The sequence below is a fragment of the Helianthus annuus genome, chromosome 6 (genome assembly GCF_002127325.2).
Source record: "Helianthus annuus cultivar XRQ/B chromosome 6, HanXRQr2.0-SUNRISE, whole genome shotgun sequence".
Classification (NCBI taxonomy): domain Eukaryota; kingdom Viridiplantae; phylum Streptophyta; class Magnoliopsida; order Asterales; family Asteraceae; genus Helianthus; species Helianthus annuus.
In genome coordinates this window covers 107,895,322-107,967,410 of record NC_035438.2, presented here as the reverse complement: position 1 = coordinate 107,967,410, position 72,089 = coordinate 107,895,322, and positions in this window count along the sequence as shown.

The window sequence follows — 72,089 nt, the reverse complement described above, 5'->3', positions numbered from 1 at the left end:
GTCACCGGAGTAGAGAGGTAAAGGTGATGGTGGTGGTGATTGCAGAGCATAGAGAGAGTGGTGGCAGTGGCTGTGGTGGTGGTGGTGGCTGTTGTGGTGGTGGTGGCAGTGGCTGTGGTGGCGGTGGTGGCTGTGGTGGCGGTGGCGGTGGTGGCGGTGGTGGTGGTGGTGGCAGCGGAGTGGTGGTGGTGGCAGGGCTAGTGGTGGTGGTGTTTTTATATTATATATTTTATAATTATATTAATATTTATACATTTTACTTAAATGGTCCTTTATGTTACAAATTTACACAATTAGTCCTTATTTACAAACCGACTTAACTGGGTTATGATTTTTGGACTGAAATGGCACCTTTCCAGAACGTCGGGGAGGAAAATGGCGCATTTTTGAAAAATGGACTGAAATGGCCAAAGTGACCAAACCACAGGGACGAAAATGGCAGTTAACTCTTTAAATTATTTTTATAGTTTTCAGTTGGGTTTTAAGCACAGATAATTTAAAACAGAGTTATACAACTAACTTTAAACAAGATTCCTTAGCCAATAATCTTACAAACTTATCATTAAAGGTTGGGATCATGGAGTTCCCAAGCTTTCATGGAGGAAATGTTTGAAAAAAATTGGAAGAAGAGGTAATGAATAAAAGTGGAAGGGACAAGAGGGTTCTTGGGAACCTTTTTTTAGACTTACCTAGGATGGTATAAGTGAAGATCCCAGGAATCTCTGTCTTTGAAGTGGTAAAAAATGAGCAGGAATCAGGCTGCATTTAAAGAAAACGACAACGCACTGGACACGACCCCGGGTTGGTTGGATACGGCCCCGTGTGCAGATGAAATCCTAACACATTTTGTCTGTATTCTGACAAAATCAGCAGAGAATCTTTTAGGTGAGCACGGGGGCGTGTTGACCTGGACACGGCCCCGTGTCTGGAAGCTGTCTTATGGAGTCTCTTTAATTCTAAGGAACTTATTGATATCGGGTGGTTCCTTACTAGTTGGAACAACCCCAAAGTGCCTAAGTTACCTTAATTGTCCTAGACTAAGGCGAGAACGCAAGAGGTTGTCGGTGAGGGTAATTCCTATTTTTATTCTAGGTGGACAAGTCCAACCCTTTCCCGGGCTCTCGTTAAAGAAGGTATATGCCGAATCGCTCAGGTCTATGTATGCACCGAACGAAGTCGATGGAGAGTCCTTCACTGCACAATCGGCACAGGGACGACTATCGTCCAAGTCTTCGCTAGGTATGAAGGTATTTTTGGAAGCAACGAGGTTGTTGGAATGGCGATCCCAACATTTCTTCATGGTCTTCGTCTTGGGGTGAATCAAGGAAATCCTTCCTAAGCTCTTTTGACCAATTTAGAATTAGATCTTCTAGTTGAAATAACTCGTCTAGGAGCATTTCTCCTAGAATATCTGGCTAGGCGCATTCGAGGGAGAGATAGTGATTATTTTTACTTTCACCCCTCTTAAGGTTATAGGGGAATCGGCGGGTCTATGTACTGGGGCTTATAATTTAGAAAGTAGCATTCTAATTCTTTATGTTCCCCTCCACATAATTGACACCACGTACCATAAGAGTGCCGAAAGTAAAAAGAATTACCATCACTCATGTTTGTGTCAGAAATTACCAACCGCCGGGATCTAACGGTTCTGTTTTCAGTAAGTGCATCTTGGGCACGGGGGCGTGTTGAGTGAGCACGGCCCGGTGTTCAGCTTACTGTCTGATTAAAACAAGATTGCCAGTTCCAATGATTGGGCACGGGGGCGTGTTCAGCAGGCACGGCCCGTGCTGAGCTCTGCAGAAGCTGAAAAACTAAGAAAATCTTAAAAATTAAAAAGAAAAATAAAAATATGATTAGGCTGTTGATTCCTAACTTTCTTAAAATCCTTGTGTCCCCGGCAACGGCGCCAAAAACTTGATGCGTGCTAGTGTGTATATGTTTTAGATGTATATTTTAAGCCCTTTTTTTACACTTTTAGCCAAATTTTAAATTTATAAAACACGATATTTACTAACACTAAACACACATATGGGCAAGTGCACCCATCGTGAACGTAGTATAGTGTTGGTAAGATACCGAGGTCGTCCAAGGACACAAGAGCTTTTAGTACCGGTTTATCCTCAACGTCTAACCAAATCAAAATGTTAGCAAAGATTTGTAAACTAAGAAAATAAAACTAACTAAATGCTGAAAAATAAAAATAAAAATAAAAACAGATAGACAAGATGAATCACTTGGATCCGACTCGTGTATTAGTATAACCTTTGATTATTTTTGCACTTTTGCACTTGTTTAAGAGATTATCTTAGTTATTGTAGTAGGCCCCTCTTTTGAAGGTGACGTTACCCTCAACCCAGTAGTTTGAGTCAGCAAGGATACAATCCTAAAGGGTCGGATTATTGAAAGATAATGAATTAAGTTATTAATGCAAATTATGGTAGGCCCCTCTTTTGGAGGTGACGTTACCCTCGACTAAGTAGTCTGAGTCAGCAGGGATACAGTCCCAAATAGCCGGGTTATAGTATTAATAGTAGTTAACTTATGAGGGGGTCAAAGAGTTTGGATCCCCGCCATCCAATACCTATGGGTATTGAAGGAGATCCTACTAAATTTGACCCAGGTCCCTTGCAGGACCTCTAAACGCTGAACAAGGGCAAGACCCTTACCAAACCGTTCCCTTAACCCCCGACCAGGTAGCCAACATACCTCCATATAGACCGTGGAGATATGAATGGTGAAAATCTTTTATTTTATATAGACAGTAAAATAATGCCAAGACACCACGGACAAACGATAAGGAAGAATCACCTTCAACATAAGCAACTAGTTATTAAAGTCATTAATACAAAACCAAATAAAAAGTGCAAAAGATTAAAAATAATAAGTATTATACTAAACACTTGTCTTCACCAAGTGATGTAAGAGACTTAGGCAAACATGGCCTTGATTGTCAAGAACTCTTACGATCAATCTTGGATCCCGAGACGACTCACACACTCTATGATGGACAATGGATGATGGTGGTGGATGATGGTGGTGGGTGGTGGATGAAGTGTGAGAGAGGTGGTGTTCCAAGGGATGAGTTGCAATGAAGCCAAGCACTCCTATTTATAGGCTGAACAGAAGCCTGGGCACGGCCCCGTGTCCGCGGCACACGGCCCCATGCCCGTCTGACAATCTCTCTCCTCATTAATTGTAATTCGCAATTACAATTAATGCGCCTGCAGTACTTTCGCCACGCCCCCGTGTTCACTGGGCACGGCCCCGTGGTGGGCAATAGAAGCTTCTATAGGTTTGTCTTTTCTTCTGCTTCTTGGGCACGGCCCCGTGCTGGCTGAGCACGGGGCGTGTTCAGTCTTCTGCCTTCTCTATTTGCTTGGGAGGATGCTGTCGAGGGGTCGGGCAATCCACTTATGTTCCTTTTCTTGTATTTATGTTAGATTTAGCTGCCTTTTTGCTTCTTTTGTTAATTTGAGCTCATTTAATCCTGAAAATACAAAAGGAAGACAAAAACACTCTTTTTCCAACATTAGTACTTAAAAAGGGTTAGTTTTATGCCTCATTTGATGTAATTTATATGTTGCATTTTACACACATCAAATACCCCGACACTTGAATTTTTGCTTGTCCTAAAGCAAAACTCTTTAATATGTGGCTTACACTCCCAAATGGAATGGGTAGAAGAGAAGGTCTTGGCTTGTCATAGAGTGTCGGGAATCCAAGATCTTTATTGGGTTTTATTTTTATTTATTTACAATCCTATTTGTTATGATTTATTTAGAACGTTTCATAAGAGAAATTACTTATTTGGGCATAGCATGCCTTTTTAAAATTCCATTTATATACAAGTTCACATACCTCACGGGAGAAATCACTCACACTGGCCGATCGAGCAGGCCATTCGATCGGAGATCCTGGCCGATCGGTTGACACTTTCCTCTTTTGGAACCTATAAATAGCCCTATCATGGTCACTCTTTCTACTTTTGGAAAGCTCTGACCGAACCAGCCCTTGTTCTTCACCTTTTCTCAGATTTCTCTCAACTCCGGTAAGTTTTCCCTCTAATTCTTGTACGTTTTTGATCATTACACGATTCTACACTTTTCTATCTTTCAAAACTTGATTTCTAACCGTGAAATCACCAAGATCTAAGTGTTCTTGGGTGATGTCATCATGGTGTTCTTGAAGAACATCATACTTTGGCCTCATTCAACCGTGAATAGCTTAGATCTGACCGATTTCCGCATAAACAAACAAAGATCTTCCATAGATCTAAACATTTTCACATAAATCCAAACCTTTTAAGAGGATAAAAGAGTTGAAAGAAATAACTACAAGTTTTTCTCAATCTTTTACACTCAATGCCTTCAAACCGATGGAAACGGAGCTTGAGCCAACTCACCGATCGTTCCGATGGTTGGGAAGTTCAAGATTCGGATTCTATCTACGAGGTTCACCGATTTCGGGTTAAACATCAAACTACCGTTCCGAACAGTTCACCGGCCGGACTTGGGTGATTCCTGTCCGAACCGGTGAAGCAAGTAAGAACCCACGTTCTATGGTTTAACTCGCTATCAAAATACCTTGAAATCATGACAAATAATCAAACAGCCAAGTGTTAGACGAAAGGCCGACCAGGTCAGAAATGCTGGTCGAACGGCTAGGCTGATCGAATAGCCCAGCCGATCGGACATACCAGCCGATCGACCGGGCCAGCCGATCGGCTAGCACATGGTCCCACACTTTTCAAAACTTCACGAAGTATGATATCGACGTAGTGGTGATCCGAAGAGTATCATGAGATACTATGCTTCAACACTTAATCGATTTTGCAACTCATTCATAGTATGGAATGCCAGCCGATCGAACAGGTTGTTCGATCGAGTGACATCCTGCTGAGAACTACTTCTGAAGTTCCTAACCGATCGGTTAAGCCGGCCGATCGAACAGACCGTTCGATCGATCGACCTGAAAGGTAAGAACACTTTAGTGTTCTCAAATACTACAACGAAAACTTCGAAATTTCAAACCATCACACACAAACACATCAGAGGAAGAAACAATCCACTCGAATGGTCCAGCCGATCGAGCCTACCGGCCGATCGAACAGGACTGTTCAAACAGACTTTAAGCCGAACGAACAACCCGTTCGATTGAACCTGCCGTTCGATCGAACCTGCCGTTCGATCGGCCAGGCTACTCGATTCATTTACCCCTGTTTGCATTTACGCGTTACTCATCATTATGCTATCGAACTATTCAGGCTAACCCTACTCTCAGCGCTCCCTTCAATCCATAATCAATCACTGTGAGTATACTCGATCCCTTTTTGCTTTTAGCACTTTTGGGTGTTACATACGTTACTTATCAAAATCACTATCGAACACACTACTAAACTTATTTGAACGCTAACCGATTCGCATGTATTACATGACTAAATGAATGCTTGTTGATTGTGTTTACACGTGGAATGTTGTCTACCTGCCTTAACGACGTAGTACTATAGTTTGGACTCAGCACCCGTTCTCACGGGGGTTGTTAAGGACAATTACTTGCATGGATTACAGTGGTAATCATGTATTGCGAACCGTCTCGGACGGTCAACCCGCAGTCATTGGTATCGATAGATCCATGTCGATAATTAACATGCCTCGTTTTATTCTGTGTACGTGCTGGTTATGCATAAACTATTCGAATTAAATATGCTATTATCAAACTTGTATGCTCACCTTTACATTTATGTATTGACTGTATTTTAACGTATGTGACATGTGTATAAGATGTTTGCTTGCTAGGAAAGCGAATCTAGAATAAAGCTCTAGAGGGCCCCAACATATAGTTGTCTGTCAGGAGAACGCAACTAGAGCATAGTTGTCGGTAGATCTTTTCAGTTTGGGTCTTTAGGGGCATTTGAACAATATTTATTTGTTTTATTTAAATCTGAGTTGTCGGAACAGAATACTTGACTAGTTGTTATCTGTAATAATATATTGTATTATTTGGGACACGGTATAGGACGTGTCATTTTAAACTGAATAGTGATGATAATTGTTATGGAAACTTCTGGACAATCTGTTTCGCTCAGTGCCGCGCCCCGATGATTCCGCAATCGGTTGGGGTGTGACAGGTTGGTATCAGAGCCATAACTATAGGGAATTAGGCAGGACACGACCTAGTCCGGGTCGCTGTCTTAGAGACCTAGACTATAGTTAGAAACCAACAGACCAAGCGTATACGCTAATTCCTGCTATTCTGCACTATCGCCACACTCGAACTTTCAATAATAAGAAGGCGATTTGGTCAGGACTAGGTGTGAAAAACCGCAAACTCCCGACCAGAATGCCTGACTAATGCCAATTTTTATCGATTTACCAACGCTTTCCTCATTATTTTCGATAAGAAATGACGAGAATTATACCAAATCAGGAGTGAGATCCGCATTTTGATGAATAATCTTCTCAACTTTTACTAAAACAAGGAAGAAATTGCTAAGCCAAGGGGTGAAACCCGAACCTTAGCAACTTATTCCGACTTTTATTCATCCCACCAAAGCCTCGACAGACTCCAACGACCTGAACTCACGAATATGACCTAGGGAATACGTGTTGAATGCCCAAGAATCGAGGCAGTGACGCGAGCCTGAAGGTTACAAAGTGACGACAAGTCTACTGTGAATAGTCGAATCGCTTTGGGTAGTCAATGTCTAGTAGCCGCAGAATATCTATCTCTCGATTTTTATGTGTTTTCGATTCTGAGCCCGCAGACGCTGACTCTGATGATTCGTTGTTTTTATGTGCTTTATGTGTAATTATCTGTTTATGTGTTTAATTTTGGTACTTATTCGATTTTGCTATCACTTCCATCGACACACACGACTCGCATTGCTCTTCTATCTCAATACACTAACAAGTCGCTACAAATCTAAACGACATTATGCTACGATATACGTTTATACTATATGTCACACCCCCAAAATCCACACGCGGAGTACCACCGCATGGGGGCGTGACATGACCAGGATCAAGCCACCAATCATATTGAACAATAAATAGTAATTGCAATTCAACCCATCAATATAAAAGGTGTTCGAAACCAAACATAGTTTATGTATTCAGCGGAAGCATAATTGTAAAAATTCAACATAAGTATCAAGTTCACAAAATGTAAATGTTTGACATGGAACTCAACAGTCCATGTTCCCATAATGATCGCGCCTCCCGTGCAAGCTCCATGAGTACCTATGGTCCTGCAAGGCATGTAACAGAAAGTCAACAACTAGTTGAGCGAGTTCACAGTAAGTAAGTTCGTAATAGTAAGTTCGTTGCATCACCATTCGTTATAAACTAAGTCAATTGTATGTTCATGTAGTGGGGGTTTCCCAAGTTGTATATTCAGTTAGTGGGGGCTTCCCATGTTGTATATACTAGACTAGTGGTAACCATAAGTGTTCTTCTTAACCCGAGAACAGTAGTACGTACGAGGTTTACGTAGGTTTTACGTAAGTGCCCTTCTTAACCCGAGGACAATGGTACGCGGGGGTTTACGTAGGTTTTACGTAAGTGCCTGTCCAACCCGAGGCAGTAGTGAGTATTAGTTTACGTAGGTTTTACGTAAGAGTCCTTTGCATCCTTAGGACAGTGATGAGTACAAGTATACGTAGGTTTTACGTATGTATCCTTCGCATCCGAGGACGATGGTATATAGTCTAGTAACAATGTAAGTACAAGTAATCGTTCCATCTCATTCCTTCAATCCCATTCCCTACCCACCAGGAATCCCATGCCTTGGTAAGAGTGTGAACTCACCTTGGTTTGCTCGGTATGCTAAAGTATGTGCTCACAGTTAATCAACCATGTCCTATAGTACGCACGTATACATAAACAGTTTGTGTTCATGTGTTCACGTATGGGTATAATCACAGTGGTTAACTAATCAATGATCATCAAGTAGCACAAAGCACGTATTCTTGTCCATACAAATCATGTTCATCATCTAACGGCAGTTAATCAATCCAGTTAACACTTAATAGAGTTAAATCAAGTTACTGTGCAAAATTACCCATCCGACGAAACACCCCATGTTTCGTCGTTAGTACCCTTCAACGAAACACCTTCAGTTTCGTCGTGTTTGTTTCGTCGTAATGGTCTCGGCGAAACACTTTGTGTTTCGTCGTGTCTGATTCGTCAAGAATGGTGTCGACGAAACGCATGTATTTCGTCGAATCTGTTTCGCCGTGAGTCGGTTTCGTCCATGAGTCAGTTACGTCGTATATTCAAACAGTTACACAATCAACACAGAAAACCCTAATCATGCTAACAGCCGTCAGCAATCATCATCGATCATATAGTAATCATTTAATAAATTAATCATCAGAATCATCGATATCATGGATTACCACTCATAGCATATTCGTATTCATTGTTAACCTTAGAACATCTAGTATATGTGTCAGTCATTACATGAAGGTGCCTCACAGATTCTACCATATTACCATCCTAATCCAATCACCAAGAACAAGGAATTTCAATCTCGACACACGTAATAGTAACCGATAATATAGATCGTAACATAGCCAATTTCATTAACCAAACATGAACACAATCATAATCTAGCATGATCCCTAAGGATTTCAAGCAAAAAGAGTAATTGATGACGCAGAAAAACAATCACACAAAGTTAAACACTAACCGCGGTGAACAGAGAAGCAACTAGATCGATTCGGGGCTTCGGGGACACAGGGTTGCCGTTAACAGAGAAAGAGAGTTCTATGGTTTCGCTTCTGCCAAAAGTGTGGCGAATGAAATAGAATGCCCAATATATTGTCACGTAACGCATTGGGCCCTGATTGGGCTTCGGCGAAGCTGGGCTCGGCGAAACGCCCGTTTCGTCGAACGTGCTTGTGACGAAACAAGATCCGTTTCGTCGATGTGAATCATGGCGAAACACTTTGTGTTTCGTCGGACATGTTTAAGGTTTAAGTAAATTTCGTTTTTCAAACAGAATGCATAACAAACACCTTGATCACATAACAGGTAACATATTAAGTAACATCTCAACATTCAATGCAACGTGTACAGTTACAAAGCAAACAATCAACTAATTAGACCAGTCAACGTGCAGTAAATGCGAATAGGAAATCTTGGAAACTCGAGTTGTCACATTATCCCCAACTTGAAAGAAATTTTGTCACACCCCCAAAATCCACCTGCGGAGTATCACCGCTTGGGAGCGTGACTGACCAGGATCAAGCCACCAATCATATAGAACAATGTATGTAATTAAAGTAATAACAATTAAACCAAACCAATTCCATATGAAAGGTGTTTTCAAAACGTAAGTAAGTTAACATTGTTTAGCGGAAGCGTATAATCAAAACCCAACATAATTAAGTACGAAACGTCATAAGTGTTTAATAAGATAATCACGATCCAAGCCCACAACGACCAGCTCCTCCATGTGCAAGTTGCATGTACCTAACGACCTGCAAGGCATGTAACAGAGGATCAACAACTAGTTGAGCGAGTTCACAAAAAGTAAATGCGTAATAGTAAGTTCGTATGTAACAGGTGGCTCTACTGGGCCGTTAGTACGTTCTATTGGTGGGGGCTTCCCATGTTGTATAACCACTAGACTACTCGTAACCATAAGTATCCTTCACAACCGAGGATAGTATTAAGTATAAATACACGTAGGTTTTACGTGAGTATCCTTCACAACCGAGGATAGTAATAAGTATAAATACACGTAGGTTTTACGTGTGTATCCTTCACAACCGAGGATAGTAATAGGTATGGGTACACGTAGGTTTTACGTGAGTATCCTTCACAACCGAGGATAGTAATAAGTATAAGTCTTCGTAGATTGTAAGTATGTGTCCTGCACAACCGAGGACAGTGAATAGCAGATGTATGTGTCCTGCACAACCGAGGACAGTGGTATGGTAGTCTAGTATTAGTGTCAGTACGAATCTATTCAATCTTATTCCTTCAATCCCATTCCCAAGCCCTTGGGAATCCCATGCCTTAGTAAGGGTGTGAACTCACCTTGGTTTGCTTGGTATGCTATGCTCTAGAGTTTATCAAATGTCTAAGTCCGTTACTCACGACCTAGGATATGATGCACATGATTCATTCAATTAGGGTTTACAAGTCATTGATGTCTAAACAGATGTGATTTGTGTGATAGTTGTGTGCGGAATGACATCAGATAGGATATACAGTAGCATATATACTAATCATGCAATGTGTTCTTCATTCAGGGTTTTGAATTCAGCATCATTCGTAAACTCAGATCACACAATATTAAAACTCAGACATTAATATCTAGGGGAAATTCAGACTACACAGCAACACATAACTCGGAGTAGATTATTAAGGTTATTAAGCATGAGATTTGAACTAGCATATTAAGCAAATTGAATCATGCACATGTATGGCCAAAAAGTCGGACCTTGGGCTCTCATACAAAAGAACTCGGACAAGAGAGGTTGTCCTTCACAACCTCGGACTAGAGGGGGGGGGGGGTTTACAAGGTCGGACAAGGAGTGTGGGGTGACAAAAGTCGGACAAGAGGTTGTGGGGTTAAAGGTCGGACCCCATACCCCATGACAAAACTCGGACATCTTGATTCACTTATAAGAAACTCGGACATGGGGTGGCTTCCTTCTAAAATTCGGACCCCCCATAAGTCCAACAAAAGTCGGACCAGTCATGGGATCGAGAGTTCGGACCTTAACTTCATAATTAAAACTCGGATAACACCCTAGATGCCCTAGTGGCCAACACCTATCCCCCACCGCCAACTCTCATAGGACCGCAAGAGCATTACACCGATTGAAACTTCTTATTTTAATTTGTATGCAAACACAAATGTAAATCAAGTAGGTGAGGGGACATTATTTTTATTGAACCACAATGCATAACCAAAGCTCTCATTGGACCTCTATTATTATCACATAATATAGTCCATGGCCATGCTATCGGTTGTCAGTTTCATCATTATCGATAACGGTTGCAGACTACACACCTAACCATGCGAGGCCATTTGATCACATCATCCCATATCAATTATGGCCGCCCATAATCAGCCACCGCTGGATGTTATTGGACCGACTACGACATTCACCATTATTGATTTTCTAATTTGAAAGTTGACTAGAACAGGAATCACGTGGCCGATTACATGAGAAATAGTGTTCTGACATTGTTCCATCATTACCCCATGCAACTCCCTTCCCCATGCTTACAAATTTATTACTATCACATGAACTACCCATGTGATGCCATGTCCCCATGACAACAGCCAAAAAGAATACATCACATGCAAGAGACTTGATGATTTAATACATACAATTATCATAAGGGAACTCAAACATAATAACAACTATTTACATAGCAATATAACGATTTGATTAATCCGAAATATATAAAACACTAACCGATAGAATGAAACGAAGATTAGATGGATCTTAGATGGCTTCGAGGGTTCCAATCTGCCGTCACACAGGGGAAAGAACTCTAGGGTTTGGGGATTTTGTAACCGCTCTCCTAATCTAATCATATAATCACGCAACCAAGTTTGGGCCATAACTGGGCTTTAGTGGATCTGGGCTCGGCGAAACACTTATGTTTCGTCGAGTGGCTCTTGGCGAATCAACATCCATCTCGTCGAGAAATGTATGGCGAATCACATTTGATTCATCGGGTCCTTAATGGGCTTTATTCTGTTCGGGTTTATAAATAAGCTTTTCACACTATAACACACTATACAACGAACACCAACACATATTCAATAATCACAATAACACATATTCAATAATCTCAATACGTCTTGACATATCACACGTGCATTTAATGTGAAAGTGAAAGTCGAAAGGTCGAGTTGTCACATTATCCCCAACTTAAAAGGAATTTCGTCCCGAAATTTAGTACGTAGCCACTGAGGAAGCTAGATAAGTTGCATCGTTCACTGGTTTTCCTGGGGTGTCACATCCTCCCCCCGTTGATCTGGAATTTCGTCCCGAAATTCCGCAGTAGTAGCTTCAGCCTTAGTAGTGGTTGTATTGGTTTCGAATAACTGGGGATACTTTTCTGTCATCTTGTCTTCGCGTTCCCAGGTGTACTCTGGGCCACGACGGGAGTTCCAACGAACTCGAACAAGAGGGATTCTCTTGTTTTTGAGGACCTTAACATCCCGGTCCGTGATTTCAACTGGTTCCTCGACGAACTGCAACCGCTCGTCGATAGTGAGTTCCTTAAAAGGAACTATGAGGGTCTCATCTGACAGGCACTTCTTCAGATTTGACACGTGGAATACATTGTGAACTGCACCGAGTTCAGCTGGTAGGTTCAGTCTGTAGGCTACTGGGCCTATTCTTTCAGTGATTTCGAACGGTCCAACATACCGTGGATTGAGTTTGCCTCGTTTACCAAATCGAACCACACCCTTCCAGGGTGAGACTTTAAGTAAAACCCGGTCCCCGACCTGAAATTCCAATGGCCTCTTACGCTTATCCGCGTAGGCTTTCTGACGGTCGCGTGCTGCCGCCATGCGTTGTCGTATCTGAGCAATCTTTTCTGTGGCGTCCACTACAATTTCTGGACCCGTAATCTGACTATCCCCCACCTCTGCCCAACAGAGAGGTGACCGGCATTTACGTCCGTACAATGCCTCGAATGGAGCGGCTTGAATGCTGGTGTGGTAACTGTTATTGTATGAAAACTCCACTAAAGGGAGGTGCTTTTCCCAGCCGTTGCCGAAATCGATAACACACGCTCGAAGCATGTCTTCTAGAGTTTGAATCGTGCGCTCAGACTGCCCATCCGTCTGAGGGTGTTATGCTGTGCTCATGTCTAAACGAGAGCCAAACGCTTTGTGCATCGCTTGCCATAGCTCTGACGTGAATCGTGCATCCCGATCCGAGATGATGGAGGTGGGCACCCTGTGCCTTGAAACAACTTCTTTAAGATAGATGTCTGCGAGAGTGGAGAACTTATCCGTTTCCTTAATAGCCAGGAAGTGTGCAGACTTGGTGAGTCGATCCACGATCACCCATATGGTATCATTCCCACGCTGGGATCTAGGTAAGCCCGTAACGAAATCCATGGAAATTTCTTCCCATTTCCACTGTGGTATCCTGGGTTGTTGCAGTAGACCTGCGGGTTTCTGATATTCAACCTTGACTCTCGCACAGGTCAAGCACTTGCCAACATAGGTGGCGATGTGGGCTTTCATACTTGGCCACCAGTATGTTGTTTTGATATCGTGGTACATTTTATCCGACCCTGGATGTATCGAGTAGCGAGACTTGTGTGCTTCGTCCATCACAAGCTCTCGTAGACCGCCATAAAGTGGGACCCAAATACGCCCCGTTACATAGTAGGCGCCGTCTTCCCTTTGTTCCATGCGTTGCCTTGAGCCGCGTAAGGCTTCAGCCATGACATTCTCAGGTTTTAAAGCTTCTATCTGAGCAGCTCGTATCTGTGCAGGAAGACTGGACTGAATAGTAAGCTGTAGCGCTCGCACGCGCTTAGGTAAGGTGTCTTTCCGACTAAGGGCGTTGGCCACAACGTTGGCCTTGCCTGGATGATACTTGATAGCGCATTCGTAATCATTAAGCAGTTCGACCCATCGTCGTTGACGCATATTCAATTCCTTCTGCTTGAAGATATGCTCGAGACTCCTGTGATCGGTGTAAATAGTGCACTTGGTACCGTACAGGTAGTGTCGCCATATCTTAAGCGCAAAAACAACAGCTCCCAGCTCTAAATCGTGCGTCGTGTAGTTCCGTTCATGAACTTTGAGTTGACGAGAAGCGTAGGCAATAACTTTGTCTCGCTGCATCAATACACAACCAAGCCCCTGTATCGATGCGTCACAATAAACCACGAAGTCATCCGTGCCCTCGGGCAGTGAGAGGATAGGTACGCTGCATAGTCTATCCTTCAGGTACTGAAAAGCATTTTCCTGCGTATTACCCCATCTGTAAACGACACCTTTCTGTGTCAGCATAGTAAGCGGCTGCTCGATCTTGGAGAAGTCTTTGATAAACCGCCTGTAGTATCCCGCCAAACCCAAGAATTGGCGTATTTCTGTTGGTGTACGCGGTGCAGGCCAGTTCCTGATCGAATCTACCTTGGATGGATCGACATGGATCCCATCCCTGTTTACCACATGGCCTAAGAAGTGGACTTCACGAAGCCAGAAGTCGCATTTTGAAAACTTTGCGTACAGTTGCTCCTTTCGAAGAAGTTCCAAGATAAGACGTAAGTGCTGCTCGTGCTCCTCCTGACTCTTGGAGTAGATCAGAATGTCGTCGATGAAGACAATGACGAACTTGTCAAGATAAGGTTTGCACACCCTGTTCATAAGATCCATGAAGACTGTAGGCGCGTTCGTAAGCCCGAATGGCATGACTAGAAACTCGTAGTGACCGTAGCGAGTTCTGAATGCTGTCTTGGAGACGTCCTCATCCCGGACTCTCAGCTGATGGTAACCTGACCTTAGATCAATCTTGGAGTAATAACTCGACCCTTGCAACTGGTCGAATAAGTCGTCAATGCGAGGAAGAGGATAGTTGTTCTTTACCGTGACCTTGTTCAGTTCGCGATAATCAATGCACATTCTGAAAGTGCCATCCTTCTTTTTCACGAATAGTACTGGAGCTCCCCAAGGCGAAGAGCTTGGACGAATGAAGCCTTTATCCAAGAGCTCTTGTAGTTGCTTTGACAGTTCTTCCAGTTCAGTTGGAGCTAAACGGTACGGCGCGCGTGCTATAGGTGCTGCTCCTGGAGTTAGCTCGACTTGAAATTCGACCTGACGATGAGGCGGTAGACCAGGTAAATCTTCAGGAAACACCTGAGGAAATTCACGTACAACAGGAATATCCTCTATTCTTTTCTCCTTCGAAGCTGCATCAGTAACTAGTGCCAAGATAGCCGTATGACCCTTTCGCAAACATTTCTGAGCCTTCAGGAAAGAGATGATGCCAACCACTGCACCACTCTCGTCGCCTTGAACTTCGAGAGGTTCCTTACCCGAACGAGGAATACGAATGATCTTCTCCTTACATAGAATCTCTGCCTGCTGCTTAGATAACCAATCCATGCCGATGACGATGTCGAAACTACCCAGAACTAAAGGAATAAGGTCGTTGGAGAAAGTCTGACCAGCTAAGACAATGTTACAACCCTTAACTATCTGTGTGGCTTCTACACTTTTACCATTTGCTAGTTCTACGACATGTTTGGTGCTTAGGGGTGTTGGTGTACGTTTTAACAATTTGCTCATTTTCATAGACATATAACTCGTATCCGCACCCGAATCAAACAAAACAGTAACATAAATATCGTCGAGAAGAAACTTACCCATAACGACGTTGGGATCATTTCTGGCATCACCCTGCCCCAACACAAACACACGACCCCTTGCTTCATTGCCATTGTTGTTCCCTCCGTTGTTGTTGTTGTTGCCATTTCCCTGATTGTTGTTATGGTTGTTGTTGTTCTGGTTCCTGTTCAGCTGAGGGCAGTGCCTTTTGAAGTGACCCTCTGCACCGCAATGAAAACACCCTTTGTTGCCCTGCTGCTGATTCTGCTGTGCTTGGGGCTGCTGCTGATTCTGGTTCGCAGGCCGAGGGCTTCTACAATCTTTGGCCTCATGACCCATCTTGAGGCATCTTTGACAGCGACCCTTATTACACTGGCCACTGTGGTGTTTGTTGCAGGTGTTACACTTCGGGAGATTTCCTCGATATCCTCCCTGTCTGTGGCTGCCTGAGGAGTGCTGACTGGGACTCTGGTAACTGTCTGTCTTTCGTTGCTGAGCTTGTGACTGCACTGAAGCTGACCCCTTGCTAGAATCCCAATCCCATTTCCTCTTGTTTTCACTAGGAGTAGCAAGTGTAGTAGAAGCAGTAGCGGTAGCAATAGCGCTGATACGCTTTGGCAGTCTGTTCTGATCCACTGCCTGATCTATGATGCGGTGAGCGAGGCGCTGAATAGCCTGAATGTTGTCAAGATTAGCCGATGTTACGTGGCTATGGATTTCTGGCGCCAAACCCTTGAGATACAACTCAATACGCTTGTATGGAGGGTCCACCATGGTTGGACACAGCACAGCCAACTCGTTTGACCGTTTAGTATATGCTTCAATCTCTGACGCAGTCATTTTCAAATGATAAAACTCATCCTCCAGCTTGTGGATGTCTTCCCGAGTACAGTACTCACGTTTAATCAGTTCCTTGAAGTCATTCCAAGGGGTGGCGTTAGCAGCTGCCAACCCTAGGATCTGCACTTGTGCGTTCCACCAAGTTAACGCGATCCCTTCCAAAGTACCAGTGGCATACTTAACCCTGCGAGCCTCAGGGCATTCACACATCTCGAACACAGACTCGAGCTTTTCAAACCAGTGGAGGAGTCCAACCGCTCCTTCAGTGCCGCTGAACGTGCTAGGGCGACAATCCATGAAATTCTTGAAAGTGCAGACAGGCTGCTGCGCGTGTTGACCTATTGTGTACGAATAGGACAAAGTTAAATACGAGAGTTAATGTAGGATCTAAAGATCCTAGTGTGAGTCTAATCTGCAGGGTATACTACCTGCTTGAGCAGCTGCAAGTGCCGCAGCAACTTGAGCTTGAACGAGAGCCTCTAGCTGGGCTTGAGTCATGTTAATACGTCCGGCCATTGATCTTCACATCAAAAGCAACATAGGTGAGAGAGGTTCGCGAATAGTGCGATGACAGAAGAGTGTAAGCACACAAGTGTGGTCAAGTAATAACAGGTAGTGAGCAATGTAATCTAAGCATACTACGAGCAAAGTTCTATGCAGTTCTAGCATGTAGGCAATAAACATAAACCTTATTACCTAGAATGTTGAGTCTTGCACGTGGAGCGAAGCGTCGTTGTGGATCGTTGAGAGCACTGTTCTGGTTATAGTCTGGTTTTAATAAAAACGTTTTCCCATATTAAAACCAAGTTCTCTATAACCAATGGCTCTGATACCAATCTGTCACACCCCCAAAATCCACCCGCGGAGTATCACCGCTTGGGAGCGTGACTGACCAGGATCAAGCCACCAATCATATAGAACAATGTATGTAATTAAAGTAATAACAATTAAACCAAACCAATTCCATATGAAAGGTGTTTTCAAAACGTAAGTAAGTTAACATTGTTTAGCGGAAGCGTATAATCAAAACCCAACATAATTAAGTACGAAACGTCATAAGTGTTTAATAAGATAATCACGATCCAAGCCCACAACGACCAGCTCCTCCATGTGCAAGCTGCATGTACCTAACGACCTGCAAGGCATGTAACAGAGGATCAACAACTAGTTGAGCGAGTTCACAAAAAGTAAATGCGTAATAGTAAGTTCGTATGTAACAGGTGGCTCTACTGGGCCGTTAGTACGTTCTATTGGTGGGGGCTTCCCATGTTGTATAACCACTAGACTACTCGTAACCATAAGTATCCTTCACAACCGAGGATAGTAGTAAGTATAAATACACGTAGGTTTTACGTGAGTATCCTTCACAACCGAGGATAGTAATAAGTATAAATACACGTAGGTTTTACGTGTGTATCCTTCACAACCGAGGATAGTAATAGGTATGGGTACACGTAGGTTTTACGTGAGTATCCTTCACAACCGAGGATAGTAATAAGTATAAGTCTTCGTAGATTGTAAGTATGTGTCCTGCACAACCGAGGACAGTGAATAGCAGATGTATGTGTCCTGCACAACCGAGGACAGTGGTATGGTAGTCTAGTATTAGTGTCAGTACGAATCTATTCAATCTTATTCCTTCAATCCCATTCCCAAGCCCTTGGGAATCCCATGCCTTAGTAAGGGTGTGAACTCACCTTGGTTTGCTCGGTATGCTATGCTCTAGAGTTTATCAAATGTCTAAGTCCGTTACTCACGACCTAGGATATGATGCACATGATTCATTCAATTAGGGTTTACAAGTCATTGATGTCTAAACAGATGTGATTTGTGTGATAGTTGTGTGCGGAATGACATCAGATAGGATATACAGTAGCATATATACTAATCATGCAATGTGTTCTTCATTCAGGGTTTTGAATTCAGCATCATTCGTAAACTCAGATCACACAATATTAAAACTCAGACATTAATATCTAGGGGAAATTCAGACTACACAGCAACACATAACTCGGAGTAGATTATTAAGGTTATTAAGCATGAGATTTGAACTAGCATATTAAGCAAATTGAATCATGCACATGTATGGCCAAAAAGTCGGACCTTGGGCTCTCATACAAAAGAACTCGGACAAGAGAGGTTGTCCTTCACAACCTCGGACTAGAGGGGGGGGGTTTACAAGGTCGGACAATGAGTGTGGGGTGACAAAAGTCGGACAAGAGGTTGTGGGGTTAAAGGTCGGACCCCATACCCCATGACAAAACTCGGACATCTTGATTCACTTATAAGAAACTCGGACATGGGGTGGCTCCCTTCTAAAATTCGGACCCCCCATAAGTCCAACAAAAGTCGGACCAGTCATGGGATCGAGAGTTCGGACCTTAACTTCATAATTAAAACTCGGATAACACCCTAGATGCCCTAGTGGCCAACACCTATCCCCCACCGCCAACTCTCATAGGACCGCAAGAGCATTACACCGATTGAAACTTCTTATTTTAATTTGTATGCAAACACAAATGTAAATCAAGTAGGTGAGGGGACATTATTTTTATTGAACCACAATGCATAACCAAAGCTCTCATTGGACCTCTATTATTATCACATAATATAGTCCATGGCCATGCTATCGGTTGTCAGTTTCATCATTATCGATAACGGTTGCAGACTACACACCTAACCATGTGACGCCATTTGATCACATCATCCCATATCAATTATGGCCGCCCATAATCAGCCACCGCCGGATGTTATTGGACCGACTACGACATGCACCATTATTGATTTTCTAATTTGAAAGTTGACTAGAACAGGAATCATGTGGCCGATTACATGAGAAATAGTGTTCTGACATTGTTCCATCATTACCCCATGCAACTCCCTTCCCCATGCTTACAAATTTATTACTATCACATGAACTACCCATGTGATGCCATGTCCCCATGACAACAGCCAAAAAGAATACATCACATGCAAGAGACTTGATGATTTAATACATACAATTATCATAAGGGAACTCAAACATAATAACAACTATTTACATAGCAGTATAACGATTTGATTAATCCGAAATATATAAAACACTAACCGATAGAATGAAACGAAGATTAGATGGATCTTAGATGGCTTCGAGGGTTCCAATCTGCCGTCACACAGGGGAAAGAACTCTAGGGTTTGGGGATTTTGTAACCGCTCTCCTAATCTAATCATATAATCACGCAACCAAGTTTGGGCCATAACTGGGCTTTAGTGGATCTGGGCTCGGCGAAACACTTATGTTTCGTCGAGTGGCTCTTGGCGAATCAACATCCATCTCGTCGAGAAATGTATTGCGAATCACATTTGATTCGTCGGGTCCTTAATGGGCTTTATTCAGTTCAGGTTTATAAATAAGCTTTTCACACTATAACACACTATACAACGAACACCAACACATATTCAATAATCACAATAACACATATTCAATAATCTCAATACGTCTTGACATATCACACGTGCATTTAATGTGAAAGTGAAAGTCGAAAGGTCGAGTTGTCACAAATTTCGTCCCGAAATTTAGCATGCAGTTACTGAGGGAGCTAGGTAAGTTGTATCGTTTACTGGTTTCCCTGGGCTGTCACATCATCCCCCCGTTGATTTGGAATTTCGTCCCGAAATTCTGTAGTAGCTTCAGCCTCAGTAGTAGATGCATTGTTCTGGAATAACTGGGGATACTTGAGTTCCATCTGGTCTTCTTGTTCCCAGGTATACTCTGGGGACGACGGGAGTTCCAACGAACTCGAACCAGAGGTATTCTGGTGTTCTTGAGGACCTTAACATCCCGGTCCGTGATTTCAACTGGTTCCTTGACGAATCGCAACTGCTCGTCGATAGTGAGCTCCTTCAAGGGAACTATGAGGGTCTCGTCTGACAGACACTTCTTCAGATTCGACACGTGGAAAACATTGTGAACTGCACCGAGTTCTGCTGGTAGGTTCAATCTGTAGGCCACTTTGCCTATTCTTTCAACAATTTCGAACGGTCCGACATACCGCGGATTAAGTTTGCCTCTTTTGCCAAAACGAACCACACCTTTCCAGGGTGAGACTTTGAGTAGCACTCGATCCCCAACTTGGAACTCGAGTGGTTTCCTGCGCTTATCAGCGTAACTTTTCTGACGGTCACGAGCCGCCGCCATGCGTTGCCGTATCTGTACAATCCGTTCAGTAGCATCAACTACAAGTTCTGGACCTGTGATCTGACTGTCCCCCACCTCTGCCCAACAGAGAGGTGACCTGCATTTACGTCCATACAATGCCTCGAATGGAGCGGCTTGGATGCTGGTGTGGTAACTGTTATTGTACGAAAACTCCACTAAAGGGAGATGCTTTTCCCAGTTGCTGCCGAAATCAATAACACATGCCCGAAGCATGTCTTCTAGAGTTTGAATCGTGCGCTCAGACTGTCACACCCCGACCGCATGTAACATGCAACCGCGGCGGAAAACGTCGGGGAGTGTTGTGGACAGAATTAATTGTTTCAAATCCATGGCAATTGAAGTTCCATTTTATTGATCAAACATGAAAGTTTACATTGTTTAGACAAGAACCAAATAGTACATAACATAAATTAACTAGTTCTTGTCTCGTTTTAAGTCACTAAGGCACAGGTCCGCCTAAGTATATCTTGATAATTCCTATGCATCATCTCCTGAAAACACATGTGAAAATAGGTACGTCAGCATAAAAATGCCTGTGAGATACATTGGTTTTGTGAAAACGGAATTCATGACTTATGTTTGAGAAAATGTTTAGTCATGAACCTTGTAATTTGCTTTGTCTTGTAAATCATTTGAAAAAAACGATATGATCAGATGATATGTATAAATAAGAGAACACTGTATGGTTAAATGAATAACCAAGTAAAATCAGTTTGTATAAGATAATTCGTTTGTAAAACGATGTCTTGAGAAGAATATGTTATTTGTGTAAAATGTAATGTATCTAAACTGAAATGACTTGGGTAACGCTACGATATGTAATACTATACAAGCATTTATATATAGGAAGTACCAGCGGCGTATCCACCATGTTTGTATCATATTACATACGCCACGTTACACCAACCATTTACCCAAACCAACCACCATGTAGATTGTTCATGTATAAACCAAATGTCAAGTGTTATTGTGTAAACCATGTCGAAATGTCTATGTTCAATGTAAATCATGTAATGTGTATCCCAAAATGTATCATGTACGGTAAGCGAAATGTATCAGCTTAAACCATATGTAAAATGCACAAAACAAGTTGTTGAAGTAAAACGTGGTTTAAATCAACGTTATGTTCTGTGGAAAAATGCATGCTCTATTGATATTAACATTTATGAGGTATTGTGAAATATGCATACATCCAAGCCTTGAGACTGCGGCGATAAACCCTTAAACAAATTAAAGGTTTATCTATGTTATGTATATCGAATTCGGTCATTCCTTCCTGTCACACCCCCAAAATCCACACGCGGAGTACCACCGCTTGGGAGCGTGACTGACCAGGATCAAGCCACCAATCATATTGAACATGTAATTAATATCAAGTAAAATAAATGTAAACCATACATTCAATACGATAGGAGTTCAAAACATAACCATAGTTTCAAAGTGTAGCGGAAGCATAGTAAATAATCCAACACTAGTTAATAGTTTTAGATATCATAATAGTTCAACGTAGAAACCACGATCCCTGCCCACAACGACCCGCTTCTCCAGTGCAAACTCCATAAGTACCTAAGGTCCTGCAAGGCATGCAGCAGAGAGTCAACAACTAGTTGAGCGAGTTCACAGTTAACAGTTCAGTAATAATATGGTATGAGTAATAGTAAGTTCGTTCGTTTATATCATGTTTCATATTTCCATCGCGGCCTCCCAGGCAGGTGTGCGAAGATATTAGGGGATGTTCTTCCCAAGTATTATAGACTAGGTTTATTTGTATCGCGGCCTCCCAGGCAGGTGTGCGAAGGTTAGTAAGTTTAGTTCGCGGCCTTCCAAAGGCAGGTGTGCGAAGATGTCATAGTATCGCGGCCAACCCGTGGCAGGTGTGTGAAGATCAGTTCAATGAGTGTTACTAGTCTAGTAGGTTCGTATTCGTTAAGTTCTACCATCTGAGTGTGCATAACAATCTATCAAATCCCATTCCCCACCCGGGAACCCATGCCTTGGCTGTGTGAACTCACCTTGGGTTTGCTCGGTATGCTAAGTATGTGCTCAAAGAAAGTCAATCACGTCCTAGAGTATGCACGTATTCAAATCAGTTTGATTTCATATAGTTCACGTATAAGCATCAACAATGATCATCGAGTAGTACACATCACTATTCAACATTACACCAGTCATGCATAGAGTTTAACATCAGTTAGTTAACTCAGTGAACACTTAACAGAATTACATCAGAATTACATCAGATTACTGTGCAGGTTATCCAGTTCGGCGAAACACATCAATTGGCGAAACACAGGGTTGGCGAAACATATTCTGTTTCGTCAAACCTCCTTTGGCGAAACACATTTTCAAATTCGTCAATCATCCTTGGCGAAACTAATTCTGTTTCGCCAAGACTTCTAATTCGCCAAACAATCACATTCGTCAATATGCCAGTTACGTCAACCTCCTAATTCGCCACTATTCAGATTCGTTAAACAACAGTTACGTTAACACATCAGTTACAGGAAATCATGCAGTCAAATACGGAAATCCTAATCATGCTAACTGCCGTCACCAATCATCAAACCATAATCATACAATCATCATGAAAATCATTTGTACCATAATGTAATCATTCGTCCACTATCGTGTATATCGCTACGTTAACCAAATCATATTACAACAATCAACCTCTAGCATGAACCCTAGATCATGAGATCACAATATCACAATTACCCTAGTCAGATTATCAATAACAACCAATCCGATTTCGGTACCCAGATTTGTAACAGATACGATAAATTCTAGTATTATCAACATATCAACCAATCATGGCATAATCAACATCCAGTATCAGCCTATACTTCTAGCAAAGTAGTTAATCGGTAGACGAACTAACAATCACACAAGAGTTAAACACTTACCACAATGAACAAGATAACAATCAAATTGGTTCGGGGCTTCGGAGACACAAGATTGCCGTCACACAGAAGAGGGGAGCGTTCTAGGGTTTCAGTAATTTTGACAAAAGTGTTGAACATAGGTCTGTGCATGAGTATATACGCGTTTTACCCTACTGGGCCCGGACTGGGCTTTGGCGAAACTGGTTTGGGCCGGCGGAACACATGTTTCGTCGGGATAAGGTTGGCGAGACAGGCCTCCTGTTTCGTCGAGATGATGTTGGCGAATCTAGCTCTGATTCGTCAGGCACTATATGGTTTAATCAGTAGTCTATGTCTAATTGTTTCATAATACTCACATTGCAATGGTAATCACATATATGCATAACACAGTACGTTTCATTAACACATAACATGTACAGTTACAAGTCAAACAGTCAAAGTCAATGGTCAAGGTCAACGTGCATTTAAAGTCGATAGGTCGAGTTGTCACATTATCCCCAACTTGAAAGAAATTTCGTCCCGAAATTTGGTACGTACCTACTGAGGAAGCTAGATAGGTTGCATCGTTCACTGGTTTTCCTGGGGTGTCACATCCTCCCCCCGTTGATCTGGAATTTCGCCCCGAAATTCCGTGGTAGTAGCTTCAGCCTCAGCAGTGGTTGTATTGGTTTCGAATAACTGGGGATACTTTTCTTTCATTTGGTCTTCGCGTTCCCAGGTGTACTCTGGGCCACGTCGGGAGTTCCAACGAACTCGAACAAGAGGGATTCTCTTGTGTTTGAGGACCTTCACATCCCGATCCGTAATTTCAACAGGTTCCTCGACGAACTGCAACCGCTCGTCGATAGTGAGTTCCTTAAAAGGAATGATAAGGGTCTCATCTGACAGACACTTCTTCAGATTCGACACGTGAAAGACATTGTGAACTGCCCTGAGTTCTACTGGTAAGTTCAATCTGTAGGCTACCTTGCCGATTTTCTCAATGATCTCGAATGGTCCAACATATCGCGGATTTAACTTACCCCGTTTGCCAAAACGTACCACACCCTTCCAGGGTGAAACTTTTAACAATACCCGGTCCCCGACCTGAAATTCCAAAGGCCTTTTACGCTTATCCGCGTACGCTTTCTGACGGTCGCGCGCTGCCGCCATAAGTTGTCGTATCTGTGCAATCTTTTCTGTGGCGTCCACTACAATCTCTGGACCCGTAATCTGACTATCCCCCACCTCTGCCCAACAGAGAGGTGACCGGCACTTACGCCCGTACAATGCCTCGAATGGAGCGGCTTGAATGCTGGTGTGATAGCTGTTATTGTATGAGAACTCCACCAAAGGGAGGTGCTTTTCCCAGCCGTTGCCGAAATCGATAACACATGCCCGGAGCATGTCTTCAAGAGTTTGGATCGTTCGCTCAGACTGCCCATCCGTCTGAGGGTGATATGCCGTGCTCATGTCTAACTTTGAGCCGAAAGATTTGTGCATTGCTTGCCATAGCTCTGACGTGAATCGTGCGTCGCGATCTGAAATGATGGAGATGGGCACCCCGTGCCTCGAAACAACTTCTTTGAGATAAACGTCTGCGAGAGTGGAGAACTTATCTGTTTCCTTTATAGCCAGAAAGTGTGCAGACTTGGTGAGTCGATCCACGATCACCCATATGGTATCATTTCCGTGCTGGGATCTAGGTAAGCCTATAACGAAATCCATGGAAATTTCCTCCCATTTCCATTGCGGTATCTTGGGTTGCTGAAGTAGACCCGCTGGTTTCTGATATTCCACTTTGACCCTAGCACATGTCAAACACTTGCCGACGTAGGTGGCGATGTGGGCCTTCATGCTTGGCCACCAATAAGTAGTTCTGATGTCGTGGTACATTTTGTCCGACCCTGGATGTACCGAATAACGGGACTTGTGAGCTTCATCCATTACAAGCTCTCGTAGACCGCCATAAAGTGGAACCCAAATACGCCCCGTTACATAGTAGGCGCCGTCTTCCTTTTGTTCCATTTGTTGCCTCGAACCACGTAAAGCTTCAGCCTTTACGTTTTCTGGTTTTAATGCTTCCACTTGAGCATCTCGTATCTGTGCAGGAAGACTAGACTGAATAGTGAGCTGCAAAGCTCGTACGCGTCTAGGTAGAGTGTCCTTCCGACTAAGGGCATCAGCCACAACATTGGCTTTGCCTGGATGGTACTTGATAGCGTATTCATAATCATTCAGTAGTTCCACCCATCTTCGTTGACGCGTGTTCAAATCCTTCTGCTTAAGGATATGCTCGAGACTCCTGTGATCGGTGTAAATCGTGCACCTGGTACCGTACAGGTAGTGTCGCCATATCTTAAGTGCGAAAACAACAGCTCCCAGCTCTAAATCGTGCGTCGTGTAGTTCCGTTCGTGAACCTTGAGTTGACGAGAGGCGTAGGCAATCACTTTATCCCGCTGCATCAATACACAACCAAGCCCCTGTATCGATGCGTCGCAATAGACCACGAAATCTTCCGTGCCCTCTGGCAATGAGAGTATAGGCGCGCTGCAAAGCCTATCCTTTAAGTACTGAAAAGCCGTTTCCTGGGAGTCTCCCCAACGGTAGGTGACACCTTTCTGTGTCAGAAGTGTGAGCGGCTGAGCGATCTTTGAAAAGTCTTTGATGAATCGCCGATAGTAACCCGCCAAACCCAAGAATTGGCGTATTTCCGTTGGTGTACGCGGTGCAGGCCAGTTCCTGATCGAATCTACCTTGGATGGATCGACATGGATCCCATCCCTGTTCACCACAAGGCCTAAGAAGTGGACTTCACGAAGCCAGAAGTCACATTTAGAAAACTTGGCGTACAATTGCTCCTTTCGAAGGAGTTCCAAAATAAGACGTAAGTGCTGCTCGTGCTCCTCCTGACTCTTGGAGTAAATCAAAATGTCGTCGATGAAAACAATGACGAACTTGTCAAGATAGGGTTTACACACCCTGTTCATAAGATCCATGAATACGGCAGGCGCGTTCGTTAACCCGAATGGCATGACGAGAAACTCGTAGTGACCGTAACGAGTTCTGAAGGCTGTCTTGGAGACGTCCTCATCCCGGACTCTCAGCTGATGGTACCCCGACCTCAAATCTATATTCGAATAGAAACACGACCCTTGCAACTGGTCGAATAAGTCGTCTATGCGTGGAAGAGGATAACGGTTCTTCACCGTCACCTTGTTGAGTTCACGGTAGTCGATGCACATTCTGAACGTACCGTCTTTCTTCTTCACGAAGAGCACTGGAGCTCCCCAAGGCGAAGAGCTTGGACGAATAAAACCCTTTTCCAAGAGCTCTTGTAACTGCTTTGACAATTCTTCCAATTCTGATGGAGCTAGACGATACGGTGCGCGAGCTATGGGTGCTGCTCCTGGAGCGAGCTCGATCTGAAATTCTACCTGACGATGAGGCGGTAAGCCAGGTAAGTCTTCAGGAAACACCTGAGGGTAACCGCGTACAATTGGAATATCCTCCAATTTCTTTTCCTTTGCTGTTGCGTCTGTAACGAGTGCCAGAATGGCAGTGTGTCCCTTTCATAAACATTTCTGCGCCTTTAAGAAAGAGATGATGCCAACCACAGCACCACTCTTGTCACCTTGAACTTCGAGAGGTTCCTGACTAGAGCGAGGAATACGAATAACCTTCTCCTTGCATAAAATCTCTGCGCGATGTTGGGATAACCAATCCATACCGATGACGACGTCGAAACTACCCAAGATTATGGGTATAAGATCAATCGAGAAAGTCTGACCAGCTAGAACGATGTTACAGCCCTTGATCACATGTGCCGCTTCTACACTTTTACCATTTGCCAGTTCTACGACGTGTTTAGTGTTTAGGGGTGTTGGTGTACGTTTTAACAATTTACTCATTTTCAATGACATATAACTTGTATCAGCACCCGAATCAAATAAGACAGTAACATAAATATCGTCGAGAAGAAACTTACCCATAACCACATTGGGGTCATTCACTGCGTCACCCCGACCTAGCACGAACATACGACCACGAGCTTCGTTGCCATTGTTGTTGTTTCCCCCGTTGTTGTTGTTATTGTTGTTATTCCCGTTGCCCTGGTTGTTGTTGTTGTTGCGATTTTGGTTCAACTGTGGGCAATCGCGTTTGTAGTGGCCTTCAGCCCCACACTGGAAACATCCCCGGTTTCCACGCTGTGGCTGCTGCTGCTGGTTCTGTGGAGCTGGCGGTGGGAGTTGCTGGTTTTGGTTTGCTGGTCACGAGCTTCTACAATCTTTAGCCTCATGGCCCGGCTTGTGGCATCTTTGACAACGTTCCCTGCGACATCTTCCACTGTGGTATTTGTTGCACCTGTTACACCACGGGTGAGTTCCCCTATAACCACTCTGCCCCTGGTTACCCGATGATTGCTGATTTGGGCTCTGATAATCGTTGGTGCGACGCTGCTGAGTTTGGGACTGAACCGAAACTGATCCCTTGCTGGAATCCCCATCCCACTTTCTTTTGTTCTCGCTGGTTGTGGCAGAAGTAGTAGCAGCTGGAGTGGCTGAAGTAGTAACTGTAGCAGTAGCGTTGACACGCTTAGGCAGTTTATTCTGGTCCACTGCCTGGTCGGTAATGCGATGAGCGAGGCGTTGAACAGCCTGGATGTTGTCGAGATTAGCCGATGTTACGTGGCTCTGGATTTCCGGTGCCAACCCCTTGAGATACATCTCGATGCGCTTGTATGGAGGGTCTACCATAGTTGGGCACAGCACGGCCAGCTCATTTGACCGTTTAGTATACGCTTCAATCTCTGATCCAACCATTTTCAGGTTATACAGCTCGTCTTCCAGTTTGTGAATATCTTCACGCGTGCAATACTCTCTCTTGATAAGTTCCTTAAAATCGTTCCAGGGTGTGGCGTTAGCAGCTGCCAACCCCAGAATTTGCACCTGCGCGTTCCACCAGGTTAGCGCTATTCCCTCCAAGGTGCCAGTTGCATACTTGACCTTGCGAGCCTCAGGGCACTCGCACATTTCGAATACTGACTCTAGCTTTTCAAACCAATGGAGGAGTCCCACTGGCCCCTCGGTGCCACTGAAAGAATTTAGACGATAGTCCATGAAGTTCTTGAATGTGCAGACAGGCTGCTGCACGTGTTGACCTGCTTGAGCGGCTGCAACTGCCGCAGCAACGAGAGCCTCTAGCTGGGCTTGAGTCATGTTAATTCGTACGGCCATTGATCTTCACATCAAAGGCAACATAAGTGAGAAGGGTTCGCGAATAGTGCGATGACAGAAGAGTGTAAGCACATAAGTGTTCTCAAGCAGTAACAGATAGCGAGCAATAGTAGGGTAAGCATACTACGAGCAAAGTTCTAAACAGTTCTAGCAAGCAGGTAATAAACATAAACCTTATTACCTAGGATGTCGAGTCTTGCACGTGGAGCGAAGCGTCGTTGTGGATCGTTGAGAGCACTGTTCTGGTTATAGTCTGGTTTTAATAAAAACGTTTTCCCATATTAAAACCAAGTTCTCTATAACCAATGGCTCTGATACCAATCTGTCACACCCCCAAAATCCACACGCGGAGTACCACCGCTTGGGAGCGTGACTGACCAGGATCAAGCCACCAATCATATTGAACATGTAATTAATATCAAGTAAAATAAATGTAAACCATACATTCAATACGATAGGAGTTCAAAACATAACCATAGTTTCAAAGTGTAGCGGAAGCATAGTAAATAATCCAACACTAGTTAATAGTTTTAGATGTCATAATAGTTCAACGTAGAAACCACGATCCCTGCCCACAACGACTCGCTTCTCCAGTGCAAACTCCATAAGTACCTAAGGTCCTGCAAGGCATGCAGCAGAGAGTCAACAACTAGTTGAGCGAGTTCACAGTTAACAGTTCAGTAATAATATGGTATGAGTAATAGTAAGTTCGTTCGTTTATATCATGTTTCATATTTCCATCGCGGCCTCCCAGGCAGGTGTGCGAAGATATTAGGGGATGTTCTTCCCAAGTATTATAGACTAGGTTTATTTGTATCGCGGCCTCCCAGGCAGGTGTGCGAAGGTTAGTAAGTTTAGTTCGCGGCCTTCCAAAGGCAGGTGTGCGAAGATGTCATAGTATCGCGGCCAACCCGTGGCAGGTGTGCGAAGATCAGTTCAACGAGTGTTACTAGTCTAGTAGGTTCGTATTCGTTAAGTTCTACCATCTGAGTGTGCATAACAATCTATCAAATCCCATTCCCCACCCGGGAACCCATGCCTTGGCTGTGTGAACTCACCTTGGGTTTGCTCGGTATGCTAAGTATGTGCTCAAAGAAAGTCAATCACGTCCTAGAGTATGCACGTATTCAAATCAGTTTGATTTCATATAGTTCACGTATAAGCATCAACAATGATCATCGAGTAGTACACATCACTATTCAACATTACACCAGTCATGCATAGAGTTTAACATCAGTTAGTTAACTCAGTGAACACTTAACAGAATTACATCAGAATTACATCAGATTACTGTGCAGGTTATCCAGTTCGGCGAAACACATCAATTGGCGAAACATATTCTGTTTCGTCAAACCTCCTTTGGCGAAACACATTTTCAAATTCGTCAATCATCCTTGGCGAAACTAATTCTGTTTCGCCAAGACTCTAATTCGCCAAACAATCACATTCGTCAATATGCCAGTTACGTCAACCTCCTAATTCGCCACTATTCAGATTCGTTAAACAACAGTTACGTTAACACATCAGTTACAGGAAATCATGCAGTCAAATACGGAAATCCTAATCATGCTAACTGCCGTCACCAATCATCAAACCATAATCATACAATCATCATGAAAATCATTTGTACCATAATGTAATCATTCGTCCACTATCGTGTATATCGCTACGTTAACCAAATCATATTACAACAATCAACCTCTAGCATGAACCCTAGATCATGAGATCACAATATCACAATTACCCTAGTCAGATTATCAATAACAACCAATCCGATTTCGGTACCCAGATTTGTAACAGATACGATAGATTCTAGTATTATCAACATATCAACCAATCATGGCATAATCAACATCCAGTATCAGCCTATACTTCTAGCAAAGTAGTTAATCGGTAGACGAACTAACAATCACACAAGAGTTAAACACTTACCACAATGAACAAGATAACAATCAAATTGATTCGGGGCTTCGGAGACACAAGATTGCCGTCACACAGAAGAGGGGAGCGTTCTAGGGTTTCAGTAATTTTGACAAAAGTGTTGAACATAGGTCTGTGCATGAGTATATACGCGTTTTACCCTACTGGGCCCGGACTGGGCTTTGGCGAAACTGGTTTGGGCCGGCGGAACACATGTTTCGTCGGGATAAGGTTGGCGAGACAGGCCTCCTGTTTCGTCGAGATGATGTTGGCGAATCTAGCTCTGATTCGTCGGGCACTATATGGTTTAATCAGTAGTCTATGTCTAATTGTTTCATAATACTCACATTGCAATGGTAATCACATATATGCATAACACAGTACGTTTCACTAACACATAACATGTACAGTTACAAGTCAAACAGTCAAAGTCAATGGTCAAGGTCAACGTGCATTTAAAGTCGAAAGGTCGAGTTGTCACACTTCCAATCCTATCAAACCCAGGATTTCAGAAACGGGAGTTGTCAATTCCTATGATACCACTACCTACTAACGAACGGCGTAGCTAATGTTAATGAATGTATTGTTCCATGTTAAACAAACCAAATGTCATAACAAAATGAAGGCATGTGATGTAAACAATTGTACTAAGTATGCTAAGTAAACATACGAAGCAGAAATGTTCATGTAAATCAATGTGTCCATATGCTGAGTAAACATATGCAACAGAAATGTTCATGTAAATCAATGTGTCCATATGCTGAGTAAACATATGCAACAGAAATGTTCATGTAAATCAATGTGTCCATATGCTGAGTAAACATATGCAACAGAAATGTAATGTAAATCAATGTACTAAGTACGCACACAATGGGCATACATAGCATGAAATGTAATGAAATCATGTACTATAATGTACTAACAACATAGCAGGCATATGATGTGAAAACATGGAAAGCATGAATGTAACAGATAGGCACATGTGTTTCACCCCAAAACAGTTTGGAAAACAGTAAAAGAGGGGTTCAATGTACTCACATTGACTCCTCGAAAACATGTAAAAGATGGGGTTCAATGTACTCACCTGAGATTGCTTTGAGTTCTTGTATAATAACCAGAATATGCTAAAGATCACGGGATATCAAACGACACCTAATAGGTAGCTATGTAAATATACCGGACCAAATCGGAAGGATCGGATAGTATGCGGGTTCGTAAACCAAACGAGTATGGAGACTCGTGTAATATGGTTTAACAAAGCCTACATACTAAAATGAAACCTAACCTAAGTGCTTGCGACCCGTTACGACCCGTTTAGGTAGCTTATGCCACCTTAACGCGTCGTTCGCATAGAACGCGTTTGGAACGCCTAACATCGTGACCACAAGGTATAACCTCGGAAGGCTATAGCTATGGTCACCTAATGTGTTTGGTCGGATCCTAATGATCGACCAAATGGGTCGGGTTCGAAAGTATAAGCGATGGTTTAGATCGCTTACCTTACGACCCTATATAAACACTATACTAAAAGTGACGAGCTAAGCATGTTAGAACATGCTTAACTAAGTTTAGAAAACAGGTTTGGCATCAAAGCAAACGGCTTTGATGCTCACGAGTAGTTTGGTTACAAAATATGCAAGAATGCACATTTTGGCCGAAACTACGACTCGTCACTGAGCCTAGATAACGTGGTAATCAGTAGGTATAGTCATTACGGACTATAACCATCGTGATCACACTCACGTTATGAAGTTCCATGAACTTCGGGTTGACCATAGGCTGGTCAATGCAGAAAGTCAACAAAACGTTGACTTTCGGACTCGAAAAGCGAATAAAAGAGCGAAAGAAGACTTACGGAGGGTCCCCGAATGCTAATCTAGATCAAAATAGCTCAGGTATGAAACAAAGGTTCCAACTTAGAGCATAGATCAGATTCTTGTGGGTTTTTGGAACAAAGGGGGGGGGTATTTATAGGAAAAGTGGAACCGTTAGGATCGTTTCTCGAATAACGTGCCACGATCTTGTGCGTACATGTGTCACAATGTTGTGGTAAGTCAGAAAATGGCCCTTGGCTCTTGATTGGGTGAAAAGGGCATTGCCCCTTGATCGAACGAAAGGCCAACTGCATTAAATGCATTCATTGAATCTGTCTGACAGTCCCACGCGGCCCGCCTCAATATGTAGGCCAAGCTCACGCGGGCCGCCTGGCCCCGTCTGATCTGCACATATTTTCAGAATTGGCAGTTTTGGTCCCTGTTGCGTATTTAAGCCATTTCCGACACTTCTAAGGCCCGTAAAGCCAACTTTAAGGCCCTAAAATGATGCCTAAACATTGTGGACATGAAAAATGCTCAAAAATGTTCCGGATGTTGGCTCGTTTGGCCGTACGATCGCGATGTTCGGTTAATTACGACGGGATGCACATAAGCGCGGAAAACGATCCAAATTGCGCGACGAATGGATTTTTCTCATGCCATACACTAAGGCATAATATAAGGATGCTTACATAAATTTTTGGATGTCCGGATGTATTCAGAACGTAAGTTATGCGCGAAAGTGCAAACTTGTGCACTTTTTGACACTTTTAGCCCCTGAATGATCCAAAAGTTTGTTTTAGCATACCAAACCCCTCAAAGCCTATTCCTAAGCTATGTAAAGGATATTTATGGTATGTCTAACTTGTGGACATGTTCCGGAATGTTCGTTACAGTTCAAATTGGCATACTTTCGCAGTTTGTCAAGTTTAGTCCCTGTAAGCGAATTAACTTGTTTTTGCCATACCAAAGCCTTCAAAACTTATTTCTAAGTTATGTAAAGGTTATTTAAGGTATGTTGAGTATATGTTGCTGTTCCGGAGTATTTGTCGCATTAAACTGAGTACGTTTACGCACCAGTTTGCGTATAATTCCCAAGAAAGTGATGTAGAGCTTGAAATCGAACAAGAGTTGATATGTGCAAAACGATACACATATTTATACAAGTCCAAAGTATGAAATACAATATTTCATTGGATTGGCGTTTGTTTGATGGTTGAAGTGACACAGGTGTCACAGTCTCCCCTACTTTAGGAAATTTCGTCCCGAAATTTAGTTTTTAGAGGAAACTTGTGAAGGCAGCTGGGACGGTTTCGCTTTCAGACAAATCCATTGAACCCTTAGGTAAAACTCTGGGCCATGTTAGGATCCATAGCAAAAATTTCAACCCACAAACTGAAGTCCTTGTAGTAACAAAACATGGAGTTTCGAACTACGGGCAGGAGAACGTTTCCCGTGAAGAGTTATCATAGGAAACTTGTGTGTGCTTGAAACCAGAATTGGGGAGTGTAAGGATAAATGACATCGGTCAAAATCCAAGACTTCTCCCATATCATTACTCTTGTCACTGTAGGTCTTAACACATGACAAAACTCCCTGTGGTTTTTGTGCACTGAATTCCATAATTATGTAGGCCTCCATAATTACGTACTTCCTTGCACAGTCCGCACAGTTCATTTCATAATGCGTATGGGAAAAATATCAAACGAATAATCTCTTCAGCTAAACTACCCAAGAGAAATATTTAACTACATCAACATAGGATGTCTTTAACTAGATTGTTGAACCAATCTATTTAACTTAGATCGACGTAGGATCTCTTTAACTAGACCACCCGAGGGCCTCTATATCAACGCATGATATATTCAACTAGATTGTCAAACCAATCTCTTTAACTTAGATCGACGTAGGATCTCTTTAACTAGACCACCCGAGGGCCTCTATATCAACGCATGATATATTCAACTAGATTGTCAAACCAATCTCTTTAACTTAGATCGACGTAGGATCTCTTTAACTAGACCACCCGAGGGCCTCTTTAACTATATCAACGCATGATATATTCAACTAGGTTGTCAAACCAATCTCTTCAACTATATCAACACATATTATCCTTAAACATTGGAATAGTACTTTATAATCCAAGGGACTTAACTACAACGTAGAAGTCCATTAAGGATTTAAGATAGTACCCTTTTGAATGTCCTACTACGAATCCCTCATATGAAGGTATGAAAGATTCTACGAGGATTTGGATAGCGAATATCCAGAGTATACAAAAACACAAAATGTATAAATGGAAAGACAAGATGCATAACCACATAGTCATAGAACCACAAAATTGTTTATCTAGATCTTTAATTTGTTAATTTGTTTTGTTGATTACGTACATGCATTTAAAGCACACTAGGAATCCATTTCATGGATTTCATTCGGTACTTTAAACATTAGCAAGAATCTAACTATGAAGATAGAAAGATCTCCTATAAATTCGATTTCGTTTTCAAGAAAACGCAAATTTTCGAATTAAGGTACAGTAATTTTTGAATATACGGAAATACCCTTAGGTACCCTATTAAGAATTTATAGTGGTACTTTGGGTATTCGTGGGAAACACAAGAGATAATAACATGGAAGAAATTACGGGGTAGTCTGTTCTTCAAGGAATACGGTTCCTTGATTGTTGGTATTGTAGAGGATACGTTGTTTATACATGATATCACATTTGTACATTGCAATGTAGAATAAAAGATTTATTTATAAACAACAACAACTGTTTCATGGACCTTGACTATAAAAGAAAATAATACATAAGGTTTGATTATCTCTAAACAACATTGTCTTCCAGTTGGTCCGATGCTCATCCTTGCGCTGGATTCGCATTAGCAATCTCTGGGCAATTTCTCCGGAAATGGCCCATTTCGTTACAGTTGAAGCAAGGACCTAGTGGAAGACGAGCTTGAGCAAGATTTACTTGAGGTTGGTTTGGACCACCTTGGTTTGGGGTAAATCGACAAGCATTTGCCAGGTGACCGAGTCGCCCACACGATGCACATAAACGACACTGTAAGTGAGCTAAGTGGTGTGCATTACATCTGTCGCATATCGGTGCAGTACCGGCATAAGGTTTCTTTGCAGGAGGTTGAGTTGGTTGGTTGCGGGTGTTTTGGTTGGGTTGAGCAGCAATCGCAAAATTCTGCGAAGCCTTACGCTTCTTAGACTTCTAAGGGGATCCAGTCTGTTCATCCATGGTCTTTGATTCCTCGATTGGCTTCTTGTCACCCTTTCGAAAAAGTTTATGCTTTCTGATCTGCGATTCAGTCAAGGTTGCAGATAGCTCAATGGCCTTATGGAGTGTGGTAGGGTTGCTACCAGTGACAATGTCTTGTATCGAGTCAGGCAGGCCGTCGATGTACCTTTCGATAGCCTTGTCGAGTGGGGCGACCATAGTTGGGCAAAGTAGACTCAACTCCTCAAACCTATCAGTATATGCCCTGTGTTCGCCACTATCTTGTTTCAAATCATCAAACTCCTTCTCCAATGCTCGTTGTTCATGACGAGGACAAAACTCCCTCATCATAAGAGCTCTCAGTTCAGCCCATGTGTGTGTTAGAGCAACATCTGCACCACGGTCTCTCATTACCCCGTTCCACCATGTAAGAGCCCTCTTCTGAAACACACTCGAAGAAAACTCGACCTTGCGATTATCCGGACACTGCACGTGGCGAAAGTATTCTCGATGCTCTCGAACCATTGAAGAAGCCCAGTTGCTCCCTCAGAACCACTAAACTTGAGTGGTTTAGCCGAGTTAAAGTTCTTGAAATTGCATGTACCATTGTTGTTGTTGTTGGCTTGGTTCCATTGAGCAAAGAGATTTGGGAATTGAGCAGCCATCTGCTGCGCAATAATTTCTGCCAGCTCGGCAGTTGCTATCTGGTGTTCGCGTCGAGGAGGCATTCTAAAAGAGGAAAACATGAAAGGAAACAAATAAAATGGTATTGGGTAAGAATAAGATGTTACAATCACCGACCGTAATCACGGTTGATGGTCATTTGTTTGAATCATGAATCAAACAAACAACACCAAGGCTGAATCAAAGTAAATAGATCCTCATAGTGTATCGCGAAGAGATGCTCGCCTATAAGTGGACACTCACCCCAAGAGTTCCCAGGTAAGAGTGACTGGTCCGATTATGTGGATTTGTACGAACACTCTAACCTTGGACAGAAAACCCAGGGTACAGGCATTCACTCTTCTAGTTCGCACGTGTTCACACTATTTAGGACCCAAAAATTTGACGAGAGTTTTGAAAATTCAAAGGGGTTCAAAACCTTATAACAGAGGGTTCAAAACCTAGTAATCAATCATCCTAGAACAGATGATTGGTTTTCAAAGCGGTTTTGAAACTTATGTTCTTGTTGTGGTCGTCGCCTAAGGATAGGTGACGGTATTGTTTTATGACTAAACGCAAGTAAACTCGCGTTAGGGTCCTAGGAAGGTTATAGACTAGGTCAAAGCATTACTAATAACCTAATTCCCTATAACCATTGGCTCTGATACCATCTTTTCTGTCACACCCCGATCGCGTGTAACATGCAACCGCGGCGGAAAACGTCGGGGAGTGTTGTGGACAGAATTAATTGTTTCAAATCCATGGCAATTGAAGTTCCATTTTATTGATCAAACATGAAAGTTTACATTGTTTAGACAAGAACCAAATAGTACATAACATAAATTAACTAGTTCTTGTCTCGTTTTAAGTCACTAAGGCACATGTCCGCCTAAGTATATCTTGATAAGTCCTATGCATCATCTCCTGAAAACACATGTGAAAATAGGTACGTCAGCATAAAAATGCTTGTGAGATACATTGGTTTTGTGAAAATGGAATTCATGACTTATGTTTGAGAAAATGTTTAGTCATGAACCTTGTAATTTGCTTTGTCTTGTAAATCATTTGAAAAAAACGATATGATCAGATGATATGTATAAATAAGAGAACACTGTATGGTTAAATGAATAACCAAGTAAAATGAGTTTGTATAAGATAATTCGTTTGTAAAACGATGTCTTGAGAAGAATATGTTATTTGTGTAAAATGTAATGTATCTAAACTGAAATGACTTGGGTAACGCTACGATATGTAATACTATACAAGCATTGATATATAGGAAGTACCAGCGGCGTATCCACCATGTTTGTATCATATTACATACGCCACGTTACACCAACCATTTACCCAAACCAACCACCATGTAGATTGTTCATGTATAAACCAAATGTCAAGTGTTATTGTGTAAACCATGTCGAAATGTCTATGTTCAATGTAAATCATGTAATGTGTATCCCAAAATGTATCATGTACGGTAAGCGAAATGTATCAGCTTAAACCATATGTAAAATGCACAAAACAAGTTGTTGAAGTAAAACGTGGTTTAAATCAACGTTATGTTCTGTGGAAAAATGCATGCTCTATTGATATTAACATTTATGAGGTATTGTGAAATATGCATACATCCAAGCCTTGAGACTGCGGCAATAAACCCTTAAACAAATTAAAGGTTTATCTAAGTTATGTATATCGAATTCGGTCATTCCTTCCAATCCTATCAAACACAGGATTTCAGAAACGGGAGTTGTCAATTCCTATGGTACCACTACCTACTAACGAACGGCGTAGCTAATGTTAATGAATGTATTGTTCCATGTTAAACAAACCAAATGTCATAACAAAATGAAGGCATGTGATGTAAACAATTGTACTAAGTATGCTAAGTAAACATACGAAGCAGAAATGTTCATGTAAATCAATGTGTCCATATGCTGAGTAAACATATGCAACAGAAATGTTCATGTAAATCAATGTGTCCATATGCTGAGTAAACATATGCAACAGAAATGTTCATGTAAATCAATGTGTCCATATGCTGAGTAAACATATGCAACAGAAATGTAATGTAAATCAATGTACTAAGTACGCACACAATGGGCATACATAGCATGAAATGTAATGAAATCATGTACTATAATGTACTAACAACATAGCAGGCATATGATGTGAAAACATGGAAAGCATGAATGTAACAGATAGGCACATGTGTTTCACCCCAAAACAGTTTGGAAAACAGTAAAAGAGGGGTTCAATGTACTCACATTGACTCCTCGAAAACATGTAAAAGATGGGGTTCAATGTACTCACCTGAGATTGCTTTGAGTTCTTGTATAATAACCAGAATATGCTAAAGATCACGGGATATCAAACGGCACCTAATAGGTAGCTATGTAAATATACCGGACCAAATCGGAAGGATCGGATAGTATGCGGGTTCGTAAACCAAACGAGTATGGAGACTCGTGTAATATGGTTTAACAAAGCCTACATACTAAAATGAAACCTAACCTAAGTGCTTGCGACCCGTTACGACCCGTTTAGATAGCTTATGCCACCTTAACGCGTCGTTCGCATAGAACGCGTTTGGAACGCCTAACATCGTGACCACAAGGTATAACCTCGGAAGGCTATAGCTATGGTCACCTAATGTGTTTGGTCGGATCCTAATGATCGACCAAATGGGTCGGGTTCGAAAGTATAAGCGATGGTTTAGATCGCTTACCTTACGACCCTATATAAACACTATACTAAAAGTGACGAGCTAAGCATGTTAGAACATGCTTAACTAAGTTTAGAAAACAGGTTTGGCATCAAAGCAAACGGCTTTGATGCTCACGAGTAGTTTGGTTACAAAATATGCAAGAATGCACATTTTGGCCGAAACTACGACTCGTCACTGAGCCTAGATAACGTGGTAATCAGTAGGTATAGTCATTACGGACTATAACCATCGTGATCACACTCATGTTATGAAGTTCCATGAACTTCGGGTTGACCATAGGCTGGTCAATGCAGAAAGTCAACAAAACGTTGACTTTCAGACTCGAAAAGCGAATAAAAGAGCGAAAGAAGACTTACGGAGGGTCCCCGAATGCTAATCTAGATCAAAATAGCTCAGGTATGAAACAAAGGTTCCAACTTAGAGCTTAGATCAGATTCTTGTGGGTTTTTGGAACAAGGGGGGGGGTATTTATAGGAAAAGTGGAATCGTTAGGATCGTTTCTCGAATAACATGCCACGATCTTGTGCGTACATGTGTCACAATGTTGTGGTAAGTCAGAAAATGGCCCTTGGCTCTTGATTGGGTGAAAGGGCATTGCCCCTTGATCGAACGAAAGGCCAACTGCCTTAAATGCATACATTGAATCTGCCTGACAGTCCCACGCGGCCCGCCTCAATATGCAGGCCAAACTCACGCGGGCCGCCTGGCCCCGTCTGATCTGCACATATTTTCAGAATTGGCAGTTTTGGTCCCTGTTGCGTATTTAAGCCATTTCCGACACTTCTAAGGCCCGTAAAGCCAACTTTAAGGCCCTAAAATGATGCCTAAACATTGTGGACATGAAAAATGCTCAAAAATGTTCCGGATGTTGGCTCGTTTGGCCGTACGATCGCGATGTTCGGTTAATTACGACGGGATGCGCATAAGCGCGAAAAACGATCCAAATTGCGCGACGAATGGATTTTTCTCATGCCATACACTAAGGCATAATATAAGGATGCTTACATAAATTTTTGGATGTCCGGATGTATTCAGAACGTAAGTTATGCGCGAAAGTGCAAACTTGTGCACTTTTTGACACTTTTAGCCCCTGAATGATCCAAAAGTTTGTTTTAGCATACCAAACCCCTCAAAGCCTATTCCTAAGCTATGTAAAGGATATTTATGGTATGTCTAACTTATGGACATGTTCCGGAATGTTCGTTACAGTTCAAATTGGCATACTTTCGCAGTTGGTCAAGTTTAGTCCCTGTAAGCGAATTAACTTGTTTTTGCCATACCAAAGCCTTCAAAACTTATTTCTAAGTTATGTAAAGGTTATTTAAGGTATGTTGAGTATATGTTGCTGTTCCGGAGTATTTGTCGCATTAAACTGAGTACGTTTACGCACCAGTTTGCGTATAATTCCCAAGAAAGCGATGTAGAGCTTGAAATCGAACAAGAGTTGATATGTGCAAAACGATACACATATTTATACAAGTCCAAAGTATGAAATACAATATTTCATTGGATTGGCGTTTGTTTGATGGTTGAAGTGACACAGGGGTCACACAGACTGCCCATCCGTCTGAGGGTGATATGCTGTGCTCATGTCTAATCGTGAGCCAAAAGCTTTGTGCATTGCTTGCCATAGTTCTGAGGTAAATCGTGCATCACGATCCGAAATAATAGTTGTTGGCACTCCGTGCCTCGAAACAACTTCCTTCAAGTAGACGTCTGCTAAGGTGGAGAATTATCCGTTTCTTTGATAGCCAAGAAGTGAGCAGACTTTGTGAGTCGATCCACGATCACCCAAATAGTATCGTTCCCACGCTGGGATCTAGGCAGGCCAGTAACAAAATCCATGGAAATTTCCTCCCATTTCCATTGTGGTATCTTGGGTTGCTGAAGTAGGCCTGAGGGTTTCTGGTATTCCGATTTGCTCTCGCACAGGTCAAACACTTGCCAACGTAAGTCGCTATGTGGGCCTTCATGCTAGGCCACCAATACGTAGTTCTGATGTCGTGGTACATTTTATTCGAACCTGGATGTACCGAGTAGCGAGACTTGTGTGCTTCATCCATCACAAGTTCTCGTAAACCGCCATATAGTGGGACCCAAATACGCCCTGTTACATAGTAGGCGCCGTCTTCCCTTTGTTCTAATCGCTGCCTTGAGCCGCGTAAGGCTTCAGCCCTTACGTTTTCTGGTTTCAATGCTTCCACCTGAGCATCTCGTATCTGTGCAGGGAGACCAGACTGAATAGTAAGCTGTATTGCTCGCACGCGTCTAGGTACAGTATCTTTTTGACTGAGAGCGTCAGCCACAACATTAGCTTTGCCCGGATGGTACTTGATGGCACATTCGTAATCGTTAAGTAGCTCGACCCACCGTCGTTGACGCATGTTCAATTCCTTCTGCTTGAAGATATGCTCGAGACTCCTGTGATCGGTGTAGATAGTGCACTTGGTACCGTACAAGTAGTGTCGCCATATCTTGAGGGCGAAAACAACAGCTCCCAGCTCTAAATCATGTGTCGTGTAGTTCCGTTCGTGAACTTTAAGTTGGCGCGAAGCATAAGCAATAACCTTATCACGCTGCATTAACACACATCCAAGACCCTGGATGGATGCGTCGCAATAAACCACAAAATCATCCGTGCCCTCTAGCAATGATAGGATAGGTGCGCTGCAGAGCCTATCTTTTAGGTGCTGAAAAGCGGTTTCCTGCGTACTACACCAACGGTAGGTGACACCCTTCTATGTCAGTAGCGTAAGTGGCTGTGCAATCTTTGAAAAATCCTTGATAAATCTTCTGTAATAACCTGCCAAACCCAAGAATTGGCGAATTTCCGTTGGTGTACGCGGTGCAGGCGAGTTCCTGATCGAATCTACCTTGGATGGATCAACATGAATCCCATCCTTGTTTACCACATGGCCTAGAAAGTGGACTTCACGAAGCCAGAAGTCGCATTTTGAAAACTTGGCGTACAGTTGTTCCGTTCGAAGGAGTTCCAAAATACGACGCAGGTGCTGCTCGTGTTCCTCCTGACTCTTAGAATAGATCAGGATGTCGTCGATGAAAACAATCACAAACTTGTCTAGGTAGGGCTTGCACACTCTATTCATTAGATCCATGAAGACTGCCGATGCGTTTGTTAACCCGAATGGCATGACAAGAAACTCGTAGTGGCCGTAACGAATTCTGAATGCTGTTTTGGAGACGTCCTCATCCCGGACTCTCAGCTGATGGTAACCCGACCTCAGATCTATCTTTGAGTAGTAGCTCGACCCTTGCAACTGGTCGAACAAGTCATCTATACGTGGAAGAGGATAGCGGTTCTTCACTGTCACCTTGTTCAGTTTGCGGTAGTCTATGCACATCCTGAAAGTTCCATCTTTCTTCTTCATAAACAGTACTGGAGCTCCCCATGGCGAAGAGCTAGGACGAATAAAGCCCTTATCCAAGAGCTCTTGTAGTTGCTTTGACAATTCTTCCAGTTCGGTTGGAGCTAATCGATATGGTGCGCGGGCTATAGGTGCTGCTCCAGGAGCTAGTTCAATCTGGAATTCGACCTGACGATGAGGCGGTAGACCAGGTAAGTCTTCAGGGAACACCTGAGGATAATCGCGTACAACAGGGATATCCTCTAATCTTTTCTCTTTTGTTGATGCATCAGTAACAAGTGCTAGAATGGCTGTGTGACCCTTCCGTAAACACTTCTGGGCCTTCAGAAAAGAGATAATGCCAACCACGGCACCACTCCTGTCGCCTTGAACTTCGAGGGGTTCTTTACCAGAACGAGGAATACGAACTATCTTTCCCTTGCATAATATCTCTGCTTGCTGTTGGGATAACCAATCCATACCAATGACGATGTCGAAACTACCCAGCACTATGGGAATGAGATCGATCGAGAAAGCCTGACCAGCGAGAATAAGATTACAACCCTGAACTATATGTGTCGCCTCTAGACTTTTACCATTAGCTAACTCTACGACATGTTTAGTGTTCAAGAGTGTGGGTGTGCGCTTGAGCATTTGACTAACTTTAAAAGACATATAACTGGTATCCGCACCCGAATCAAACAAAACAGTAACATAGAAGTCGTCAAGAAGAAACTTACCCATAACCACGTTGGGATCATTCCTGGCATCACCCTGCCCCAGCACGAAAGCACGTCCCCTTGCACCGTTGTTCCCATCATTGTTATTTCCCCCGTTGTTGTTTCCGTTGCTTTGGTTATTGTTGTTGTTGTTCTGGTTTCTGTTTAACTGAGGGCAGTGTCTTTTGAAGCGACCTTCAGCGTCGCAATGAAAGCATCCCTTGTTGCCCTGATGTTGATTCTGCTGTGCTTGCTGTTGCTGATTCTGAGTTACAGGCCGTGGGCTCCTACAATCCTTGGCCTCATGACCTATCTTGAGACACCTCTGACAACGACCCTTGTTGCACTGGCCATTGTGGTGTCTGTTACAGTTGTTGCACCTGGGGTGATTCTCGCGATAAACTCTTTGCCCGCGACTACCAGAAGACTGCTGACTAGGGCTCTGATAGTGGTCAGTCTTTTGCTGCTGAGCCTGAGACTGAACTGTAGCTGAACCCTTACTGGAATCCTCCTCCCATTTTCTCTTGTGGTCGCTGGGAGTAGCAGGAGTAGCTGAAGTGGTAGCGGTAGTAGTAGCGCTGATACGTTTAGGCAGCTTGTTCTGATCCACTGCCTGATCCGTGAGGCGATGAGCAAGACGTTGAATGTCTTGGATATTATCAAGGTTAGCCGATGTCACATGGCTTTGGATTTCTGGCGCTAGCCCCTTGAGATACAACTCAATGCGCTTGACTGGAGGGTCCACCATAGTTGGACACAAGATGGCGAGCTCGTTTGACCACTTCGTATAAGCTTCAATTTCCGACCCTGTCATTTTCAGATGGTAGAGCTCCACTTCCAACTTGTGGATGTCGTCACGTGTGCAATATTCTCGTTTGATGAGTTCCTTGAAATCATTCCAAGGGGTGGCGTTAGCAGCTGCCAACCCTAATATCTGAACTTGCACGTTCCACCAAGTTAGCGCAATTCCTTCTAGAGTACCAGTGGCGTACTTCACCCTGCGAGCCTCAGGGCATTCGCACATTTCAAATACTGACTCGAGCTTTTCGAACCAATGGAGGAGTCCAACTGCTCCTTCAGTGCCACTAAACGTGCTAGGACGACAATCCATAAAATTCTTGAAAGTGCAAACAGGTTGCTGAACGTGTTGACCTGTTGTGTATAGGAACAGGACACGATTAAATACAAAAGTTGTTCTAGGAGTGTAGGATCTAAAGGTCCTAGTGTATTACGACTGCAGGGTATACCTCCTGCTTGTGCGGCTGCAAGTGCCGCAACAACTAGTTCGTTAATTAGAGCCGTCAACTGGGCTTGTGTCATGTTAATGCGTCCAGCCATGATCTTCATAGCAAAGGTAACATAAGTAAGAGAGGTTCGCGAATAGTGCGATGACAGAAAAGAGTGAGCACACAAGTATTCTCAAGCATTAGTTACTACGTTTATCTAGGCATACTATGAGCAACGTTCTATGAAATCTAGCATGTAGGTAATAATTCATAAACCATATTACCTAGGATGTTGAGTCTTGCACGTGGAGCGAGGCGTCGTTGTGGATCGTTGAGCACTGTACTGGTTATAATCTGGTTTTAATAAAAACGTTTTCTCCATATTAAAACCAAGTTCTCTATAACCAATGGCTCTGATACCAATCTGTCAAACCCCCAAAATCCACATGCGGGGTACCACCGCATGGAGGCGTGACATGACCAGGATCAAGCCACCAATCATATTGAACAATAAATAGTAATTGCAATTCAACCCATCAATATAAAAGGTGTTTGAAACCAAACATAGTTTATGTATTCAGCGGAAGCATAATTGTAAAAATTCAACATAAGTATCAAGTTCACAAAATGTAAATGTTTGACATGGAACTCAACAGTCCATGTGCCCACAACGATAGCGCCTCCCGTGCAAGCTCCATGAGTACCTATGGTCCTGCAAGGCATGTAACAGAAAGTCAACAACTAGTTGAGCGAGTTCACAGTAAGTAAGTTCGTAATAGTAAGTTCGTTGCATCACCATGCGTTATAAACTAAGTCAATTGTATGTTCATGTAGTGGGGGTTTCCCAAGTCTTATATTCAGTTAGTGGGGGCTTCCCATGTTGTATATACTAGACTAGTGGTAACCATAAGTGTTCTTCTTAACCCGAGAATAGTAGTACGTACGAGGTTTACGTAGGTTTTACGTAAGTGCCCTTCTTAACCCGAGGACAGTGGTACGCGGGGGTTTACGTAGGTTTTACGTAAGTGCCTGTCCAACCCGAGGCAGTATTGAGTATTAGTTTACGTAGGTTTTACGTAAGAGTCCTTTGCATCCTTAGGAGTGATGAGTACAAGTATACGTAGGTTTTACGTATGTATCCTTCGCATCCGAGGACGATGGTATATAGTCTAGTAACAGTGTAAGTACAAGTAATCGTTCCATCTCATTCCTTCAATCCCATTCCCTACCCACCGGGAATCCCATGCCTTGGTAAGAGTGTGAACTCACCTTGGTTTGCTCGGTATGCTAAAGTATGTGCTCACAGTTAATCAACCACGTCCTATAGTACGCACGTATACATAATCAGTTTGTGTTCATGTGTTCATGTATGGGTATAATCACAGTGGTTAACTAATCAATGATCATCAAGTAGCACAAAGCACGTATTCTTGTCCATACAAATCATGTTCATCATCTAACAGCAGTTAATCAATCCAGTTAATACTTAACAGAGTTAAATCAAGTTACTGTGCAAAATTACCCATCCGACGAAACACCCCATGTTTCGTCGTTAGTACCCTTCAACGAAACACCTTCAGTTTCGTCGTGTTTGTTTCGTCGTAATGGTCTCGGCGAAACACTTTGTGTTTCGTCGTGTCTGATTCGTCAAGAATGGTGTCGACGAAACGCATGTATTTCGTCGAATCTGTTTCGCCGTGAGTCGGTTTCGTCAATGAGTCAGTTACGTCGTATATTCAAACAGTTACACAATCATCACAGAAAACCCTAATCATGCTAACAGCCGTCAGCAATCATCATCGATCATACAGTAATCATTTAATAAATTAATCATCAGAATCATCGATATCATGGATTACCACTCATAGCATATTCGTATTCATTGTTAACCTTAGAACATCTAGTATATGTGTCAGTCATTACATGAAGGTGCCTCACAGATTCTACCATATTACCATCCTAATCCGATCACCAAGAACAAGGAATTTCAATCTCGACACACGTAATAGTAACCGATAATATAGATCGTAACATAGCCAATTTCATCAACCAAACATGAACACAATCATAATCTAGCATGATCCCTAAGGATTTCAAGCAAAAACAGTAATTGATGATGCAGAAAAACAATCACACAAAGTTAAACACTAACCGCGGTGAACAGAGAAGCAACTAGATCGATTCGGGGCTTCGGGGACACAGGGTTGCCGTTAACAGAGAAAGAGAGTTCTATGGTTTCGCTTCTGCCAAAAGTGTGGCGAATGAAATAGAATGCCCAATATATTGTCACGTAACGCATTGGGCCCTGATTGGGCTTTGGCGAAGCTGGGCTCGGCGAAACGCCCGTTTCGTCGAACGTGCTTGTGACGAAACAAGATCCGTTTCGTCGATGTGAATCATGGCGAAACACTTTGTGTTTCGTCGGACATGTTTAAGGTTTAAGTAAATTTCGTTTTTTCAAACAAAATGCATAACAAACACCTTGATCACATAACAGGTAACATATTAAGTAACATCTCAACATTCAATCCAACGTGTACAGTTACAAAGCAAACAATCAAGTAATTAGACCAGTCAACGTGCAGTAAATGCGAATAGGAAATCTTGGAAACTCGAGTTGTCATATTATCCCCAACTTGAAAGAAATTTGGTCCCGAAATTTAGCATGCAGTTACTGAGGGAGCTAGGTAAGTTGTATCGTTTACTGGTTTCCCTGGGGTGTCATACTATACTCGACATGCCATACGATATGCTATACTAATCAATATGCTATGCGCGATCGCTATATTCGAATAACCCGCAAACTTGGAGGTAGTCAGGATACTATACGTGCTACTGTGTGCTGATAGGAGGATTACGTGATATTAACTACCTCTGTGCTTAAAGTGTATGTGTTTACGTGTTTCTGTGCTTCTGTGCCCTACTTGCTTATGTGCTTCTGTGATTATGTGTATTCTGTGTTTTCGTGCCTATGTGATTGTGTGATTCGTGCTTTACTCGTGTTCCTGAGCTTTAGTAGTCTAGACGTGTGAGGTGAGATTCGATTACGTTGTGTTGAGCCCTGTGACGATGTCTGTTGCAGACCATGTCGTCATCTGGATCCCGACACCATCTAACTCGTCAAGAGAAGAGAGACCGACGTCTCGCTGCTATCATCTCCAAGCAAGTGGCGAAAGCTATGAGTGAGGTGTATGAAAATGTCAGCAAATCGTATGACGAATCCCGAGCTGAAATCCCTAAGGATCCAAGCAAGACTGCTTTCAGCTTCAAGCAGTTCAAAGCATGCAGACCTAAAGAGTTCACTGGCGAAGATGGCCCTACAGCCATGTTTCACTGGTTCGACTCAGTCGAAGTCACTCTGCGCCAGAGCGGATGTCCTGAAAATCTCCGCACTCTCAATGCTACAGGCGTCTTTCAGTCCCGTGCTCTAGACTGGTGGACGGCCGAACGAAACAAGCGCGGAAATGATGTAGCTTACGAGCTAACATGGGAGGAGTTGAAGGCAATTATGATCGACGAATTCTGCCCTCCCCATGAACGCCAAAAGCTGGAGGACGAGTTTTGGATGATCAAGCAGAAGGACGGAGACAACGCTGCTCTAACTGCTCGTTTCAAGCAGCTTAGCATCATATGTCCCGATCAAGTCAAGACCCCAGATCAAACCATCAAGAAGTACATTCGAGCTCTGCCTGATTGTGTAGCCGACTTTGTTCACGCCGCCAAGGCAGCAACGATTGAAGAGACTTACCTACTCGCCGCTTAGATCAATGAAAAGCGAGTGAAGTCTGGTTTTTGGGATAAGCAAACCAAGTCTCTGCACCAAGCCACCACCGCAGCACCCACCGACTCATCAGCTCAATCCTCCAAGTCATCAAGAAGAAAGAAGAAGCACAACAACAACAGCTCCAGCAACAAGAGCTGTGCTGCCACAACCACTGCTGCTCCTCTCCAAGTTGTACCAGCTCAGCAGCAATCGCACCACCGCTCAGCTCCATTCGAGCTCAGCGAAGCGTGCATACACAGGTCCCCACCCGCTCTGCCCGACATGCTCATATCATCACCCAGTGGGAATCGCCTGTCGTTTCTGCACCCACTGCAACCTCTACGGTCATTTCACTGCGAACCATCGTTTTGGTCCCCGTCAAGCCCCAGTGCAAGCTACTGTCAACCAAGCTCTGCTCCCCGCCCCTCAAGGCCAACAAGCAGCTCAAGCACCTGCAGTCAATGCTCGAGTCTGCTTTGCATGTGGTGATCCTAACCACTTTGCAAACAGGTGCCCGAACAGGGTGGTTAAGCAAGAGCCCCAGCAGCAACAACAACAGCCTCAGCAACAGCAGCAAGCAGCCCATGCTCGAACCTTCAACATCAATGCACGCCAGGCTCAGGCAGATAACAACGTGGTTAATGGTACGTTCCTTGTGAATGGTATTTATGCATCATGTTTGTTTGATACCAGAGCCGATAACTGCTTTGTGTCGTTTGAATTCGAGAAGCTCCTTAGTCGTAAGCGTTCCTATCTCCCCTCGTCTTTCAAAGTCGAAGTCGCTACTGGAAGAACTGTCGCCATTAACTCTGTTCTTCGTGATTGTACCCTCGAACTCAACAATCACCACTTTCCAATCGACCTTATTCTGATGCAACTCGGAAGTTTCAACGTCATCATAGGCATGGACTTTCTTCGCGAAAACCATGCGGAAGTTGTATGCTTCGAGAAGATGATTCGATTCTCGCTCGCAAACGGTGATCTTCTATGTGTGTACGGTGAAACTGCTTCAAAAGGTCTTAAACTTATGTCATGTGTCCAAGCTGGCAAGTATCTCCGCAAGGAATACAACGCTTCCTTGGCCAACATTGTAGTAGCGGAGAAGGAAAAGAAAAAGAAGGATGAAGTCAAAGACGTTCCAGTGGTTCGTGAATTTCCTCAGGTATTCCCTGATGATCTTCCCGGACTACCGCCAAGTCGTGACATCGACTTTCGTATCGACCTCATTCCTGGAGCTAACCCCGTTGCCAAAGCCCCTTACCGACTCGCAGCATCCGAAATGAGGGAACTCTCATACCAACTCCAAGAGTTACTTGAAAAAGGCTTTATTCGCCCGAGCACGTCTCCTTGGGGCGCGCCAGTCCTTTTCGTCAAAAAGAAGGATGGGTCGTTCAGGATGTGCATCGACTATCGGGAGTTGAATAAGCTGACCATCAAGAACCGTTACCCTTTACCTCGAATCGATGACTTATTTGATCAGCTGCAAGGTGCTAAGTGTTTTTCGAAGATCGATTTACGTTCAGGCTATCATCAGTTGCGCATACAAGAGGAAGACATACCTAAAACAGCCTTTCGCACACGCTACGGCCACTATGAGTTCGTTGTTATGCGTTTTGGTCTAACCAACACACCCGTGGTTTTTATGGATCTGATGAATCGCGTGTGTAAGCCTTATCTTGACCGTTTCGTCATTGTGTTCATCGACGATGTCCTGATTTATTCCAGATCAAAAGCCGAACACACGCAACATCTACGTTTGGTTCTTGAATTACTCCAGTGGAACCAACTCTATGCCAAGTTCTCCAAGTGTGAATTTTGGTTGGAGGAGGTTCAATTTCTGGGCCACATCGTGAATAGTCAGGGTATTCATGTCGATCCCGTGAAGATTGAAGCAGTTAAGAGCTGGATTACGCCTAAAAACCCGTCTGAAGTTCGTTCTTTCCTCGGGTTAGCAGGCTATTATCGATGATTTATCGAAGGATTCTCTACGATCGCTGTGCCACTTACCGCTCTTACCCATAAAGACATGTCTTTTTTTTGGGGAACCAAACAAGAATCTGCTTTCCAGACCCTTAAGTGCAAGCTCTGCAATGCTTATGTTCTCACGTTGCCGGACGGAAACGACGATTTCATTGTCTATTGTGATGCTTCTAACCTAGGTCTCGGCTGTGTCCTCATGCAACGAGACAAGGTTATAGCTTACGCCTCTCGACAGCTCAAAATCCACGAGAAGAACTATACAACCCACGACCTCGAGCTAGGCGTAGTTGTTTTTGCATTGAAGATTTAGCGACACTACAGTATGGTACCAAGTGTACGATCTTCACCGATCACAGGAGTTTACAACACATCTTCAATCAGAAGGAGCTTAATATGCGTCAACGCCGATGGGTAGAACTTCTTAGCGATTACGACTGCGAGATTGGTTATCACCCAGGCAAGGCAAATGTTGTTGCTGACGCACTCAGCAGACGGAGTTATTTTCTTAGTATTCGCAATACCCAAGCCCAGCACAACCTTGAAACCCTCATCCGCGAAGCCCAACATGCTTGTTTTAGTGAACGTACTTTGAAGAAGGAGAGAATCTACCAAGATGGAGCTCAGCTTGTAAGCAAAGCAGATGGGATTTTCTACTATCTGGACCGAATTTGGATCCCTAAGCGGACCGATTTGCGAAAAATTATAGTGAATGAAGCCCACAAATCCCGATATTCTATTCATCCCGGTGCTGACAAAATGTACCAAGACCTTCGTTACAAATACTGGTGGCCGGGTATGAAACGGGATATCGCCCTCTATGTTGGAAGTTGCCTAACTTGTGCAAGAGTCAAGGCTGAACATCAAAGACCTTCTGGCTTACTCGAACAACCGCCAATACCTATATGGAAGTGGGAGAGTATCGCTATGGATTTCATAACGAAACTCCCGCCCACGCCATCACGTCACGACAATATTTGGGTTATAGTTGATCGTCTAACAAAATCAGCCCACTTTTTGCCGATACGAGAAGACTATAAGGTGGAACGACTAGCCCAGATCTACACTGACGAGATCATTGTAATCATGGTACGCCTCGCGACATTATTTCAGACCGTGACGCTCAGTTTACTTCACGATTGTGGGAAACGTTTCAAGCGGCCCTTGGTACGTCGCTTAATCTGAGTACTGCATTTCACCCTCAAACCGACGGCCAGACTGAGAGAACGATCCGTACTCTTGAAGACATGCTCCGGGAGTGTGTCATAGATTTTGGTGGTAGTTGGAACAAACACCTGCCATTAGTCGAATTCTCGTATAATAACAGCTATCATGCCAGCATCCAGATGGCACCATTCGAGGCCCTGTATGGAAGAAGATGTCGTTCGCCCATTGTGTGGCACGAGATCGGTCATTCTTAATTAACCGGTCCCGAGATTCTACAAGAAACGACTGACAAAATCCATCAAATTCGAGACAATTTGGCAAAGGCCAGGGATAGACAGAAAAGTTACGCCGATAGAAGACGCAAGCCCCTTGAATTTGACGTTGGCGACTACGTACTCCTAAAGGTATCCCCTTGGAAGGGTGTAGTCAGATTCGACAAGAAAGGGAAACTGGCGCCTCGATATGTTGGACCTTTTAAGATTCTGGAAAGGATCAGAAAAGTCGCCTACAGACTCGAACTACTGGAGGAACTCAGTAACGTCCACCAGACTTTCCATGTGTCTAACCTCCGAAAATGCCTTGCTGATCATGATCTAATCGTACCACTCGATGATCTTCAGGTCAATGAAACCTTACACTTCGTGGAAAAGCCTGTCGAAATCATGGATCGCCAAACCAAGCAGCTCAGGCGCTTGCGCATGCCTATCGTGAAAGTCCGATGGGAAGGCAAACGAGGCGCGGAGTTCACTTGGGCACTCGAAAGCGACATGAAGGCCAAGTACCCGCAGTTGTTCAAATAAAGATCTGAAACGTCAAATTGGTAAATGACTCACGGTGATGTGCAGCTTCGAGCCTAATTTCGGGACGAAATTCCCTAAACAAGGGGAGGCTGTAACACCCCGTGTTTTCAAATGTCAAAGTCAAAGTCAAAGTCAAAGTCAAGACGACTTCTTTAACTATAAATAGTCTAATTTATGTTTAGTTGTATTATGTGGAGTAAGTGTTGTAACCAAGAACGAATCGAAGTAATCGAATGTTTCAACGCGAACCGATCTACGACTGTGAATGATAGGAAGTAACAATGAGATAAAGATAACCAGTCAGTAATCAAACTGATCTAACTATCATCGAACTCGAAACTCGAACTATGCAAAACTGGTGCGGTAATACTTACGTGTGTGTGTGCCTTATATGTTACTTGTGCGTGTTTACTTATGTTTTGTGTGGTATTCAATCGAATCAATCGAAACTCGAATCGAAACTCGAAAAGCAATCAAACTCGATCGAAACCGACATCGAAACGTGAATGATAGATGATTGTATGTTAGATATAGTAGTTGGGACTGAAAGTAATTTGACTAGGAACTCTATCGTATTCGTATCATCGTCCATCGAAATCGAAATATCGAAAACCGTCGTGGAACATTCGAAAAGGGTTGCTGATCGAACAGGAAGCATCCTGATCGAACAGGCCAGCCGATCGGCTAGCACTTTCCTGGCCGATCGAGCAGGCCATTCGATCGGAGATCCTGGCCGATCGGTTGACACTTTCCTCTTTTGGAGCCTATAAATAGCCCTGTCATTGTCACTCTTTCTACTTTTGGAAAGCTCTGACCGAACCAGCCCTTGTTCTTCACCTTTTCTCAGATTTCTCTCAACTCCGGTAAGTTTCACTCTAATTCTTGTACGTTTTTTATCATTACACGATTCTACACTTTTCTATCTTTCAAAACTTGATTTCTAACCGTGAAATCACCAAGATCTAAGTGTTCTTGGGTGATGTCATCATGGTGTTCTTGAAGAACATCATACTTTGGTCTCATTCAACCATGAATAGCTTAGATCTGACCGATTTCCACATAAACAAACAAAGATCTTCCATAGATCTAAACATTTTCACATAAATCCAAACCTTTTAAGAGGATAAAAGAGTTGAAAGAAATAACTACAAGTTTTTCTCAATCTTTTACACTCAATGCCTTCAAACTGATGGAAACGGAGCTTGAGCCAACTCACCGATCGTTCCGATGGTTGGGTAGTTCAAGATTCGGATTCTATCTACGAGGTTCACCGATTTCGGGTTAAACATCAAACTACCGTTCTGAACAGTTCACCGGCCGGACTTGGGTGATTCCTGTCCGAACCGGTGAAGCAAGTAAGAACCCACGTTCTATGGTTTAACTCCCTGTCAAAATACCTTGAAATCATGACAAATAATCAAACAGCGAAGTGTTAGATGAAAGGCCGACCAGGTCAGAAATGCTGGCCGAACGGCTAGGCTGATCGAACAGCCCAGCCGATCAGACATACCAGCCGATCGACCGGGCCAGCCGATCGGCTAGCACATGGTCCCACACTTTTCAAAACTTCACGAAGTATGATATTGACGAAGTGGTGATCCGAAGAGTATCATGAGATGCTATGCTTCAACACTTAATCGATTTTGCAACTCGTTCGTAGTATGGAATGCCAGCCGATCGAACAGGCTGTTCGATCGAGTGACATCCTGCTGAGAACTACTTCTGAAGTTCCTAACCGATCGGTTAATCCGGCCGATCGAACAGACCGTTCGGTCGATCGACCTGAAAGGTAAGAATATTTTAGTGTTCTCAGATACTACAACGAAAACTTCGAAATTTCAAACCATCATACACAAACACATCAGAGGAAGAAACAATCCACTCGAATGGTCCAGCCGATCGAGCCTACCGGCCGATCAAACAGGACTGTTCAAACAGAATTTAAGCCGAACGAACAGCCCGTTCGATCGAACCTGCCGTTCGATCGGCCAGGCTACTCGATTCATTTACCCCTGTTTGCATTTCCGCGTTACTCATCATTATGCTATCGAACTATTCAGGCTAACCCTACTCTCAGCGCTCCCTTCAATCCATAATCAATCACTGTGAGTATACTCGATCCCTTTTTGCTTTTAGCGCTTTTGGGTGTTACATACGTTACTTATCAAAATCACTATCGAACACACCACTCAACTTACTTGAACGCTAACCGATTCGCATGTATTACGTGACTAAATGAATGCTTGTTGATTGTGTTTACACGTGGAATGCTGTCTACCTGCCTTAACGACGTAGTACTATAGTTTGGACTCAGCACCCGTTCTCACGGGGGTTGTTAAGGACAATTACTTGCATGGATTACAGTGGTAATCATGTATTGCGAACCGTCTCGGACGGTCAACCCGCAGTCATTGGTATCGATAGATCTATGTCGATAATTAACATGCCTTGTTTTATTCTGTGTATGTGCTGGTTATGCGTAAACTATTCGAATTATATATGCTATTATCAAACTTGTATGCTCACCTTTACATTTATGTATTGACTGTATTTTAACATATGTGACAGGTGTATAAGATGTTTGCTTGCTAGGAAAGCGAGGCTAGAATAAAGCTCTACAGGCCCCCAACATATAGTTGTCTGTCAGGAGAACGCAACTAGAGCATAGTTGTCGGTAGATCTTGTCAGTCTGGGTCTTTAGGGGCATTTGAACAATATTTATTTGTTTTATTTAAATCTGAGTTGTCGGAACAGAATACTTGACTAGTTGTTATCTGTAATTATATATCGTATTATTTGGGACACGGTATGGGACGTGTCATTTTAAACTGAATAGTGATGATAATTGTTATGGAAACTTCTGGACAATCTGTTTCGCTCAGTGTCGCGCCCCGATGATTCCGCCATCGGTTGGGGTGTGACATCGTAGGCCCACCCATGTCGACCAAATCAACTGGTACCCACTTCGGGTGACGTCTCGCAACCTCCCATGCCGCCACGTGTGGAAAACTCCTCTTTTTGCAGAGTCGGCAATACTCTTCGGTGGCGGTTTGCATGATAGTCGCCTCCCTCGCTCCACTTTCTGGATTTCGGTTCTACAAAAAATATAAAAAGTTATTCAAAAGTAATTGTTTTCTGTATTTTTATAAAAAACAGGTTCTATTTTTTTAAATATAACTCTTTTCTGTATTTTTTTTAAAAACAGTTTCTGTTTTTTTTTTAAATTACTGTTTTCTGTTAAAAAAAACAGTTTCTGTTTTTTTTTAAATTATTGTTTTCTATTATAAAAAAAACAGTTTCTGTTTTTATTAAAAAGTTACTGTTTTCTGTTTAAAAAAACAGTTTATGTTTTTATAAAAAAAGAAACGCTATTCTGTTTTTATAAAAAAAAAATTGCTTTTTTCAAATCCGTTTTCTAATTTTTTTTATAAAAACAGAATTCTGGTTTTAAAATTAAAAAAAAACAGTTTTAAACTTTATAAAAAAACGTACCTTTTGAATGAAACAACCGTTAAATTTACTAATTTTCCCGTTCAAATCCGTTCATTTCAACGTCATTCGGAAAGTTAGTTTCTAAAACAGCTTCCTTCTGAGTAGCTAACAGCTTTTCATTCAAGTTGTTCTTTAGTTCAATGCTTTTGGCATTGATCCATATAGGTTTAATTCTTTCTTTTCTGCTCAAGGCATCAGCGACAACATTTGCTTTGCCCGGATGATAACGGATTTTGCAATCATAATCGTTCAATGTCTCCATCCAACGACGCTGCCTCATATTGAGATCTTTCTGGTTAAATAAATGTTGAAGGCTCTTGTGATCTGAATAGATCACACACTTGGTTCCATAAAGATAATGCCTCCATAATTTTAGTGCAAATACAACGGCACCCAATTCCAAATCATGGGTGGTGTAATTTTTTTCGTGCACCTTCAGTTGACGGGATGCATAGGCAATGACCTTGCCTTTTTGCATAAGCACACAGCCCATACCTAAAAAGCTGCGAATCTCTGTAGGAGCATTGCTTAACTTCTGTTTAAGAATCTCAAAAGATTCTTGTTGTTTGGGTCCTTAATCAAACTTTATATTCTTGTGAGTTAACGATGTTAAAGGTGCAGCAATCCTTGAAAAGTTTTAAATGAAACGTCTGTAGTATCCTGCTAGACCTAAAAAGCTGCGAATCTCTGTAGGTGTCTTAAGCGCTTGCCAATTCATAATCGCTTCAATCTTAGCGGGATCCACCTAGATACCACGCTCGCTTACCACATGTCCAAGGAATTGGACTTCTCGAAACCAAAACTCACATTTAGAGAATTTTGTGTAGAGCTTTTCTTGTTGCAGAAGTTTAAGGATACACCGGAGGTGTCTTTCATGATCGGCTTGACTCTTTGAATAAATAAGAATGTCATCGATAAAAACAATGAAAAACTTGTGTAGATACGCCTTGCAAACGCGATTCATGAGATCCATGAATGCTGCAGGTGCATTAGTGAGCCCGAAAGGCATTACCAAGAACTCGTAGTGGCCATAGCGTGTTCTGAATGCGGTCTTGTGCACATCTTTGGTTCTGACCTTCAATTGATGATAACCTGACCTCAGATCAATCTTGGAGAAGTAACTTGCTCCTTGAAGCTGATCGAACAAATCGTCGATCCTGCGCAATGGATACCTATTCTTGATTGTAACTTTATTCAGCTCACGATAATCGATGCATAGACACATTGATCCATCTTTCTTCTTCACAAACAAAATGGGTGCTCCCCAAGGAGACGAGCTAGGCTGAATAAAACCTTTCTCCAACAAATCATCCAACTGTGTTCTTAATTCTTTCATCTCGGTTGGTGCTAACCGATATGGAGCTCGTGCTACAGGGGCTGCTCTTGGAATGATATCGATCCTGAATTCCACTTGTCTGTCTGGATGTAAACCAGGTAGCACCTCTTCAGGAAAAACGTCTGGATATTCAGAAATAACAGGGATGTCTTCGATCATGGGCTTTGGCTTATCTATGGTCACCTGTGCCATGTAAATTACACAACCTTTCTTCAAACATTTCGATGCCTTTAGCATAGATACTTGAATTGTAAGTGATTCACCATAAGGAGTTTTGATAACCACTTGCTTCTTATCACATGCAATTTGTGCTTGGTTAAAAGACAACCAATCCATGCCTATAACTATATCGAATCCTTCTAACTTCATTAACAACAAAGACAACGGAAAAGAGTGGTTCCTAATGGATTGTAACACCTCGAAATTTTGTGTCCAATAATGTGTTGACACGTGTCAGGAGTTTACACGTGGCATTAAATATTAAATAAAGGACTAAAGTTGACAAACCTTGAAAGTATGTAAATTCGAGGGTTATAAATGTCAACGAAGGGTAAATATACTGTATAGTAACCCTAACTGATGCTCGTACCTTCAAACGAATAAATCATGGATCGTACGGAGCGAAACGCGGGAGAAAGTGAGAGATTACAAGCTACAGGGGTTAATTGTGTCAACATGTTTAATTTATACCTCTGAGTGACCCTTTGACGAACCCGAGGCTTTGTAACAGTAAAATACGCTCACTAGAATATACGATATAAATTCCGCGAAGTTCCGTTTTAAAACGAGAAAGTTATGATCAAATTTGTATGCGAGGGGTTAAAGGCATCAACAATAAAAGTTAAGGCTTTTTCGGATAGTAATTAAACTAACCGGGGACTTAACAATGCGGGTAAAAGTCACGAGGCCCTTAATTGTAAATAATCGAGGGCCAAATCGCAAAGTTACCCCTTCGAAACCGAAAGGTCAAGTTAATCTTTAGAAAAGATTTGAAAATCTTGGAAAATCAGGTCTAATGCGGGCCGCGTTAAGATTATGGGTAATTTAATGCGGGCCGCGAGCCAACTGCAAATTCGTTTTCTGACATTAGGATTCATGCGGCCCGCGTCCGAGTTGCTGAATCCTAATGCGGGCCGCGTAAGGACCCCAGATGCAGAAACTTGGACAGATGCATTGTTTGAGCTTGTGAACGACATTATGTGCATTAATTGAAGCATGGGCGCCCTCTACATGCCCCCTAGCACCCAGGGCCACCTGCTGATCATCCATGATCCAATGTAGGGTGAGTTGTAATGATCTTAAGTCCAAATTTTTACTATAAAAGGACATACATTGCACCAATGTTCATCACACCTCAAATCTGCTCTCTTGATCATCTCTGGAGCTCTCAAGCACTCTTCTAACATCCTTAGTCGTGCACCAAGCTTCTGTAAGTTGCCTAACCCTTTGTGGTTTCGTTTTTCCATAGTTTTAGCTTAAAAGTTAATCCGTCGTAATTTACGATTGACTTTGCGAGAAATCACAAATGGTCCAGTGGTTTGTCGAATCAAAGATAGTTTATATGTTGGTAATCATGTGGGCTTTAAACCCCTAAAAGGGCACCCTCTGATTCCCACTCTAACTAGTCCAAATGTCGAGTCAAACGTGCTTAGAAAAAGTCAACAGAAATGCTATTTTGCGATTTCTTGCATAATCGGTAATGTAGATGATATGTAACCTGTTTAAACACTCATAAAACATGATAATAAGTATATTAACTAGTCTAAGCTTGTTTGATCCGACCATTTACTGTTTGACCCGGTTCGGAGCCGAAAGTCGCAAAAGCTTTGACTTTTACTTTGACTTCAGTTCTGACCCGTTAAAGTTTGATTTAGATATGCCATAGGACTCTCTTAGGACCAGGTTACATGATGGTATAACCCTCTGTGACCGGTTCGTTGTTTGTCCGAGTCTTTTACACATTTCCGTTAAATGCTTAAAAGTTGACCGTAACGCCCTTTTTAAATTAAAACGAGAATTTCGGACATGTGGAAGAATCATAACCTTAGTTGCTGATTTCTAAGCATGTCCCTAAAATTTCACGTCAATCCGAGATCCAGAATAGGAGTTAAGCTAAATAGCGCAAATTACCGAAACTTTAGTAATTTAATAGCTCAATTAGCATAACGCCTATCTAAACCCGGATTTCGACACCAAACCTTTTACTCACTGATGTAAAATAATATTTTGGGATTTTAAAAGATTTTTAATTATTTTTAACCTGCTCATAACCTACGGTTATGGCAACGGTTCGGTAAATACCGAATATACCCTTTTCGGCCCTAACTTGAGTTCTACAAGGTCTTTTGACCCGATTCCAGTTGCTACTGATTTTAAATAATAAATAAAGTATGTTAGACTTTATAAACTGTTCGGGAAACTCAGATTTCCTGTATAACTCAGAAACCTCTTTTATAATCTTTAATAAGACCGAAATACCCCTACGGGGCATAATATGAACTTAAACTCGTTACGGGCATTATGGAAGGTATCCTACTGATACCACAACCTATTTAAAGCATATTGACTTAGGAAACCAGTGTAGGACCCTTACGGTTACCCGTTGCGCCTTTTGCGCGCACGGTTCGGCTTATGTAACTAGTTTACATAAACTAGCCGAAACGGGTCAAACCATATTGTTTTGACCCTAAAATCCAGAGTGTGATTATTATACCTATATAAAACAAGTCTTCAAACTTGTTGGGTCAAAATCACATTCCATTCCCGGTTTTCGCCTTTCACGCGATTAAACCGTAACTATCCGTTGAAACTGACCGGTCTAAGCTACGGCTAAATTAAAGACCCATTAGGATTCTAATAGGTTAATTTAAACCTTCGTTCCAGATTAGGAGACCAGTAAAAGCTATCTGCAATTTATTTGAATTAAGGATTTATACTTGCAAAGGTAAATACTTTTAAGTTATTTTCCGTTATACGGGCTTGGGTTACGATACATAGTATACCGCTTGATCGGGCATCAAATTCTCCACCGATTGAGTGGGTAATTGAATAAATTTGATCGGCTCGTTTAAATAGTCTTGTTACTTAAAAGCCTTTGGGGGTTAATGACCATGTCCCGGATATCCCTGGCATCATTTTACGAAATGGCCACGACCTAAGCGCGGAGTGTAGGCGTACACTCGTCAGTGCATAAATAGATCGCTGTGGTGTGTCTATTGATCTTTAACCCGGACTTGATCCAGGCTACTGAACGCAAAGGAATATGTAATTCGTTCACAAGATTATAATATTAAATAATTCTCCCAAGTTATAAAAGAATTTGTGCCTTGTGTATTCAAATCAATTTTAATAAACATTTTTCAAAAGTGTCGGTTGATTGTATTTACCAGTGTAAACTGACGTATTTTCCCAAAAAGATTAAATGCAGGTACTAAACGTAATTGGCTGGCTATATCTCCTTACCACCTTAAAAGAGTCTCGCAAGCTTAAAGATGCCTTCGTCTGTTGAACAATACTTTTGTTATTGTTATTGATCCCCTATGGATTTTATTTCAACAATGGTGATACTTTGATATTACAGTTAATGTTGAAATATATTTATCTTTATGCTTCCGCTGTGCATTCATATATTGTGTGGTTTGACTATATTGTTGCCAACTACGTCACGATAATCCCCCACCGGGCCCACCGGTGAGACACGTGGAAATCGGGGTGTGACAGGTTGGTATCAGAGCCAATACTGAGTGAATTAAACACTAGCCTTTGTGTTTAATCTCAGTTACACAATTGCACATACTAGAGTCTAGACAAGAACATAGGACAAATTCGAATTGTTATTCCAGTTTGTCTTTTTATTGTTTATTGCTATTTAAAGATTAAATGCAGGAAATATGCCACCTGCAATTAGACGAGGAAGAGGAGGAAGAGGAAAAGGGACGATCATTACTCACCATGATCACGAGGCTGGACCTTCGAACACGCGAGCTCCTTCCAGTACAAGGAGTGAAGAACCACAGAGACGAAGAAGAAACCTCTTTGAACCTGCGAGACATTCTACCTCGCATAGCTCAACACCTTCATACTGTCATTCATTTGGTCCAAACTCAGAAAATGACCCCAATAACCCTCAACCATCTTTTATACCTCTCCAGCGATCTGCTTCGCACCGATCTTATGGCGATCCTTCACCTTTCTTTGTAGGACAGTTTAACCCGGCGGATTATGTCCAAGAGCCAATAGGGTATAACCCTTTAGGACCAGAGGATCACTTTTCTGAAGATATTGCAGTGCATATGGACGAGGATGCAAGAGGTACTCCCAATCATCCAATCGAGATCTCTGATGGGTCATCCTTCCATGGAACACCCTATCAAGGTCCCGACAGCTACCAGGCGAGGTTTGACCAATGTAATTGGTACTTTACACCTTCACATCATTTCTCGCCTCACGACCAACAGCAACAACAGGATCCTTCTGAGGATTCGCGGTTCGTGGCAGTTACGCCACCGCCACCGCCACCGGTTCAACCAGTAATTCCAGATCCGCCAAGGCGTAGAAGATCAGGCGCACGAATGTCCACCCGAGGAGGGGAATTCCATTTCAGCACCCCTCGCCACTCGAGTGCGAGTCATTTTCCGTCAGTGCCTGAAAAAGAACCACAATTAGGGGAACCATCTGGTCACCCTGCAGAGGTGAATTCTGCACCAGTTGCACCACCTCTGCCACCATTCGGATATGGCAATCCGATACCAGCGTACGGCGCTTCCATGGCGTACAATCCGTTTGAGCAGCCGACTCACACGCACTACAATTATAACTATGATGCTGATCCATATGTGGTAGCGGCTAATTACAATGCCCTCCATGGAACCTCTTGGAGACCAGATTACTCAGCTCATGGGTATCCAATACCTCCTAGACCTCCGGTTCAGCAACCATCGCAGCAGCCACGTTTTTCTCCGCCGGAGCAAGAAGAAATACTCCACCGTTTAAACCGTGTGGAACGGGACTTCGAACAAGAACGAAAGAGTAATCATGGATTTCTCAAGGGCCTAGCAAACCTACTAAAAGGGAGGAAGAAACGAGATCATTAGTCTCCTTATGTATTGTTGTATTTACAATTTAGTCCCTGCGTGGACATTTATCGTATTTCAGTCCCTACGTGGACTTATCTTTTAGTCCCTGCACGGACATCTATCTTGTATTTGGTCCCTGCGTGGATATGTTTTGCTATAAACCTCTGCGTAGGTAATTATTTATTTAAAAAGTCCCGTTTAGGGCAGCGTGTAATCATATTTGAAGTTTATGGAATGTTATGTTACAAATTTCATTTTTGTTATCACTATATATGAAATAAATCAAAAATCATTCCTTTTAAATTTAAATCTACCTAAATAAAGAATCTTAAGAGTGAAATCTAGCCAGGTGTCTTTATAAGATTCGGCCAAGATGGTAAGACCTGATTAAAAGATTCAGATTCCCTGTTAACCTCTGTAATCATGTTAACATTCATGGCAGATGTGATTCGTTAAAAATCGCACGCGTCATTCTTGTATAAGAATCCCTTAAGGATTCCAAAGCCCAAATTAATGATTTATAAATCATGGGTTAAATCATCAATGAAGAGATCAATTATTAAACATCCATTAGCGATGTAGTGCCTACGGGCCAAACTTATTAAAACATCCATTAGCGATGTAGTACCTACGGGTCAAACTTATTAAAACATCCATTAGCGATGTAGTGCCTACGGGCCAAACTTATTAAAACATCCATTAGCGATGTAGTGCCTACGGGTCAAACTTATTAAAACATCCATTAGCGATGTAGTGCCTATGGGTCAAACTTATTAAAACATCCATTAGTGGTGTCGTGCCTACGGGCCATAATTATTGTCATATAAGACAAAAGGCAGTGGTAGTCTATGACTCCCTGTCAGAAAAGGTAAAAGGACTACCGTTCAAACCTTCATGCCTTGATTCTCTGTAATCCCGGCTAATATTATAAAAATATCCTCGTGACTAGGCTTTTATGCCACTAACAATATTGTTTGTAATTAGGATAGGTTATGTTCAAATCCAAAATAAAAGTGAGTAACAAATTAACCAGATATGGTCTCTGTTTACCATGGTTAATGAATTGCCATAAAAGACAATTCCATAATAAACTCCTAAATAAAATTTTTCGTTATCTTCTGTAGCAGATTCAAGTTACCATGGCTGATCCAAGTGGGGAGAATAGTCATTCGAAAGAAGACGAATACGATAACGCCCAGGTTCATTTGACGGGCGCAGAATTGAAAGCTCTTGTCGACAATGCTGTTAAGGCAGCCCTGGATCGACAATACGAGGAGTATACTGAATCCCGGAGCAGAACCATATCTAAACCTCACTCAAAGCCGAAAACCCACTCAAAATCTCACAGCAAACCACCGTCCAAGCCTAAAAAGGACGATGATAAACATTCGTCCAATGAAAACAGTGTCCGTCCAGAAAAAGTGTATACTGATGCATCTCGCGCCAGAGGCTGCACCTACAAGTACTTCGTATCATGCAAACCCCGAGACTTCACTGGGGAGAAAGGAGCGGTAGATTGCATGACGTGGCTAGCCGAGATGGACACCGTGGTGGACATCAGTGGCTGCGCAGAGAAAGATGTGGTAAAGTTTGTTTCACAATCATTCAAGGGCGAGGCCCTGGCTTGGTGGAGGTCTTTGGTTCAGGCCTCGGGAAAGGCTGTTCTATATAGCATGACATGGGAGGAATTCTTTTCTCTCATCAAGGAGAATTACTGCCCTCATCATGAGGTTGAAAAGATAGAGACTAACTTCCTGTCATTGGTGATGACGAACCTTGACTGTCAAGCTTACCTCACGAGCTTCAACACGATGTCCTGGTTGGTTCCGTATCTGGTAACCCCGGAGCCAAAGAGAATAGCTCGTTTTATCGGTGGTTTAGCCCCCGAGATAAAGGCAAGCATAAAGGCCTCTCGGCCAACGACCTTTAGATCTGTAGCCGACATATCTTTGTCCCTTACTCTTGATGCGGTCTGACAAAGATCGCTGAGGAACAAAGAGGCTGAGAAGAGAAAGCATGAAGATGATACTTCACGAAGATCGAGCAAGAAACACCGTGGAAGCGGTGACAACAAGAGAGGGTCTGAGTCAAGGAAGGACGGGCAACAGTATGGTGAGAAGCCCAAGTGTAAGAATTGCAAGAGACATCACTTTGGAAAGTGTAGACTCGAATCAAACTCGCAGACAAAGTCGAAGTCGTATGCTTGCGAGTTATGCAAGTCCAAGGACCACAAGACGGTGGATTGCAAAAAGATAAAGGATGCAACTTGCTACAGTTGCAACGAGAAGGGGCACATTCGAACCAACTGCCCTAAGAATGCCAAGAAGCCGGAAGAGGCCAAGAAGACCAATGCAAGAGTCTTCAGGATGGAGGCGAAAGAAGCAGTGCTAGATGATAACGTGATCACAGGTACTTTTCTCGTAAATGATATCTTTGCAAGAGTACTTTTTTATTCGGGCGCTGATAAGTCTTTCGTAGATCATAAATTTTGCAAATTTCTGAATATGCCTGTCAAAACCTTAAATGTGAATTACGAGGTAGAGCTAGCAGATGGCACCATGGAAACTGTCTCCACTGTGTTAGATGGATGTGTAATATCCATTAAGAACCACTCTTTTCCTCTATCTCTACTTCCCTTTAAATTAGCCGGTTTTGACCTAGTATTGGGTATGGACTGGTTATCTCACAACCAGGCTCAAATCGTCTGCAACAAAAAGCAAGTGGTGATAAAGACTCCGTCTGGTGAATCGCTTACCATTCGGGGAGATACCCAGTACAGATTGCCTGAGCAAGTGACTATGCCCAAGGCTTCAAAATGTCTAAAGTAGGGTTGTGTCATTTACATGGCACAGGTGACTTTTGATGAGCTTAAACCGAAGATAGAAGACATTCCCGTCATTTCGGAATATCCAGAAGTTTTCCCTGAAGATCTACCTGGTCTGCCACCAGATAGGCAAGTGGAATTCAGGATTGATATCATCCCTGGAGCAGCACCTATTGCTAGAGCACCTTACAGGCTAGCACCAACCGAAATGAAGGAGTTGAGGACCCAGCTGGATGAACTGCTAGCTAAAGGTTTCATCAAGTCTAGCTCGTCTCCCTGGGGAGCGCCAGTCCTGTTTGTCAAGAAGAAGGACGGATCGATGCGTCTGTGCATCGATTATCGCGAGCTTAATAAGGTCACGATAAAGAATAGATATCCCTTGCCGAGGATCGACGATTTGTTCGATCAGTTACAAGGGGCAAGTTATTTCTCGAAGATTGATTTGAGGTCAGGCTACCATCAACTGAAAGTCAGAGATGAAGACGTACACAAAACCGCATTTAGGACTCGTTACGGTCAGTACGAGTTCCTAGTGATGCCTTTTGGGCTCACTAATGCACCGGCTGCGTTCATGGATCTCATGAATCGCGTTTGCAAGCCGTACTTAGACAAATTTGTCATCGTTTTCATCGACGATATTCTTATCTACTCTAAGAACCAAGCGGAGCATGAGAAACACCTTCGCTGTATTCTCAAACTCCTGCATCAAGAGAAACTCTATGCCAAATTCTCCAAGTGCGAATTCTGGCTTCGAGAAGTCCAATTCCTAAGACATGTTGTCAGCGAGCGTGGTATTCAAGTAGATCCCGCTAAATTTGAAGTTGTCATGAATTGGCAAGAGCCAAAGACTCCTACAGAGATTCGTAGTTTCCTGGGGTTAGCAGGATATTGCAGGCGATTCATTGAAAACTTTTCAAGGATTGTTGCGCCCTTAACTTCTTTGACCAAGAAGAAAGTAAAGTTCGTTTGGGGCCCTAAGCAGCAAGAGTCCTTTGATATTCTGAAGGAAAAGCTGAGCAACGCTCCTGTGCTGACATTACCTGAAGGTACCGAAGAGTTCGTAGTTTACTGCGACGCATCACACACTGGCATGGGATGTGTGCTCATGCAGAAAGGCAAGGTTATTGCCTATGCTTCGAGACAGTTAAAGGTGCACGAAAAGAATTACACCACCCATGACTTGGAGCTGGGTGCCGTTGTGTTCGCACTAAAACTATGGAGGCATTATCTGTATGGTATCAAGTTTGTGATCTATTCTGATCATAAGAGCCTTCAACATCTGTTTAATCAGAAGGAGCTAAACATGAGGCAACGCCGTTGGATGGAGACTTTAAATGATTATGATTGTGAAATCAGATATCATCCCGGCAAGGCGAATGTAGTCACTGATTCCCTGAGTAGAAAGGAAAGGGTGAAACCCATCCGAATCAATGCCAAGAACATTGAAGTGAAGAATAATTTGATTGAAAGGTTGTTAGCTGCACAGCGAGAAGCTGTGTTGGAAGCTAACTATCCTAAAGAAAAGTTAGGAGTAACTGAGGAGCAGTTAACTCTTAGCAAGGACGGAATTTTACGATTAAATGGACGAATATGGGTTCCAATTTATGGAGGACTACGAGATGTTATCCTCCAGGAAGCCCATAGTTCCAAATATTCTGTTCACCCGGGAGCTGATAAGATGTATCAGGATCTAAAGGCAAATTATTGGTGGATAGGCTTGAAAAAGTCTATAGCCGCTTATGTAGCCAAATGCTTGACTTGTGCGCAAGTCAAAGCTGAGCATCAAAAGCCATCAGGCTTGCTACAACAGCCTGAACTTCCCGAATGGAAGTGGGAATGTGTAACTATGGATTTTATTACCAAGTTACCCAAGACGAGGAAAGGAAATGACACAATATGGGTTATAGTCGACAGACTGACTAAGTCAGCTCATTTCTTACCCATCAAGGAGACTTATAGCTCCGACATGTTAGCCCATTTATACGTTGATAAGATTGTAGCCTTGCATGGCATACCTGTGTCTATTATCTCAGACCAAGATACTAGATACACGTCTCATTTCGGGAAAAGCTTCCAGCAATCTTTGGGCACACGTTTGAATTTTAGTACGGCTTACCATCCTCAGACAGACGGTCAGAGTGAGCGTACTATTCAGACGTTGGAAGACATGCTTCGTGCATGTGCTATCGATTTGGGTGGTAGTTGGGATAAGAACCTACCATTAATCGAATTCTCCTACAACAATAGCTACCATACCAGCATAAAGGTTGCGCCTTTCGAGGCATTATACGGTAGAAAGTGTAGATCACCTGTTTGTTGGGCGGAAGTTGGAGATGTCCAACTTTCAGGACCAGAGATAGTCTTCGAGACGACGGACAAGATTGTCCAGATTCGAGACCGTCTCAAAGCTGCCCGAGATAGGCAAAAGAGTTACGCGGATCCAAAACGTAAAGATTTTCACTTCGAAGTAGGTGAAAAGTGTTACTTAAAGTATCACCCTGGAAGGGGGTGATGCGTTTCGGTAAGAAAGGCAAACTAAGCCCGAGGTACATAGGACCTTTCGAGGTTATCGAACGTGTCGGGTCAGTTGCCTATAAGTTAAACTTACTGGAGGAGCTCAATGGAATTCACAATGTGTTCCACATCTGCAATCTGAAAAAGTGCTTCGCTGACGAATCACTGGTAATACCCCATACAGATGTGCATATAGATGAGAGCTTAAAATTTGTGGAAAAACCTTTGTCAATTGAAGATCGACAGGTAAAGAAGCTTCGAAGGAAGCATGTACCGATTGTAAAAGTCAAATGGGATGCCCGTAGAGGTCCCGAATTCACGTGGGAGGTTGAAGCCACGATGAAAGAAAAATACCCTTATTTGTTTGAGTAAATCTCGGGTCGAGATTTATTTTAAGGGGGTGAAGATGTAACACCTCGAAATTTTGTGTCCAATAATGTGTTGACACGTGTCAGGAGTTTACACGTGGCATTAAATATTAAATAAAGGACTAAAGTTGACAAACCTTGAAAGTATGTAAATTCGAGGGTTATAAATGTCAACGAAGGGTAAATATACTGTATAGTAACCCTAACTGATGCTCGTACCTTCAAACGAATAAATCATGGATCGTACGGAGCGAAACGCGGAAGAAAGTGAGAGATTACAAGCTACAGGGGTTAATTGTGTCAACATGTTTAATTTATACCTCTGAGTGACCCTTTGACGAACCCGAGGCATTGTAACAGTAAAATACGCTCACTAGAATATACGATATAAATTCCGCGAAGTTCCGTTTTAAAAGAGAAAGTTATGATCAAATTCGTATGCGAGGGGTTAAAGGCGTCAACAATAAAAGTTAAGGCTTTTTCGGATAGTAATTAAACTAACCGGGGACTTAACAATGCGGGTAAAAGTCATGAGGCCCTTAATTGTAAATAATCGAGGGCCAAATCGCAAAGTTACCTCTTCGAAACCGAAAGGTCAGGTTAATCATTACAAAAGATTTGAAAATCTTGGAAAATCAGGTCTAATGCGGGCCGCGTTAAGATTATGGGTAATTTAATGCGGGCCGCGAGCCAACTGCAAATTCGTTTTCTGACATTAGAATTCATGCGGCCCGCGTCCGAGTTGTTGGATCCTAATGCGGGCCGCGTAAGGACCCCAGATGCAGAAACTTTGGACAGATGCATTGTTTGAGCTTGTGAACGACATTATGTGCATTAATTGAAGCATGGGCGCCCTCTACATGCCCCCTAGCACCCAGGGCCACCTGCTGATCATCCATGATCCAATGTAGGGTGAGTTGTAATGATCTTAAGTCCAAATTTTCACTATAAAAGCACATACATTGCACCAATGTTCATCACACCTCAAATCTGCTCTCTTGACCATCTCTGGAGCTCTCAAGCACTCTTCTAACATCCTTAGTCGTGCACCAAGCTTCTGTAAGTTGCCTAACCCTTTGTGGTTTCGTTTTTCCATAGTTTTAGCTTAAAAGTCAATCCGTCGTAATTTACGATTGACTTTGCGATAAATCACAAATGGTCCAGTGGTTTGTCGAATCAAAGATAGATATATGTTGGTAATCATGTGGGCTTTAAACCCCTAAAATGGCACCCTCTGATTCCCACTCTAACTAGTCCAAATGTCGAGTCAAACGTGCTTAGAAAAAGTCAACAGAAATGCTATTTTGCGATTTCTTGCATAATCGGTAATGTAGATGATATGTAACCTGTTTAAACACTCATAAAACATGATAATTAGTATATTAACTAGTCTAAGCTTGTTTGATCCGACCATTTACTGTTTGACCCGGTTCGGAGCCGAAAGTCGCAAAAGCTTTGACTTTTACTTTGACTTCAGTTCTGACCCGTTAAAGTTTGATTTAGATATGCCATAGGACTCTCTTAGGACCAGGTTACATGATGGTATAACCCTCTGTGACAGGTTCGTTGTTTGTCCGAGTCTTTTACACATTTCCGTTAAATGCTTAAAAGTTGACCGTAACACCCTTTTTAAATTAAAACGAGAATTTCGGACATGTGGAAGAATCATAACCTTAGTTGCTGATTTCTAAGCATGTCCCTAAAATTTCACGTCAATCCGAGATCCAGAATAGGAGTTAAGTTAAATAGCGCAAATTACGGAAACTTTAGTAATTTAATAGCGCGATTAGCATAACACCTATCTAAACCCGGATTTCGACACCAAACCTTTTACTCACTGATGTAAAATAATATTTTGGGATTTTTAAAGATTTTTAATTATTTTTAACCTGCTCATAACCTACGGTTATGGCAACGGTTCGGTAAATACCAAATATACCCTTTTCGGCCGTAACTTGAGTTCTACAAGGTCTTCTGACCCGATTCCAGTTGCTACTGATTTTAAATAATAAATAAAGTATTTTAGACTTTATAAACTGTTCGGGAAACTCAGATTTCCTGTAGAACTTAGAAACCTCTTTTATAATCTTTAAAAAGACCGAAATACCCCTACGGGGCATAATATGAACTTAAACTCGTTACGGGCATTATGGAAGGTATCCTACTGATACCACAACCTCTTTAAAGCATATTGACTTAGGAAACCAGTGTAGGACTCTTACGGTTACCCGTTGCACCTTTTGCGCGCACGGTTCGGCTTATGTAACTAGTTTACATAAACTAGCCGAAACGGGTCAAACCATATTGTTTTGACCCTAAAATCCAGAGTGTGATTATTATACCTATATAAAACAAGTCTTCAAACTTGTTGGGTCAAAATCACATTCCATTCCCGGTTTTCGCCTTTCACGCGATTAAACCATAACTATCCGTTGAAATTGACCAGTCTAAGCTACGGCTAAATTAAAGACCCGTTAGGATTCTAATAGGTTAATTTAAACCTTCGTTCCAGATTAGGAGACCAGTAAAAGCTATCTGCAATTTATTTCAATTAAGGATTTATACTTGCAAAGGTAAATACTTTTAACTTATTTTCCGTTATACGGGCTTGGGTTACGGTACATAGTATACCGCTTGATCGGGCATCAAATTCTCCACCGATTGAGTGGGTAATTGAATAAATTTGATCGGCTCGTTTAAACAGTCTTGTTACTTAAAAGCCTTTGGGGGGTTAATGACCATGTCCCGGATATCCCTGACATCATTTTACGAAATGGCCACGACCTAAGCGCGGAGTGTAGGCGTACACTCGTCAGTGCATAAATAGATCGCTGTGGTGTGTCTATTGATCTTTAACCCGGACTTGATCCGGGCTACTGAACGCAAAGGAACATGTAATTCGTTCACAAGATTATAATATTAAATAATTCTCCCAAGTTATAAAAGAATTTGTGCCTTGTGCATTCAAATCAATTTTAATAAACATTTTTCAAAAGTGTCGGTTGAATGTATTTACCAGTGTAAACTGACGTATTTTCCCAAAAAGATTAAATGCAGGTACTAAACGTAATTGGCTGGCTATATCTCCTTACCACCTTAAAAGAGTCTCGCAAGCTTAAAGATGCCTTCGTCTGTTGAACAATACTTTTGTTATTATTATTGATCCCCTGTGGATTTTATTTCAATAATGGTGATACTTTGATATTACAGTTAATGTTGAAATATATTTATCTTTATGCTTCCGCTGTGTATTCATATATTGTGTGGTTTGACTATATTGTTGCTAACTACGTCACGATAATCCCCCACCGGGCCCACCGGTGAGACACGTAGAAATCGGGGTGTGACATGGATATGAAACATCCATCTAAAATCGTGGAAGCAGTCTCTAAGGTACCATCGGCCATTTCTACCTCATATTTTATGTCTAGAGTTTTAAAAGGCAGATTTAACAGTTTACAGAATTTATTGTCTACAAATGACTTATCTGCGCTAGAATCAAACAAAACTCTAGCATAAACATCATTGATGAGGAAAGTACCTGTTATAATGTTATCATTCTGTACCGCCTCCTGGGCGTTCATCTGGAAGACTCGTGCATTTGTCTTTTTAGCCTCTTCAGGCTTCTTTGCAAGTTTTGGGCAGTTGGTTTTGATATGCCCTTTCTCGTTACAGTTGTAACAAGTTGCGTTCTTTAACTCCTTGCATTCTAAAGTCTTGTGACCCTTGGTCTTGCAAATTCCACAAAGTTTAGCATGTGGGTCGATCGTACACTTTCCAGAATGACGTTTTCTGCAGTTCCTGCACTTGGGTCTGTTATCTGATCGACTCTAGTTTTTCTTGAACTCGGAACCTTTCTTATGCTTGGAATTCCCCTTTTTCTTCTTGTCAGAACCATGAGAGCTCTCCTCTTCTCTTTTCCTCTTTCCCTCATCAGAAGTCTTAACAGCCTTATTCCTGATTGCATCTAAAGTGAGGGATAAGGACAAGTCCACCACGGACCTATAAGTGGTAGGCCTGGATACTTTAACATTTCCTTTGATTTCTGGTGCCAGGCCTCCAATAAAACGTGCTATGCGCTTTGGTTCCGGTGTGACCAAATAGGGAACCAAACGGGACATGGTGTTGAAACTCGTCACATACGCCTGACAATCCTAATTCTTCATGACAAGAGTCAAGAAGTCTATTTCAATCTTTTCTACCTGATGCCAAGGACATAAGTTTTCCTTGATCAGTGCCATAAATTGTTCCCAAGACAAGTTATAAAGCGGGATCTTCCCCGTGGCTTGGATCAACGATCTCCACCATGCCAATGCTTCTCCTTTAAATGACTGTGAAACAAACTTCACAATATCCTACTCTGCACAACCACTGATATCTACTACAGTATCCATCTCATCAAGCCATGTCATATAATCAATGGCACCTTTTCTCCTGTAAAGTCCCTTGGTTTGCAAGAGAAAAAGTATTTATAAGAGCAGGTCTTTGAGCGCGGTACTTGATTTAACACAATTTGGTTGGACGACATACTTTTCTGATTCGACGAATGTCGAGAATCGACTTTACGAGATATTTGTGTCTTGGAAGGTGGTTTTGTATGAGGTACAGATTGGGTCCTAGTGCGAGTACCACTTGGTTCTTTGAACTGTCT